At 36.7% G+C, this 72,089-nt stretch overlaps 1 protein-coding gene, 1 long non-coding RNA gene and 1 pseudogene across 2 annotated transcripts; all 3 read right to left on the reverse strand.

The window, feature by feature from the left end:
- Positions 1–5,083: 5,083 nt before the first annotated feature.
- On the reverse strand, positions 5,084–7,702 carry GCSAML (germinal center associated signaling and motility like). The gene is made up of 3 exons (XM_043573201.1): positions 7,699–7,702; positions 6,237–6,265; positions 5,084–5,361 (listed from the first exon to the last, which is right to left on the reverse strand). The coding sequence occupies exons 1-3, from the start codon at positions 7,700–7,702 to the stop codon at positions 5,119–5,121; spliced, it is 276 nt and encodes a 91-aa protein (XP_043429136.1). The 3' UTR covers positions 5,084–5,118.
- Positions 7,561–16,265, reverse strand: LOC122479148 (annotated as a pseudogene).
- Positions 16,266–43,605: 27,340 nt separating this feature from the next.
- Positions 43,606–57,513, reverse strand: LOC122470872. Its single transcript, XR_006294031.1, has 3 exons — positions 57,339–57,513; positions 49,615–49,674; positions 43,606–43,649 (listed from the first exon to the last, which is right to left on the reverse strand). It is a non-coding gene; the product is annotated as an uncharacterized LOC122470872 (long non-coding RNA).
- Between the last annotated feature and the right edge of the window lie 14,576 nt (positions 57,514–72,089).

A 72,089-nucleotide genomic window follows, 5' to 3' on the forward strand; every position in this document is an offset into this window, starting at 1 on the left:
GCAGGTATCTTTAGGTCTGAAGTGACTCCTCTTGTAGGCAGCATATAGATGAGTCTTGCTTTTTTATCCATTCAGCCTCTCTCTCTGCCATACAGTGTTATATTAGTTTCAGGTGTATAATATAGAGATTCAGTAATTCTATACATTACTCAGTGCTCATCATGATAAGTATACTCTTAATCCCCTTCACTTATTTCACCCATCCCCCACCCACTTCCCCTCTAGTAACCTGAGGGTTTTGTTCTCTCTACGTAGGAGACTGTTTTTTGTTTGTCTCTTTTTTCTTTGTTTATTTTGTTTCTTAAATTCCGCATATGAATGAAATCATATGGTATTTATCTTTCTCTGATTGACCTATTCACTAAGCATTACACTTTCTAGATCTATCAATGTTGTTGCAAATTGCAAGATTTCATTATTTTCTTGTATTAGTTATATATATATATATGTTATATATAACATATATATACATAATACACCATATATCTAGTATCACTATATATGTTACTATATATATAGTATTACCATATATATTATACATATATATAATACACTATATATATAGTATTTCTATATATATTACTATATCTATAGTATTACTATATCTATATATCTATATCTATATCTATATCTATATCTATATCTATTCAAATTAGAGTCTTTGTATTCTTTAAGTAAATATCCAGTAGTGGAGTTACTGGATTATATGGTATTTCTATTTTTAATTATCTGAAGAATGTCTATACTGTTTTTCAGTGGCTGCACCAATTTGCATTCCCACCAACAATGCACAAGAGTTCCTTTTTCTCCACATCCTTGCCAATATGTGTTTCTTGTGCATGTGTGTGTGGGTGTGTGTGTGTGTGTGTGTATGTTTCTTTTAGCCATTTCGACAGGTGTGAGGAAATATCTTATCATGGTTTTAATTTCAATTTCCCATAGATGAATGATGTTGAGCATCTTTTTATGTGTCTGTTGGAAATCTGGATGTCTTCTCTGGAGAAATGTTTGTGCATGTCTCTGCCAAACACCCTATGTCTTTTGATTGGAGCATTTAGTTTATTTAGATTTAAAGTAATTATTGATTGGTATGTACTTATTGTCATTTTATTTCTCACTTTGTGGTTGTTTTTGTAATTATTGTGTGTTCCTTTCATTTTGTCTTACTATTTTCACTATTTCTTTAGTGGAATGCTTTAAAATCCTTTAAAATTTTTGTTTATCTGTTATAGGTTTTTTAATTGTGTTTACCATTAGGTTCACATATAACATCTTATTAATATAGTAGTCTACATTATCACTAAAGTTTGAACCCATTTTAAAAGCACTAGATTTTTACTCCACTCTGCATATTTTATGTATATTATATCATAGTTTACATTCTTTATTTTGTGCATCCCTTGGCTGATTTATGAAATTATAATTTATTTTACTGCTTTTGTGTTTTAGGCACCATGCTGATTTTTTTTTTTTAAACATTTTTTTTTTCAACGTTTATTTATTTTTGGGACAGAGAGAGACAGAGCATGAATGGGGGAGGGGCAGAGAGAGAGGGAGACACAGAATCGGAAACAGGCTCCAGGCTGTGAGCCATCAGCCCAGAGCCGGACGCGGGGCTCGAACTCACGGACCACGAGATCGTGACCTGGCTGAAGTCGGATGCTTAACCGACTGCGCCACCCAGGCGCCCCACCATGCTGATTTTTATAATGATTAATCTACTACCTTTTTATATGTTTGCATTACCTTTTAAAGGTTTTCTTTTTATAATATTCTTTCTCCTGATTATGGTCTTTTCTTTCCACTCAAATAATTCCCTATCATATTTTTTGTAAGGCTGGTTAAATGATAATAAACTTCTTTAACTCTTGTTTATCTGGGAAATTTTATAACCCCTTCTATTCTGAATAGTAATTTTGCTGGATTTTCTTGGCTTCAGGATTTTTTTTAATCTTTTGAGGGCTTTGAATATATCATGCTTCCTTCTTTTGGCTTGTAAAGTTTTTGTTAAAAGGTCAGTTGATATAGGTCACCTGATGGCTGAGTCGGTTAACTGTCCAAGTCTTGGTTTTGACTCAGGTCATGATGTCATGATTTGTGAGGTCAAGCCCCTGCATTGGACTCTGTGCTGACAGTGTGGAGCCTGTTTCACATTCTCTCTCTCCTTCTCTCTCTGCCCCTCCCTTGCTTACTTTCTGTCTCTCTCTCTCTCTCTCTCAGAATAAATAAATTAATTAATTAATTAATTAATTAAACTAAAAGAAAATTTTTTTAAAGATCAGCTGATAGCTTTATGGGATTTCCCTTATATATAACTTTTCTCTTCTCTACTGCTTTTAAAGTTCTTTTATCGCTACTTTTTACCATTTTATTTGTTATGTGTCTTGGTGTACATATCCTGGGGTTGATTTTTCGGGGGTTCTCTGTGCCTCCTGGATGTGGCTATCTGTTTTCTTCCCCAGATTAGGGAAATTTTCAGCTATTATTTCTTTAAACAAATGTTTTGCCCCCATCTCTCTGTCTTCTCTTTCTGGTATCTTTATAATGCAAATGGTATTAGGTTTGATAATGTCACCTAATTCCCTTAACCTATTCTTATATTTTTTACAATTTTTTTCTCTTTGCTGTTTAGCTTCATTGCTTTCCATTACGCTGTCTTCCAGATCATTGATCGGCTCTTCTGCTCCCTCTAATATGCTATTGATTCCCTTTACTGTATGTTTTATTTCAGTTATTGAGATCTTCATCTCTGGTTCTTTTTTATATTTTCTCTCTCTTTGTTGAAGGTCTCACTGAGATTTTCTCCTCTTTCCTCAAGTCCAGTGAGTATCTTTATGACCATTACTTTGAATTTTCTAACAGGCATATTGCCTATTTGTTTCATTTTGCTCTTTTGCTGTGGCATTGTGCTATTCTTTTATTTGAGACATGTCCCTCTGTCTCCTCATTGTGTCTGACTGTCTGTATTTGTTTCTATGTATTAAGAAAGTCATCTATGTTCCTGATCTTGAAAGTAGTGCTTTATGAAGAAGAGTCCTATGGTGTCTTGTAGCACAATATCTCCTATTCACCAGAACCAGCACTTCAGGTGCATCTTCCATGTCAGTTGTATGTTCCCAACTCTTGCAGCTGAGCCATGTTTGTTTTCAGTCCAGTTGTCTGCAGTGACCCATTTTGCCTGTTATATGCACACTAAGCTGGGTTTTGTTCTAGTTCTGTTAATGGGCTTGTCTCCAGCTGCCATGGGCTTGTAGTTGGCAGTGTCAGTAGTCAGAGCTGATGCCTCCCTCAGCCTATTTGCTGGGACTGCTGTCACAGTGAATGCAGGGCACTTTCACTATGCTGCCTCCTGAGAAACTTTTGTTGTTGGGATGATCTGGCCATCAGACCAGATGACTACTCTAAATCCATCTATTGAGACTTCAGTCACACCAACTTGAAAGGTGCTCTCCCTGTATTGTCCCCTGAAAAGCTTTCATTGGTGGGCAAGATCAGTTAGACTAGATGCCTGCCCCCAGTTCATCCACTTGGGTTGAAATTGCACTGATCAGTCAAGCACTCTCTCTGTGCTGCCAGCTATAAGATTCAGTTGCTGGGACTGCTGGTACACTGGTCTGATTACCTTCTCTTCTCCCCAGGGCAGGAGTCACTTCCAAGTGGTACTAGTCCCTGTTGGGGTTGCTTCCAGGGTGTGTTGGGGCTTGAGGCACTTTGGAGGGAGGCCTACAGAGTGGGGTGGGTTAGAGGGTGTAGATCTGCAGGGAAATGTGTGGGTGAAGTGCATGGAATTAGCAATGTGGAAGACATTCCTGCAAATATTGTCTGGTTATTTAGAAAATGGTGACCACCAGTATTTTTATTCTTGGTGAAGCCTTTTAATGATACCTGCCCCTCCAATACATGTTCTGAGATTAGTAAATAAATCTCTTGTACACTCTAGGCACTTTTCAAACTGCTGCTTCTATGCTGCATCTCAGTAGGGTTCACTCTTATGTTGTCTCCTTAAGGGTGGGCACTCAAGTTTCCTATTGCCCTCCAGCTGTCCTAGAGATAAACCCACTGATTTTTAAAGTACCTGGAGTTAAGGCCCACTGACTATAGAAACCCACTTGTTTCCAAAGCCAAATGTTATGGGCACTTGTCTTAGTTCAGGTCCCCCATGCCTGGGGTATCTAGTGTAGACGTCTTATCTTCTTGTTTTACTATGCTTGTGGTGGCTTTCTCATTTGTGATTATTCTTGACAAGTATTTGTTTCCCAACTATGTATCTTCCTTTTCTACTTTTTTCAATATGGCCTCCTCTTTATGATTAACTATGGAAGATCTGTTCTCCCAGTCTTCAGGACCTTTTCAGAGTTGGTTGCATTGATGTGTCTGTTATGTCAATGTCTCTGTGGGGCGAAGTGATCTCAGGATCTTCCTATGCCTTCCATCTTCCCAGAAATCCAATATACTGAATTTTAAGACTCAAAACTATTCACCTTCCTTCAGCAGAAGTAGCTAGTCATAGATTAAATTAATTAGTATGTTGTGAGCAAAGCTATATGCACAAACCTTATATTTGTTTTTTACTAATCCTTGAATCTTGATTTACCATTGAAGGAAAATACAATAAGCAACTAAATTTGATACATTTATTCTTTTATAATGACTACCAGCTTCTCCTCTCAGAAAGGTCAATATCAAAACCTATGGATTTTTGAACTGTGACCTCAAGTTAACAAGCAGAATCTTCCAATATGTGAAAAAAGTCAAAATTTAAGTAAAAATCAGGTTAACAAATGGTCTGGTCATTGATCTTATATTTTAAAAGTTTATTGAGTAGATTATACCTCAAAAATGAAATAGATTATGAGTGGAAATTTTGTCATTTGAAATTTGTAGAGCAGTGTTGGAATTGGATGTTAGGTCATATATTGATGGATGTTCAATGCCCTAGGAAGATTCCACCATTTCCATGTCCTCAAACCTTACAAAGAAATGTAGAATACTCTATAACCTTATGTCAATTTATATGGCTTAACCCAAACCACAAAGATGTCATGTTTCAGAGATGCAGAAACACTCCTTTGGAGGCTACTAGTTTGTATCATCTTTTTTAGTGGAAGCATGAGATTTCTAGTGGGGAAGCACAAGTTCATAATCATGGTCAGCGGTACAGGAAGAAGGCCTAGTAGCACAAGTCATCCTGAGAAGGGCATATTCTGTTTCGGGCCCATTTCTAAATGGCTTCACTGTCTTTGTGGTGGAGTCGATATTCTCATAACCATCATCGTTGGAGCTCAGGGAGGGCCTCCGATAGGAATTGTGACTAATGACAGTGTAGCACACTTCCTCAGAACCACTGCCATTCTCATGTTCCTGCCAAGCACAGAAAAATAAAAATAATAATAAATAAAGGATCCAGGATCATCTATCAAATTTGAGCTCAACATCTGCCCTTTGTTTCTTCTTGTCTGATGGTGATCTTACATTAGGTATCCAAACTACTACTCATTATACTTTCATTTCACTTCAAATATTAAAAGGGAAAAGAAGGATACTATTATCCTTCTGAATATTTTTTTTAAAAAGTAATGATATACATTAAGTCACAGATATTCAGACATAATATATGCAATAATTATATGTCAATAAGTAGTCAAACTACATAAAAAATAAAGTGTCATAAGATAAAATATGATTAAAATTTTGACCTCAACAACATTTTTGTTGCATAGACCATGAAAAAGAAAATGGAAAACATTAAAATACTGCATTATAATTAAATCAATAAAATGCTTGTGATATAGTATTAAAAGGAATAAACATTCTTTATGTGTCTATTAACCACCATGTGGTCCACCATGTTTGTAAATATAAATGCTAATTCCTGGGTTGAAACATTAGAAGGCAATATGGAAAGCTGAAAAGAATTAATGTTTTTGGTGGTCAAATTATAAGTGTAAATTGACTTAATTTTATTTTTGTTACAGTAGTTTTGAAAATTAAAATGATAAGCTTCAGTAGAATTAGGACAACAACAAGGACAACAACAAACTTGCCAATCATTTAAATCAGTTAAAATATATATTTTTTTAATTTTACAATTTTTGAATTAAAAATATAAGGAAAATTATTTAAAACATAAAGTGCTTTACAAGTTCATTCAGAAATTATCAGAAGGACCTATAGCTACCCTTAAATAAAGTCATATGTATTTTGACATTTATCACACAAGTTAATATTTTTATTACCTGATTAGAGGCAGATAAAACTTCTTTGCCTAAAGGATAAAAACAAAAATTGACATTTTTGGACTATCACAAGTTAGGGGGAAAAGGTTTTCAATACAGTGATCTAACTGCAAAGAAGCCCATCATCTAAGCATGTGACACTATCTCATGTTGTTATGGAGGTTCTCAGACCTGAATGACAAGATCAAGAAAGAATATATGTTCAGGAAGCATTAATACTATGTTTCTGTGTAAGTGACATGCACCATATTTGCTGAATAAATGTGGATTTTGGAATTGGGTAATAAAATTTTCTCCACAAACATGCCATAAAAATAAAGTATGGAAAGTTCAAAGAAAAAAAATTATATATGAAATTTAGGATATAAATTTGATTAAAGTATCATAGGGAAATCATATGTATCTTTTTTAATTTTTTAAAGTTTACTAACTTTTGAGAAAGGGAGAGACAGAGTGCAAGCGGCGTAGGAGTAAAGAGAGAGCAGGAGACAAAGAATCTGAAGCAGACTCCAGGCTCTTGAGGTGTCAGCACAGGGTCTGATGTAGGGCTTGAACTTGCAAACTGTGAGATCATTACCTGAGCCAAAGTCGGATGCTTAACCGACTGAGCCACCCAGACACCACATATAATTTTTAAAGATAAGCAATCATAGAGATAGATACTCAAATAACAAGAATAACTATTTCAAATTAAATACAAATATATTCAGGCTAATTATATCTGTCAATGCTGAAGTAGTTTGTATTTTTGTTGTTAAGATTAGATTCACAAGTACCATTTTTTAGATACTTATATATTCACTTGTTCATGTCAATTTTTAAGAGTTTATTTTGGTTTTTCATTTCCTTGCCTCAGGAGACATATCTAGAAAGAACTTGCTACACACAATGCCAGAGAGGTTACAAAACTAAAAAGGTAACCTACAAAATGATAGAAGATATTTACAAATGACATATTTGATAAAGGTTTAGTATCTAAAACATATTAAGAACTTATAAAACTCAATACCCAAAAAACATAATCCAATTACAAAATGGGCAGAAGACTTAAATAGACATTTTTCCAAAGAAGACATCCAGATGACCAACAGACACATGAAAATATGCTTAACATCACTCATTATCAGGTTAATACAAATTAAAGCCATGTTGATACCACCTCACACCTGTCAGAATGGCTAAAATTAACAACACACAAAACAACAGGTGTTGGTGAGGATGTGGAAAAAGGGGAACCTTCTTGCACTGTTGGTGGGGATGCAAACTGGTGCAGCAACTGTAGAAAACAGTACGGAGGTTCTCTAAAAAGTTATAGTGTTTGTTTTAAATTACAAATTGTCCAATATAAGTATTGCTACTCTGGATTTCTTTTGACATATATTTGCATGATAAATGTTTCTCTAGCCCTTCACTTTCAGTCTTTTGGAAGAGCAATTTAAGATCACTCAATGGCTGTTCCTACCCATTCAGCAGCCTGAACAGTGGGAGCTGCAGACTAGTTTTCAGTGGCAAGCTGAGTACTCCAGTCTTCAGTAGGGAACTGCTGAATAGGTGCAGAGGGCACCTGCATGCCTTCAGGGCAGTCTGCGACTTCAGGATGAGTGAACTCAGGAGGTGAAAAAGTACATTCACCTGGAAATTGCTCCTTGATCACAGTCTTTTGAGCAGAGGTGTGCTCTTTCTTTTCAGGATCTCTGTAGAAGTAGAGATCAGGTATGATATCCTTAAGTGTTCACAGGCTATGATATCATTCATTCAAACAACTTCCTGGGCAAGCATCCACCAGATCAGACCCATTTAGTGAGCTCCCTATTGTTGCACAAGATGGCAATGTCCACATAGTGCAGAGGAGAGTCTGTGTTACACAAAGCGATGGTAGGCAGGTTAACATAAGATGCCTCTGTGAGAGCTGCTTGTCAGCCCTGGGATCAGTAGCCATCAGAGGTCTTGGTTCCCAGAAGACCTCCTGGATCTAGTTAGTGAAGTTTACAAAAATGAAATGGCCAACAATAAGTGTGGCTCCAGTAGCATCAACACACTGCAGCCCAGCTCGCTGGCCAGTATTCCTGGATGGGATAACACTGACATCAGCCAGGTTTTCAGTGGCAACACAGGCACAAGCTGCCAGCAGAAGCTTCTCTCAGGTTCTCTTCAGATCTATGACATAGATGCCATAATTTTTCTTTTGTAGATATACTGTTCCATTTGGAAGTCAAGGTTGGTGCCACCTATATGGGTTCCTGCCACAAGGAATTTGAGGACATCCTCCTCATTCATTTGCAGGACATCAAGTCTCTGGATTCTTCCCTTTCAGTTATGACTAGAATGCAATATCATATGAATCCCTCTCTGGGTAGCATGGAAAAGGATGGGTCTTTATTTTTTCAATCCATTCTGACACTTTATGTGTTTTGAATGAAGTATTTAATCCATTTACATTCAAAATAATTATTGATAGATATGTATTTATTGCAATTTTATTACTTATTTTGTGGTTGTTTCTGGAGATTTTCTCTGATCCTTGCTTGTCTTTCTATGCTTTCCTGATTTTCTTTAATGGTATATTTGAATTCTTTCTCTTTATTGTTTGCATGTTTACTACTGGTTCTTACTATATGGTTACTATTACATTTGTATACAAACTCTTATTCAAATTGAAATCTATATTAAGTTGATACTCATTCAAGTTTCAACCCATTTTTCCCCTTCCCTCCCCTGTTTTATGTTATCATATTTTATAACCTTTTTTTCTAGTGTGAGTTCCTTGACCAAATTTTATAGATATATTCATTTTTACTACTTTTCTGTTTCATGTGTTTACACTGTCACTTGAGATCTCTCCTTTGCACTTAAAGAGTCCTCTTTAGACTCAAGGGGACAAAATTTCAGAGGCAGCTGGGAAGATGGCGGCATAGGAGGGCGCTGGGCCCACTGCGTGTCCTGCTGATCACTTAGATTCCACTTACACCTGCCTAAATAACCCAGAAAACCAACAGAAGACTAGCAGAACAGAGTCCACAGAGCCAAGTGCAGACGAGAGGCCCAAAGAAGAGGGGCCCCTCCCAAAGCGGATCTCTGAAGGAAAAGCAAGCTGAGCCTTCCCCTCCCGCCTCTGTACACTTTGCCAATCCACCCCAGCTAATACGCCAGATCCCCAGCACCACAAGCCTGGCAGTGTGCAAGTAGCCCAGATGGGCCACACCACCCCACAGTGATCCCTCCCCTAGGAGAGAGGAAGAGAAGGCACACACCAGTCTGACTGTGGCCCCAGCGGTGGGCTGGGGGCAGACATCAACCTGACTGTGGCCCCATCCACCAACTCAAGTTATTCAAGACAGCACAGGGGAAGTGCCCTTCAGTTCCCCACCACACCAGGGACTATCCAAAATGACGAAATGGAAGAAGTCCCCTCAAAAAAACATCCAGGAAAAAACAACAGGTAACGAACTGATCAAAAACGATTTAAACAATATAACAGAAAGTGAATTTAGAATAATAGTCATAAAATTAATCACTGGGCTTGAAAACAGTATAAAGGACAGCAGAGAATCTATTGCTACAGAGATCCAGGGACTAAGGAACAGACAGGAGGAGCTAAAAAATGCTATCAATGAGCTGCAAAATGAAATGGAGACAACCAAGGCTTGGATTGAAGAGGTAGAGGAGAGAATAGGTGAACTAGAAGATAAAATTATGGAAAAAGAAGAAGCTGAGAAAAAGAGAGTTTAAAAAAATCCAGGAGTATGAGGGGAAAAGTAGAGAACTAAGTGATGCACTAAAGAGAAATAATCTACGCATAATTGGTATTCCAGAGGAGGAAGAGAGAGGGAAAGGTGCAGAAGGTGTACTTGAATAAATCATTGCTGAGAACTTCCCTGATCTGGGGAAGGAAAAAGACATTGAAATCCAAGAGGCACAGAGAACTCCCTTCAGACGTAACTTGAATCAATCTTCTGCACGACATATCATAGTGAAACTGGCAAAATACAAGGATAAAGAAAGAATTCTGAAAGTAGCTAGAGATGAACGTGCTGTAACATATAAAGGGAGACCTATAAGTCTCGTGACCCATCTCTCTACTGAAACTTGACAGGCCAGAAAGGAATGGCAGGAGATCTTCAATGTGATGAACAGAAAAAATATGCAGCCCAGAATCCTTTATCCAGCAAGTCTGTCATTTGGAATAGAAGGAGAGATAAAGGTCTTCCCACACAAACAAAAACTGAAGGAATTCATCACCACTAAACCAGCCCTACAAGAGATCCTAAGGGGGATCCTGTGAGACAAAGTACCAGAGACATGACTACAAGCATGAAACCTACGGACATGACAATAACTCTAAACCCATATCTTTCTATAATAACACTGAATGTAAATGGACTAAATGCGCCAACCAAAAGACATAGGGTATCAGAATGGATAAAAAAAGAAGACCTATCTATTTGCTGTCTACAAGAGACTCATTTTAGACCTGAGGACACCTTCAGATTGAGAGTGAGGGGAAGGAGAACTATTTGTCATGCTACTGGAAGTCAAAAGAAAGCTGGAGTAGCCATACTTATATCAGACAAACTAGACTTTAAATTAAAGGCTGTAACAAGAGATGAAGAAGGGCATTATACAATAATCACAGGGTCTGTCCATCAGGAAGAGCTAACAATTATAAATGTCTATGCACCGAAACAGGAGCCCCCAAATATATAAAGCATTACTCGCAAACATAACCAACCTTACTGATAAGAATGTGGTAATTGCAGGGGACTTGACACTCCACTTACAGAAATGAATAGATCATCTAGACACATGGTCAATAAAGAAACAAGGGCCCTGAATGATACATTGGATCAGATGGACTTGACAGATATATTTAGAAATCTGCACCCCAAAGCAACAGAATATACTTTCTTCTCGAGTGCACATGGAACATTCTCCAAGATAGATCATATACTGGGTCACAAAACAGCCCTTCATAAGTATACAAGAATTGAAATCATACCATGCATACTTTCAGACCACAATACTATGAAGCTTGAAATCAACCACAGAAAAAAGTCTGAAAAACCTCCAAAAGCATGGAGGTTAAAGAACACCCTACTAAAGAATGAGTGGGTCAACCGGGCAATTAGAGAAGAAATTAAAAAATATATGGAAACACACGAAAATGAAAATACAACAATCCAAACGCTTTGGGATGCAGCGAAGGCAGTCCTGAGAGGAAAATACATTGCAATCCAGGCCTATCTCAAGAAACAAGAAAATCCCAAATACAAAATCTAACAGCACACCTAAAGGAACTAGAAGCAGAACAGCAAAGACAGCCTAAGCCCAGCAGAAGAAGAGAAATAATAAAGATCAGAGCAGAAATAAACAATATAGAATCTAAATAAACTGTAGAGCAGATCAACAAAGCCAAGAGTTAGTTTTTTTTGAAAAAAATAAACAAAATTGATAAACATCTAGCCAGGCTTCTCAAAAAGAAAATGGAGATGACCCAAATAGATAAAATCATGAATGAAAATAGAATTATTACAAACAATCCCTCAGAGATACAAGCAATTATCAGGGAATACTATGAAAAGTTATATGGCAACAAACTGGACAACCTGGAAGAAATGGACAAATTCCTAAACACCCACACCCTTCTAAAACTCAATCAGGAGGAAATAGAAAGCTTGAACAGACCCATAACCAGCAAAGAAATTGAATCAGTCATCAAAAATCTCCCAACAAATAAGAGTCCACAGCCAGTTGGCTTCCCAGGGGAGTTCTACCAGACATTTAAAGCAGAGATAATACCTATCCTTCTCAAGATATTCCAAGAAATAGAAAGGGAAGGAAAACTTCCAGACTCATTCTATGAAGCCAGTATTACTTTGATTCCTAAACCAGACAGAGACCCAGTAAAAAAAGAGAACTACAGGCCAATATCCCTGATGAAGATGGATGCAAATAATCTCCATAAGATACTAGCAAATCGAATTCAACAGCATATACAAAGAATTATTCACCATGATCAAGTGGGATTCATTCCTGGGATGCAGGGCTGGTTCAACATTCACAAATCAATCAACGTGATACATCACATTAAGAAAAGATAAGAACCATATGATCCTGTCAATCAATGCAGAAAGGCCTTTGACAAAATTCAGCACGCTTTCTTAATAAAAACCCTCGAGAAAGTCGGGATAGAAGGAACATACTTAGAGATCATAAAAGCCATTTATGAAAAGCCCACAGCTAACATCATCCTCAACGGGGAAAAACTGAGAGCTTTTTCCCTGAGATCAGGAACACGACAGGGATGCCCACTTTCACCGCTGTTGTTTAACATAGTGTTGGAAGGTCTAGCATCAGCAATCAGACAACAAAAGGAAATCAAAGGCATCAAACTTGGCAAAGATGAAGTTAAGCTTTCACTTTTTGCAGATGACATGATATTATACATGGAAAACCTGATAGACTCCACCAAAAGTCTGCTAGAACTGATACATGAATTCAGCAAAGTTGCAAGATACAAAATCAATGTACAGAAATCAGTTACATTCTTATACACTAATAATGAAGCAACAGAAAGACAAATAAAGAAACTGATCCCATTCACAATTGCACCAAGAAGCATGAAATACCTAGGAATAAACCTAACCAAAGATGTAAAATATCTGTATGCTGAAAACAATAGAAAGCTTATGAAGGAAATTGAAGAAGATATAAAGAAATGGAAAAACATTCCATGCTCAGGGATTGGAAGAATAAATGTTGTCAAAATATCAATACTACCCAAAGCTATCTACACATTCAATGCAATCCCAATCAAAATTGCACCAGCATTCTTCTCGAAACTAGAACAAGCAATCCTAAAATTCATATGGAACCACAAAAGGCCCCGAATAGCCAAAGGAATTTTGAAGAAGAAGACCAAAGCAGGAGGCATCACAATCCCAGACTTTAGCCTCTACTACAAAGCTGTCATCATCAAGACAGCATGGTATTGGCACAAAAACAGACACATAGACCAATGGAATAGAATAGAAACCCCAGAACTAGACCCACAAACATATGGCCAACTCATCTTTGACAAAGCAGGAAAGAACATCCAATGAAAAAAAGACAGTCTCTTTAACAAATGATGCTGGGAGAACTGGACAGCAACGTGCAGAAGGTTGAAACTAGACCACTTTCTCACACCATTCACAAAAATAAACTCAAAATGGATGAAGGACTTGAATGTGACACAGGAAACCATCAAAACCCTAGAGGAGAAAGCAGGAAAAAACCTCTCTGACCTCAGCCATAGCAATTTCTTACTTGACACATCCCCAAAGGCAAGGGAATTAAAAGCAAAAATGAACTACTGGGACCTTATGAAGATAAAAACTTCTGCACAGCAAAGGAAACAACCAAGAAAACTAAAAGGCAACCAACGGAATGGGAAAAGATATTTGCAAATGACATATCAGACAAAGGGCTAGTATCCAAAATCTATAAAGAGTTCACCAAACTCCACACCCGAAAAACAAATAATCCAGTGAAGAAATGGGCAGAAAACATGAATAGACATTTCTCTAAAGAAGACATCCGGATGGCCAACAGGCACATGAAAAGATGCTCAACGTCACTCCTCATCAGGGAAATACAAATCAAAACCACACTCAGGTATCACCTCACGCCAGTCAGAGTGGCCAAAATGAACAAATCAGGAGACGATAGATGCTGGCGAGGATGTGGAGAAATGGGAACCCTCTTGCACTGTTGGTGGGATTGCAAATTGGTGCAGCCACTCTGGAAAACAGTGTGGAGGTTCCTCAGGAAATTAAAAGTAGACCTACCCTATGACCCAGCAGTAGCACTGCTAGGAATTTATCCAAGGGATACAGGAGTACTGATGCATAGGGGCACTTGTACCCCAATGTTTATAGCAGCACTCTCAACAATAGCCAAATTATGGAAAGAGCCTAAATGTCCATCAACTGATGAATGGATAAAGAAATTGTGGTTTATATACACAATGGAGTACTATGTGGCAATGAGAAAGAATGAAATATAGCCCTTTGTAGCAACGTGGATGGAACTGGAGAGTGTAATGCTAAGTGAAATAAGCCATACAGAGAAAGATCACTCTTATGTGGATTCTGAAAAACTTAACAGAAACCCATGGGGGAGGGAAAGGAAAAAAAAAAGGAGGTTAGATTGGGAGAGATTCAAAGCAGTAGAGACTCTTAAAAGCTGAGAACAAACTGAGGGTTGATAGGAGGTGGGAGGGAGGGGAGGGTGGGTGATGGGTATTGAGGAGGGCACCTTTTGGGATGAGCACTGGGTGTTGTATGGAAACCAATTTGACAATTCACTTCATATATTGAAAAAAACAAAATTTCAGTTTAAAAACAAAAAAAAAGAGTCCTTTTTAATATTTATTGCAAGGCTGGTTCAATGGTCACAAACTCCTCTCATGTTTTTGTGTCTGGGAAACTGATTATCTCTCCTTCTATTCTGAAAGACAGTCCTGGTGGACAAAGTATTCTTGGATGCAGATTTTTCCATTTAGCATGTTTTATATAGCATGCCACTCCCTCTGGCCTACAAAGTTTCTGTTAAGAAATCTCCATCTAGCATTATGGCCCTCCATGTAAGTTAATAACTTCTTTTGTCTTGCTGCTTTTATGATTTTCTCTTTATTGCTCTATTTTGCAAATGTATTTACAATGTCTTGGTGTTGGTTGGCATTTATTGATCTTGAAGGGAGTTCTCTGTGTCTCCTGGCTCTGGATGTCTGTTTCCTTCCCCAAATGAGGGAAGGTTTCAGCCATTATTTCTTCAAGTAAATTTTTATGCCCCTTTCTCTATTTTCTTCTTTTAGAACTACTATGATATGAATGTTATTATATTTGATGGAGTCACTGGGTTCCCTAAATCTATTCTCCTTTTCATAATTCTTCCTTCTGTCTTTGTTCAGCTTCATCGCATTTCATTACTTTGTCTCACAGACCATTAATTCATTCTTCCGACTCTTCTACCCTGCTGCTCCTGGCATCAAGTGCGTTTCTCATCTTGTTTATTTCATCCTTCATCTCTGATTGTTGTTTTTTGTTTTGTCCCTGTGGTAAGGGTCTCACTGTTGTCTTCTATTCTTTTCTCAAGCCCCGTGAGTATCTATATGATCATTGCCTTGAATTCTATATCAGGCATGTTACTTATATACGTTTCACTTAGATCTCTGCCCAAGGCCTTATGTTGTTCTTTCATTTGGGATAAATTCCTCTGTCTTCACATTTTGTCTAAGTCTCTGACTTCTTTTGTGTGTTAGAAAAGCCACTTATGTCTCCTATTCCTGAAAGTAATGGCCTTGTGAAAAAGAAGTTAGGTAGTGGCTAGCACCTCAGGGAGTGTGTTGTGTGTGCTGTGCGTGCTCTGCTCTTGTCTTCTGGCTGCTCCATCCTTCATGCCAGTAATCTGTAGAGGCTCTCCTTGCCTGCAATCGTCAGTATTTTGCCCCTAGTCAGAATGTCGTGAGTTTTAACTAGGTGTGCTTTGATCTGCTTGTGTAATGAAACTTGACACCAGTACCACTGGAAGTGAGGCCCTGCAGAACTCTCTTGTTTTCTTGGGAAACATAGTGTGGGGAGGGGTTTTAGCTGGTCTTCTGGGGAAGTCCCATGCTGGGAGTGAGGCAAATGTGACTGAAAAGAGCAGTTCACCAGATCGCAGTTCCGTTGGTCTTGGTGTAAGCAAATTATCCAGTGTCTGCACTATGCTGTTTTTTGCAGGTGATCTGTGCTTATGCTGAGGTGTGCAGGTGATGGAAATGGCACTGGCCAGATCCTTTGTTCCCAGAGAAGTGTCTCCATGAAAGCTACCTCTCAGGGATGCATTCTGAGAAGACCAAATAATCTCCCACCCGTGTGCCCCAACTCCTTCAGATCGTTGTTTCCAGGCTGTCTGCTCCCAGGTTGTCAGCCCAGCCTGCTGCCATTTAAAATTCCAACTTTTAGGCCCTACTGGTTGCAAGAACTCACAAAATTCAGGTGCTCTCATTTTCTAAACCAATGGTTTTGGGGAAATGTTCTCCTTGTTCATTCCTCTGTTTGCTAATCTCTCTCCCATCCTTCTCTGCAACCATGGCTACCTCCCTTCTACAGCACCCGTGATCTTTTTCTCCCCTAAACTACATTTCTGCACTTCCTCCCTTCTTAATTGTGGTTTCTTCTCTCCCTTTCATTGTTGAGTTTGTTCTGTTACTCTTGCCCTCCATTTGTGAGGTATTTAGGATAATTTGCTTATCTAGTCATGTTTTTGGAAAGAGGGAAGACTAGATTCCTCCTACTCCACTGCCATTTTCCTGCTCCCCACAACTAGTATTTTTTAAATTAGCAATATAGAATGAGGGAAGTCACAGAGTACTAAATATGGCAAAAATCCCAATTTATAAGAGGAATATTGAGTAATTCTTAAATTTACAACTTAATCGACTTGATGGTGACCCATAAAATCTTTGTATATATTAAATAAATTTAACAGTTTCTGCAAAACAACAATATGTTAATAATTTCTCATAGCTCACTATTTTTCATAAATAAAAAGTCATGTTCAATGCACTGATTTCATGTATAGAATAACATATATGTATGTATATATGTACATATACATATATATGTATATATATATAACTTTATAAATGTATTCATATACAATTATTTAATTAAACAAAATAACCTTAATACTGTTTTATTATCATGAACTGAGGGAATTACACGGCCTTAATACAATTCAATTATACCATTAACAAAAATTTGAAGAACAAACTATCCATATAAAGGGGATGAGAAAATCAGACTACTGGGTGAAGTAGTTGTCATTATTGGTGATGAAGATGTTAAAATTTTCAGGAACAAGCATATTTAATCTCAGGTTAAAAACATGGAACATGCCATGACTGCACTAAAGTCCAGTTGAATTAAGATTCAGAGTAGATTTCTTATGTAAAGTTAGGGTATTGATTAGAAAAGAATATGACTCTTAAAGTCAGAATGATAATATCTGGGAGAATTTCTGATGACTACAATTACCCTGAATCCCAACCTCCAAGGCTTTTGTCAGATGAGGCACTCCTTCTGTTACTGGATAATGAGGATCTTCATACTGAAAACCTTGAAGACATCATCTTGTAAGAAAAAGTCAAAGATTATGCCTTATCAAAAGCACTTCAATGTATTTATCCTCAAAATGAAAATCAGACCCAACATGTCTTTGAAATGGGGTAGATTGTAATAGCAAGGTATTATGCTAAGAAAACACCAAATCAAGAAAACAAAAGTGTTAATTCAGCATCATGGTTTTGTTATTGAATGAATTCCTAGATTTTGAGGAAAGCATACGTATTTTATATGACTGAATGTCTTCATATCAGTGCACTTACCAGAGGGTCTGGACTTAATACTGCAACTCAGAGATTTAAAAGCACTTCTAATCATTAATTAGAGTGGATGCCTAGAAATTGATCTCAGCAATGGCAAAATTAGCAAAATTAGCTCCAGTGTTTCATGTTGTATTAGTCTCCTTTTGCTGCTATAACCAATTACCACAAACCTGATGGTTAAAACAATACATGTTAATTATCTTAAATACTGGAGATCAGAATTACAAAATGAGTCTCACATCAAGGAATTGATATGGCTGAACTCATTTGTGCAGACCTTAGGGGAGTTATATTCTTTGTCTTTTCTAACTTCTAGAAGGTGGCCTCAGTCCTTGGATAATAAACCCCCTTTTTTCAATGCCTGTGATATAAAACCAGCACTGGCTGTTTGAATTTTACTCCTACTGCATTATTCTGACAGTTTCTGCTGTTCCTCTCTTAAACCATTTAAAGACCTTTGTGTTTACACTGGCCTCACCTGGATAAACCAGGATAGTCTCAGATGAAAATTTGACACCACATACCCAAAATGTGGAGAGGAGAGGAGTGAAGAATGGATCCAAAGTTAAATAACCATCAACTTAATAAGACTGCTACATGCAGAAGTTGTTATATACAAACCTAATGTTAACCACAAATCAAAAACTAGTAAAAAATACAAATAAGGAAAAAGAAATTTAAATGTAACACTAAAGAAAATCAGCAAACTATAGAAGAGAGAACAAGAATGTAACAAAGAAAATATTCAGAAACAACCACAAAACAAGTAATAAAATGGCAATAAATATATATCTACCAATAACCACATTGAATGTAAATGAACTAAATGGTCCAATCAAAAGACCAAAAGGATTTTAAAAAAAGACAATACTCATCTATATACTGCCTACAAGAGACTCATTTGAGAACTAAAGATATTCGGGGCACCTGGGTGGCTCAGTCAGTTAAGCAGCTGATTTTAGCTCAGGTCATGATCTCACAGTTCATGGGTGTGAGCCCCACATAGGGCTCTGTGCTGACAGCTCAGAGCCTGGAGCCTGCTTCAGATTCTGTGTCTCCTTCTCTTTCTACCCTCCCCTACTGGTGCTCTGTCTCTCTTTGTCTCTCAAAAATAAATAAAACTCTTTAAAAATTAATAAAAAAGAAATAAAGATACTTGCTAATTGAAAGGGAGTGGGAGAAACATCTATTATGCAAATGGATGTCAAACGAAAGTTAGAGTACAATACTTATATTGTACAAAATAAGCTTTAAAATAAGTAATAAGAGAAAAAAAGGACACTATATAATAATAACAGGGACAATCTAGCATGAAGAACTAACAATTGTAAATATTTATGCACATAGCATAGGTGCTCCCAAATCCATAAAACAGTTAATAAGAAACATAAAACAATAAATTGATAATAATACAATAGCAACAGGGGACTTTCATACCCCACTGCATCAATGAACATGTCGTCTAATGAAAATCAACAAAGAAACAATGGTTTTGAACAGCACGCTGGACAGATGGACTTGACAGTTATATTCAGAACATTCCATCCTAAAACAACAGAATACACATTTTTTTCAAGTGCAGATGACATTCTCCAGAATATATCACATATTAGGCCAAAAAACAAACCTCAACAAATTGAAAAAGATTGAAATCATACAATGCAACTTTTCTGACCACAACACTATGAAACTAGAAGTCAACCAAAAGAAAAAATCTGGACAGAACACATATATATGGAGGTTAAATGATATGCTACTAAATAATGAATGGATTAACCAAGAAATCAAAGAATAAATTTTAAAAAAGTACATGGAAAAGGGTGAAAATGAAAGCACAACTGTCAAAAACCTTTCGGATACAGCAAAAGTGGTCATAAGAGAGAATTATATAGCAATGCAGATCTACCTCAAGAAGCGAGAAAATTTTCAAATCAACAGCCTAATCTTACACCCAAAGGAGCTAGAAAAAGAACAAGTGAAACCTAAAGCCAGAAGAAGAGGAAATAATAAAGATTAGAGCAGAAATAAATGATATAGAAACAATGAAAAAAACAGAAAAGATCGATGAAAATAGAAGCTGTTCTTAGAAAAAAATAGTAAAATTGATAAGCCTGTGGTCAGACTACTCAGAAGAAAAGATAAAGGACTCAAATAAATAAAATCACAAATGAGAGAGCAAAAATAAGGAAAATCACAGAATAACAATTATAAGAGAATATTATAAAAAACTATCGGCCAGCAAATTGGACAACCTAGTAGAAATGGAAAAATTCCTAGAAGCATATAAATTACCAAAATTGAAACAGAAAGAAAGAGTAAACCTGAAAAGATGAATTACCAGCAAAGTAATTCAAACAGTAATCAAAAACCTCCCAACAAACAAAAGTCCAGGGCCAGATAATTTCATAGGCAATTTCTACCAAACATTTAAAGAGAGTTAGTATCTATTCTTCTCAAACTAAAATAGAAAAGGAATGAAAACTTCTAAATTTCTATGAACCTAGAATTACACTACTTGCAAAACCAGATAGACTCCACTAAAAAAAGAAAACTACAGGCCAATATCTCTGATGAACACAGATGCAAAAATCCTTGACAACATAGTATCAAACAATTTCAACAAAACATGAAAAAGGTAAGAGAAAGGATAACAGCCATATGATAATTTCAATACATCCAGATAAAGCATTTGACAAACTACAACATCAATTCATGAAAAAAAAAATTAACAAAGTAGCTTTAGAAAGAACACACCTCAACACCATAAAGGCCTTATATAAAAAACCAACAGCTATCATCATTTGTAATGAATGAAAACCGAGAGCTTTTCCCTTAAGGTCAAGAATAAGAAAAGGATATCCACTCTCACCTCTTTTACTCAATATAGTAATGGAGGCCCTAGCCACCACAATCAGACATACATACATACATACATACATACATGGCATGTGATCAGTAAGGAAGAAGTAAAAACTTTCACTATCTTCAGATGACATGATACCCTATATAGAAAACTTGAAAGGCTCATCCAAAAAACTGCTAAGACTGATGAATAAATTCAGTAACGTCACAGGATGCAAAACCCCTGTACAGAAATCTGTTGCATTTCTATAATTAATAATGAAGCTGCAGAAAAAGAAATCAAGGAATCAATCCCATTTAGAATTGCACTGAAAATAATAAGATGCTTAGGAATAGACCTAACCAAAGAGGTAAAAGACCTGTACTCTTAAACTATAAAACACTAGTGAAAGAAATTGAAAAGAACACAAAGAAATGAAAAGACATTCTATGCTAGTGGATTGGAAGAACAAATATTGTTCAAATGTCTATACTACCCAAAGCAATCTATCAAGGTAATACTTATCAAAATACTAACATTTTTCACAGAACTGTAATGAACAATTTTAAAATTTGTATGAAGCCATAAAAGAACCTGAATATCCACAGCAATTTTGAAAAAGAAAAGCAAAGCTGGAGGCAACACAATCTGGACTTCAAGTTATATCACAGAGCTATAGTAATCCAAACAATATGATACTGGCACAAAAATAGACACATAGATCAATGGAACAAAATTGAAAACCCAGAAATAAGTCCACAATTATGTGGTCAAATATTTTCACAAATTCAGGAAATAATATCCAATGAGAAAAAGACAGTATCTTCAACAAATGGTGTTGGGAAACTGGACACTAACATAAAAAAAAAAAGAAAAGAAATTGGACTGCTTTCTTATACCGTACACAAAAATAAATTCAAAATGGGATTAAAGACCTAAATGTGAGACCCAAAGCCATAAAAATCCTAGAGAATAGGAGAAAATATTTGCAAATGAATTAACCAATAAAAGATTAGTATCCAAAATATATAATGAACTTATAAAATTCAGCACCCAAAAACCAAATAATCCAATTAAAAATGAGCAGAAGGCATGAACAGACATTTCTCCAAAGAAGACATCCAGATGGCCAAAAGACACATGAAAAAATGCTCATCATGACTTATCATTAGGGAAATGCAAATCAAAACTCCAATTAGATATCACCTTGCCATTGTCAGAATAGCTAAAATTAACAACACAAGAAACAACAGGCATTGGGGAGGTTGTGGAGAAAGGGGAACCCTCTTACAGTGTTGGCGGGAATGCAAACTGGCACAGCCACTCTGGAAAACTGTATGGTGGTTTCTGAAAAAGTTAAAAGTAGAACTACCCTATGATCCAGCAATCCCACTACTGGGTATTTACCCAAAGATTGCAAAAACACCAGTTCAAATGAATACATGCATCCCAATGTTGATAGCAATATTACCTACAATAGCCAAAACATGGAAGCAGTCAAGTGTCCATCAACTGATGAATGGATAAAAAACATGTGGTATATACATGATTTCACTCATACGTGGAATTTAAAAAAAATGATGAATGTAGGGGTTTTGGAAAAAAGATTCAAACCAGCAAACAGACTCTTAACTATAGAGAACAAATTGAGAGTTGCTGGAGGGGAAGTGGGTAGCAGGATGGGTTCTATGGGTGATGGGTATTAAGGAGGGCACTTGTAATGAGAACTGGGTGTTATACGTAAGTGATGAATCACTAAATTTTACACCTGAAACTAATATTACATTGTATGTTAACTAACTGGAATTAAAATAAAAAACTAAAAAGAAAAAAATCCAGGATACTCTCCCCATTTTAAGATTCTTAATTATATCCTCAAAAATCCCTTTTTTCATATTAAAGAAAAAATAATTCAGATTTAAATTGGATATCTTTGGGGCCTTAATTCTGCCTACCACACATGTATTCATTAGTATTGAAAAAAACAAAAATATCTCAAGATTTGGGACTATATGAACATTAAAATAAATATATACATATATATTTAATGTTTATTTATTTTTTAGAGAGAGAGACAGACAGACAGAATACGAGCAGGGGAGGGGCAGAGAGAGGGGGAGACACAGACTCCAAAGCAGGCTCCAGGTTCTGAGCTGTCAACACAGAGCCCGACATGGGGCTCCAACTCACAAGCTGTGAGATCATGACCTGTGCTGAAGTCGGATGCTTAACTGACTGAGCCACCCGGGAGCCCCTTAAAGAAAATATATTAATGTAACCTGCTCATCCATCCCCCACATTTCATAAAATAGCACACAAAAAAATATTTTTCCCAAGTCCCTTATACCATGAGCATTATATTGCTTTCTGAAACACAAAATTAACTCACTGTTTCCTTTTTAGGAAGTCTGGTAGTCCTATTATTTGTGAGATGTTAGTGAACTGCAATGTCTTTTCTGCAATTCAACCCAATATTTATGACCGAACTGCAACAGTTGGTTCCATGAATGATTGAAGGTAACAAACTCTCCAAAATATGAAAACCTGGTTTTAGTTTTATCACCTGGTTTTGTTTGGAAGTAGAGAGGATCACAATGGTATTGAAATATGAGACACAAGTGGTCCACAGCACACACAGCAAAGAGTTTGTTAAAGTTAACTTGTAGTTCCCCAAGTGGAAAAGGCCAGCATAAACACTTCAACAGGCCATTATGGAAAGAATGAGGAGTATAAAGATTGGAGCTATAAACTTATTGCTTCTGAAGCACATAAACAGAGATCATGAGACAATCATTTGTAATTCAAGACCAAATAAATTTGGTCAAAAGGCCGAATGAAATTGCTTTGAAAGGATCTCCTTCGTACCTTAGCCCACTAGTCAGAGTAAAGGAGAAAATATTTTCTTCCCTGTACTTGTTTCAGAATGAGTGGAAAGGATTCATAAACACATCCTGTGAATTTCACCACACCATGAAAACATGGGTAAAATAGTTATGTTAACAATGGGCAGCAGCATCACATTGTTTCTCCTGTTCTCTGGTGACCTGGTCCAAATGGAATGTAAACAAACTAATCAACAGCAGTGTATCTTCCCCTAAGGAAATCAGGAAAAGATATAAAGGTGGTGATTTTTTTTAAGTTTTTATTTAATTTCCAGGTAGTTAACATACGGTGTAATATTAGTTGCAGGTGTACAATACAGTGAATCAACAATTCCATACAAGATGTGCTCATCAAAAGTACACTCATAAATCCCCAACTTCCCCATTTAATTTCCCTTTTTTGGACATTTTCACAAATTCAATTAAATGGCAAGTTCAATTGCATTTACTACTTCAATTGAGGTCTGTTTACTTGAGTAAAGTATACAATGACAGACATCTAACATGCATTTTATTTTACGTGGAGGGACATCAGCACAGCTACATTAGTGTACTTCCGGGCTCTATCAATTTCTGTCTTTTGGTGAAAATATGCTTTGCAGAAATATTGATCATTTCATATATCCATGGTCTACTACATGGAGAACATAAAGCTAAGTGTAGGTGAACAGGAAGGGTCAGGTACCCTAGGTTACTTTAAATGCATGTCTAAGGAAAATGAAAGAGCCAGCATCTCAGTGAATTTTCTGAATTATTTCAGGGTAAACCCATCCAAATCATTTCGCATCTCTGCTGTCAAAACAGCACAGTATTTTGTGAGTCTCTTTGATTTTGAGTAAACCATATACCACTTTAAATTGGACCCAGAAAGAGATTCTCCTGTGGTAGAGGACTAATACAAAATTTGATTTCATAAAACTATTAATGAAATGAATGAACACTAGCAAAACTGATTAATTAAAAAACAGATGGAAAGCACACACACATGCATCCACACACAGAAACATTAGAAATGAGCAAGAAGCACCACTATAGATCCTGTAAACATTAAATACATACAGAGATATAATAACAATTGTAAGATTTAAGACTTTAAAATTTTAATTGAAAAAGACCAATTTAATGAGAAATGGAACTTGTAAGGCTGACAAGATGAAACAGAAAATAAGAATAGTCTGTAATCACAGAAGCATTTTTATCTGTACGCAAAGAAGTTTTTAAATAAATGTCATCGCCCTAGATAGCTTCACCAGAAAATTCTACCAAAGACTACAAGAAGAAAGATTAATCAGACACAAATCTTCATGAAAGTAGAAAAAAATCCAAGGCTGGATTACTGAAGGACACCAGAATTTTAGGTGTCCCCAAGAAAGGGCAGTGTCAGGTAGCATAAAGGTTACTGTGACCTAAGAGAGTGTAGAGGTCAGAGAAATGGAGGAAGGAACGATGTTAAGAGGGAGATGTTGAGCAATGTTTGTAAGTGCTAGAGATAAGATCATTGAAACTAACATTGACAATTGTTCTTTAGACTCTGTAGTTACATTTTGGCAGAGGCATTCATATTTTTTTAAACAAAACACACAGTTAGACATGTATTTTATACCATACTTTAGTACAATCATTTACATAGACATACAATCAATATAATTGTCTTATATGACAATTTTATGTGTAATGCACTATGATGCTTTTCAAAATATGTTATTCTATTTATGGCTGTGATGAGGTTTAATGAAATACATTTATTTCATAGCCCATGAAATGTGCTCAATGAAACAGTAGTACCACAAGCATGTCACCATGAGCTGAGAGGTGATTAAGAAATGCAAAGTTTCAAATGATGAGGCTACACAATTTTTTTTAACACACTTGGTTGTAAAGTGAGAAGACAGTTGAAGAATACCTATAAGAAGTGAGTTTGTTTCAGATATGTCTGTCCCACAAACATATTGTTGTTCATAACTGTGTATTCTGAGAAGTTAACATGATTACTGCACCTGGATACTATGTAAAAAAAGTGAAGACTAGCCCAAAACAAAAAAGAAAAGGAAAAGAAAAAAGAAACACATAACACAAGCTCATATTCAAAATGGTCCTATTTAAAACATCTATACATAAATTAAAATCAGCAGGATTTAGGTTAATTACTTCCCATAGAAGTTTATAAATATATTTATAAATATATATATATTTATAAAGTATAAATAAATCATATAAAATAGTTTAATTTTGCTTTTGTTTCCCTTGTCAGATAAAACATATCTTTTAAAAAAAATGTGTATATGACCAATGTCAAAGGAGTGACTGCCTGTGTTTTCTTGTTTCTGTGTTTTATGGTTTCAGGTCTCACATTTCGGTCTTTCTTTCATTTGAGCTGTGTGTGTGTGTGTGTGTGTGTGTGTATGGTGTAAAGAAGTGGCCCAATTTCATTCTCTCACATGTTGCTGTCCAGTTTTCCCAACGTCATTTGTTGAAAAGACTTTTTCCAATTACATATTCTTGCTGCTTTATCATAGATTAATTGACTGTGTAAGTGTGGATTTATTACTGGGGTCTTTATTCTGTTCCATTGATCTATGTGTCTATTTTTATGCCAGTACTATACTGTTTTGATTACTACAGCTTTGTAGTATAACTTAGAATCTGACATTGTAATATTTCTGGTTTTGTTCTTTTTCAAAATTGCTTTGGCTATTCAGGGTCTTTCCTGGTTCCATACAAATTTTGTTATTTGTTCTAGTTTTGTGAAAACTTTGGCATTTTGATGAGGATTTCCTTAAATCTGTAGATTGTTTTGGGTAATGTGTACCTTTTAACAATACTGGTTCTTGCAATCCATAAACATGGAATATCCTCTCCATTTATTTGTGTTATCTTCAATTTATTCCCTCAATGTTTTATGGTTTTCAGAGTCCAGGTTTTTAACCTCCTTGGTTCAGTTTATTCTAAGATATATTATTCTCTTTAGTGCAAATGTAAATGGTATTGTTCTTTTCCTTTAATTTCTCTTTTTCTACTTCATTATTAGTGCATAGAAATGCAGCAGATTTCTGTATACTAATTTTGAATTTTGCAAATTTACTAAATTCATTTATCAGTTCTACTAGTTTTTGATGGAGTCTTCAGGGTTTTCTATATATAGTGTCACATTATCTGCAAATGAAAGTTTTACGTATTCCTCGTCAATTTGGATGTCTTTTATTTCTTTCGCTTGTTTGATTATCGTGGCTAGTACTTCCAGTACTATGTTGAATCAAAGAGTTAGGAGTAATTACACCAAAACTTTTTGCAAAAAAACCAAAAGTTTTTGCAAAGGTGGCCATCAGCAAAACAAAAAGGAAACCAATTCAATAGGACAAGACATTTGCAAATGATGTATCTTATATATAAAGATTTAATATCCAAAATGTGTAAATAACTTACACAAATCAACACCAAAAACAATCAATTACAAAAATGGACAGGGGAACTGAATAGATATTTTTGCAGAAAGCACATACAGATACCCAATAGACACATGAGAAGATGCTCAACATCACTTATCATAGGAGAATACAAACCAAAACTAAATGAGGTATCACTTCACACCAGTCAGAATGGTTAAAATTAACAGCACGGGAAACAACAGGTGTTGATGACAATGTGGGGAAAAAGGGACACTTTTACACTATTGGTAGGAATGCAAACTGGCACAGTGACTCTGGAAAATAGTATGGATGTTCCTCAAAAAGTTAAAAATAGCACTACCTTATAACCCAGTAATCACACTACTGGTCATTTACCCAAAAATACAAAAACAATTTCAAAGGGATACACGTATTCCTATGTTTATAGCAGCATTATTTACTATAGCTAAGTTATGGAAGCAACCCAAGCAACATATATACATATAATATGTATATATGTGCAATAGAATATTATTCTATTCTATTTTATTCTATAGAATATTATTCATATGTATGTATATGTATGCAGTAGAATATTATTCAGTAGTAAAACAAGAATGAAATTTTGTCATTTGCAATGACATGAATGAAACTAGAGACTATTATGCTAAGAAAATAAGTCAGTCAGAGAAAGGCAAATATCATATGACTTCACTCATACATGGAATTTAACAAAACTAGTGAACTAAGGAACAAAAAAGGAGAGAGAGGAGAGAGAGAGTCAAACCAAGAAACATTGTTAATTATAAAGAAGAAACTAATGGTTACCAGTGGGGTGGTGGATGAAAGGATGAGTGAAGTAGGTGATGGTTACTAAGAAATATACTTGTGAGGGGATATGCTTGCCCCAAATGGCAGAGAGACAGGGGGATCCATCTGTCCCGTGTCCCTCAAACAAAGAAGTGTAGAAGCCAAAGGACTTTGAACACCAGAGCCTGGGAGGAAAAGAGACTGAATCTACTAGGAAGAAAATGGGAAAACTAGAGAAAAGATAGGTGGGTGATTGTGAACTGGAGGAGATAAAAAAGGCTGCATGGGCATAGAGGGGAGGGACCCCTTTCTGCAGAGAAACAAAGGGAAGAGAAAGAGCAGATAGGGAATTGTCGAACCATATCTAGACAGGAGAAAGACCTTGGACTGAGACTGAGAGGGATCTGATCTCTAACTGTGGGGATTTTCTTCAGACTGGGGCCAGCTCCGTGTTTACGCACCTGGGGAAGTGGGGAGCCAGGCCTGGGTGAGGTTGTAGGTCAGAAACTCAGTCCACAGCTGGAGAAAGTGGTTCACTCCCTGAGGGCTGCATGATAGCACAGAACCTGCCTGCATCTTCCACCCCTGGGTGCCGTGGTTGGGCAGAGGGCTCAGTCTGCAGGAGGATAAGGCCGCCATTTCTCTGCAGTGTTGTGGGAAAAGACAAAGCCTACCTGTGTCTGCCACCCTGGGGGCTGTTGATGGTGAAGGCTGTGGCTCAGTCCACAGGGAGGCAGTCCTCCCTGACATGCAGCTGCACAAAGCCAGCTGGGACCACATATCGCCACACAGAGAGGCACTTCCCCAGCGCCAGAGCACAGAGTGGGATGTTGAATCCTACCCAAGCACAGGGTCAGGGGAGTTGGTGGAGTGAGAAGACCGCCCCCATCTGCACCCACTGGCATAGTGAGAATGATTCAGTGTCCACTGGGTCTGGTTCCATGGAAAAGAGACTGGGAAATCACCATTCCCCCCCCACCACCACCACCACCATCAAGGCAGGGCCTCAGGGGTCACTCCCTGGGCCCATAGTCGAGGTGGGTCCAGAAAACATCAAACCATGCCCCCTTGTACTGAGTAACTGCATATCCACCAGAGTAGCACAGACCCTAGAGACAGTAACTACCTACAAGTGATGCAGCATTACCTGGATTAACACTAGGGCTATTCCAAGGAACAAATCAAAGCACACCTGGGGGGAAGGTACAAAATATTACTACGAATAGGGTAATAAAATAACCAAAGTCACAACAACAGAGAGCAAGTAACAATCCCCGAAAAACACCTCTTGAAAGGCCATGGGCAGTCTATGGCCATCTATTAATATGAAAGTGCTTGCAGGTATAGAGGACACAAACCTTTAAAATGGTAAGGGAAAGAAAAATAGCCAAAATGATGAAATGGAAAATCCTCCTCAAAAGAAACTGCAGGAAGTAGCGACAGCTAATGAATACATAAAAAAACGATTTAAGCAATATAATGGAATAAGAATTTGGGAAAATAGTCATAAAATTAATCGCTGGGCTTGAAAAAATCATAGAGGACAGCAGAGAATCTATTGCTACAGAGATCAAGGACTAAAAAATAGTCATGATGAATTAAAAAATGCTATAAATTAGGTGCAAAATAAAATGGAGGCAGCCACAGTGGGGATGGAAGATGCAGAGGACAGTATAGGTGAATTAGAAGATAAAACTATGGATAAAGAAGAAGCTGAGAAAAAGAGATTTAAAAATCCAGGAGTATGAGGGGAGCATTAGAGAACTAAATGATGCAATAAAAGGGAACAATATTCATATCATAGGAATTCCAGGAGAAGAAGAGAGAGACAAAGGGGCTGAAGGCATATTTAAAAAAAATCATAGCTGTGAACTTCCCTGATCTGGGGAAGTAAAAAGGCAGTGAAATCCAAGAAGAACAGAGAACTCCCTTCACACTTGATCTTCTGCATGACATATCATAGTGAAACTGGCAAAATACAAGGATAAAGAGAGAATTCTGAAAGCAGCTAGGGATAAACAGGCTCTAACTTATAAAGGGAGACCCATAAGAGTAGTGGCAGACCTATCTAATGAAACTTGGCAGGCCAGAAAGGAATGGCAGGAAATCTTCAATGTGATGAACAGAAAAAATATGCAGCCAAGAATCCTTTATCCAGCAACTCTGTCATTCAGAATAGAAGGACAGATAAAGGTCTTCCCAAACAAACAATAACTGAATGAATTCATCACCACTAAACCAGCCCTACAAGAGATCCTAAGGGGGATTCTGTGAGTGAAATGTTGCAAGGACCACAAAGTACCAGAGACATCACTACAAGCATGAAACCTACAGACATCACAATGACTCTACCTATATCTTTCAATAATAACACCAACTGTAAATGCACTAAATGCTCCAACCAAAAGACATAGGGTATCAGAATGGATAAAAAAAAAACAGGACCCATTTAATTACTGTCTACAAGAGACTCATTTTAGACCTGAGGACACCTTCAGATTGTAAGTGAGGGGATGGAGAACTATCTACCATTGCCACTGGAAGTCCAAAGAAAGCTGGAGTAGCCATACTTATATCAGACGAACTAGACTTCAAATTAAAGGCTGTAGGAGTTGCGGCAAGATGGCGGCTTAGGAGGACGCTGGGCTCACCGCACGTCCTGCTGATCACTTAGATTCCATCTACACCTGCCTAAATAACCCAGAAAACCGCCAGAGGATTAGCAGAACAGAGTCGCCGGAGCCAAACGCACACGAGAGGCCCACGGAAGAGGGTAGGAAGGGCGGCGAGGCTGTGCGCGCTCCACGGACTGGCGGGAGGGAGCCGGGGCGGAGGGGCGGCTCGCCGGCCAAGCAGAGCCCCCGAGTCAGGCTTGCAAAAGCGGAGGGGCCGGGCGGACTGTGTTCCGACAGCAAGCGCGACTTAGCGTCTGGGAGGTCAGAAATTAACAGCTCTGCTCGGAAAGCGGGAAGGCTGGAGGACAAAGGGAGGGAGAGCTGCTGAGCCCCCTGACAACAGAGCTCAGTTTGGTGGGGAACAAAGGCGCTCGCCAGCGCCATTTCCCCCGCCCATCCCCCAGCCGAAATCCCAAAGGGAAACGGTTCCTGCCAGGGAACTTGCTCGCTCAGCGCAAACACCCAACTCTGCGCTTCTGCGGAGCCAAACCTCCGGCAGCGGATCTGACTCCCTCCCGCTGCCACAGGGCCCCTCCTGAAGTGGATCACCTAAGGAGAAGCGATCTAAGCCTGCCCCTCCTGCCCCCGAGCACCTTGCCTACCCACCCCAGCTAATACGCCAGATCCCCAGCATCACAAGCCTGGCAGGGTGCAAGTAGCCCAGACGAGCCACACCACCCCACAGTGAATCCCGCCCCTAGGAGAGGGGAAGAGAAGGCACACACCAGTCTGACTGTGGCCCCAGCGGTGGGCTGGGGGCAGACATCAGGTCTGACTGCGGCCCCGCCCACCAACTCCAGGTATACACCACAGCACAGGGGAAGTGCCCTGCAGGTCCTCACCACGCCAGGGACTATCCAAAATGACCAAGCGGAAGAATTCCCCTCAGAAGAATCTCCAGGAAATAACAACAGCTAATGAGCTGATCAAAAAGGACTTAAATAACATAACAGAAAGTGAATTTAGAATAATAGTCATAAAATTAATCGCTGGGCTTGAAAACAGTATACAGGACAGCAGAGAATCTCTTGCTACAGAGATCAAGGGACTAAGGAACAGTCACGAGGAGCTGAAAAACGCTTTAAACGAAATGCATAACAAAATGGAAACCACCACAGCTCGGCTTGAAGAGGCAGAGGAGAGAATAGGTGAACTAGAAGATAAAGTTATGGAAAAAGAGGAAGCTGAGAAAAAGAGAGATAAAAAAATCCAGGAGTATGAGGGGAAAATTAGAGAATTAAGTGATACACTAAAAAGAAATAATATACGCATAATTGGTATCCCAGAGGAGGAAGAGAGAGGGAAAGGTGCTGAAGGGGTACTTGAAGAAATCATAGCTGAGAACTTCCCTGAACTGGGGAAGGAAAAAGGCATTGAAATCCAAGAGGCACAGAGAACTCCCTTCAGACGTAACTTGAATCGATCTTCTGCACGACATATCATAGTGAAACTGGCAAAATACAAGGATAAAGAGAAAATTCTGAAAGCAGCAAGGGGTAAACGTGCCCTCACATATAAAGGGAGACCTATAAGACTCGTGACTGATCTCTCTTTTGAAACTTGGCAGGCCAGAAAGAATTGGCAAGAGATTTTCAGGGTGCTAGACAGAAAAAATATGCAGCCGAGAATCCTTTATCCAGCAAGTCTGTCATTTAGAATAGAAGGAGAGATAAAGGTCTTCCCAAACAAACAAAAACTGAAGGAATTTGTCACCACTAAACCAGCCCTACAAGAGATCCTAAGGGGGACCCTGTGAGACAAAGTCCCAGAGACATCACTACAAGCATAAAACATACAGACATCACAATGACTCTAAACCCGTATCTTTCTATAATAACACTGAATGTAAATGGATTAAATGCGCCAACCAAAAGACATAGGGTATCAGAATGGATAAAAAAACAAGACCCATCTATTTGCTGTCTACAAGAGACTCATTTTAGACCTGAGGACACCTTTAGATTGAGAGTGAGGGGATGGAGAACTATTTATCATGCGACTGGAAGCCAAAAGAAAGCTGGAGTAGCCATACTTATATCAGACAAACTAGACTTTAAATTAAAGGCTGTAACAAGAGATGAAGAAGGACATTATATAATAGTTACAGGGTCTATCCATCAGGAAGAGCTAACAATTATAAATGTCTATGCACCGAATACCGGAGCCCCCAAATATATAAAACAATTACTCATAAACATAAGCAACCTTATTGATAAGAATGTGGTAATTGCAGGGGACTTTAATACACCACTTACAGAAATGGATAGATCATCTAGACACACGGTCAATAAAGAAACAAGGGCCCTGAATGAGACATTGGATCAGATGGACTTGACAGATATATTTAGAACTCTGCATCCCAAAGCAACAGAATATACTTTCTTCTCGAGTGCACATGGAACATTCTCCAAGATAGATCATATACTGGGTCACAAAACAGCCCTTCATAAGTTTACAAGAATTGAAATTATACCATGCTTACTTTCAGACCACAATGCCATGAAGCTTGAAATCAACCACAGGAAAAAGTCTGGAAAACCTCCAAAAGCATGGAGGTTAAAGAACACCCTACTAACGAATGAGTGGGTCAACCAGGCAATTAGAGAAGAAATTAAAAAATATATGGAAACAAACGAAAATGAAAATACAACAATCCAAACGCTTTGGGACGCAGCAAAGGCAGTCCTGAGAGGAAAATACATTGCAATCCAGGCCTATCTCAAGAAACAAGAAAAATCCCAAATACAAAATCTAACAGCACACCTAAAGGAACTAGAAGCAGAACAGCAAAGGCAGCCTAAGCCCAGCAGAAGAAGAGAAATAATAAAGATCAGAGCAGAAATAAACAATATAGAAACTAAAAAAACTGTAGAGCAGATCAACGAAACCAAGAGTTGGTTTTTTGAAAAAATAAACAAAATTGACAAACCTCTAGCCAGGCTTCTCAAAAAGAAAAGGGAGATGACCCAAATAGATAAAATCATGAATGAAAATGGAATGATTACAACCAATCCCTCAGAGATACAAACAATTATCAGGGAATACTATGAAAACTTATATGCCAACAAATTGGACAACCTGGAAGAAATGGACGAATTCCTGAACACCCACACGCTTCCAAAACTCAATCAGGAGGAAATAGAAAGCTTGAACAGACCCATAACCAGCGAAGAAATTGAATCGGTTATCAAAAATCTCCCAACAAATAAGAGTCCAGGACCAGATGGCTTCCCAGGGGAGTTCTACCAGACGTTTAAAGCAGAGATAATACCTATCCTTCTCAAGCTATTCCAAGAAATAGAAAGGGAAGGAAAACTTCCAGACTCATTCTATGAAGCCAGTATTACTTTGATTCCTAAACCAGACAGAGACCCAGTAAAAAAAGAGAACTACAGGCCAATATCCCTGATGAATATGGATGCAAAAATTCTCAATAAGATACTAGCAAATCGAATTCAACGGCATATAAAAAGAATTATTCACCATGATCAAGTGGGATTCATTCCTGGGATGCAGGGCTGGTTCAACATTCGCAAATCAATCAACGTGATACATCACATTAACAAAAAAAGAGAGAAGAACCATATGATCCTGTCAATCGATGCAGAAAAGGCCTTCGACAAAATCCAGCACCCTTTCTTAATAAAAACCCTTGAGAAAGTCGGGATAGAAGGAACATACTTAAAGATCATAAAAGCCATTTATGAAAAGCCCACAGCTAACATCATCCTCAACGGGGAAAAACTGAAAGCTTTTTCCCTGAGATCAGGAACACGACAAGGATGCCCACTCTCACCGCTGCTGTTTAACATAGTGCTGGAAGTTCTAGCATCAGCAATCAGACAACAAAAGGAAATCAAAGGCATCAAAATTGGCAAAGATGAAGTCAAGCTTTCGCTTTTTGCAGATGACATGATATTATACATGGAAAATCCGATAGACTCCACCAAAAGTCTGCTAGAACTGATACAGGAATTCAGCAAAGTTGCAGGATACAAAATCAATGTACAGAAATCAGTTGCATTCTTATACACTAACAATGAAGCAACAGAAAGACAAATAAAGAAACTGATCCCATTCACAATTGCACCAAGAAGCATAAAATACCTAGGAATAAATCTAACCAAAGATGTAAAGGATCTGTATGCTGAAAACTATAGAAAGCTTCTGAAGGAAATTGAAGAAGATTTAAAGAAATGGAAAGACATTCCCTGCTCATGGATTGGAAAAATAAATATTGTCAAAATGTCAATACTACCCAAAGCTATCTACACATTCAATGCAATCCCAATCAAAATTGCACCAGCATTCTTCTCGAAACTAGAACAAGCAATCCTAAAATTCATATGGAACCACAAAAGGCCCCGAATAGCCAAAGGAATTTTGAAGAAGAAGACCAAAGCAGGAGGCATCACAATCCCAGACTTTAGCCTCTACTACAAAGCTGTCATCATCAAGACAGCATGGTATTGGCACCAAAACAGACACATAGACCAATGGAATAGAATAGAAACCCCAGAACTAGACCCACAAACGTATGGCCAACTCATCTTTGACAAAGCAGGAAAGAACATCCAATGGAAAAAAGACAGCCTCTTTAACAAATGGTGCTGGGAGAACTGGACAGCAACATGCAGAAGGTTGAAACTAGACCACTTTCTCACACCATTCACAAAAATAAACTCAAAATGGATAAAGGACCTGAATGTGAGACAGGAAACCATCAAAACCTTAGAGGAGAAAGCAGGAAAAGACCTCTCTGACCTCAGCCGTAGCAATCTCTTACTCGACACATCCCCAAAGGCAAGGGAATTAAAAGCAAAAGTGAATTACTGGGACCTTATGAAGATAAAAAGCTTCTGCACAGCAAAGGAAACAACCAACAAAACTAAAAGGCAACCAACGGAATGGGAAAAGATATTCGCAAATGACATATCGGACAAAGGGCTAGTATCCAAAATCTATAAAGAGCTCACCAAACTCCACACCCGAAAAACAAATAACCCAGTGAAGAAATGGGCAGAAAACATGAATAGACACTTCTCTAAAGAAGACATCCGGATGGCCAACAGGCACATGAAAAGATGTTCAGCGTCGCTCCTTATCAGGGAAATACAAATCAAAACCACACTCAGGTATCACCTCACGCCAGTCAGAGTGGCCAAAATGAACAAATCAGGAGACTATAGATGCTGGAGAGGATGTGGAGAAACGGGAACCCTCTTGCACTGTTGGTGGGAATGCAAATTGGTGCAGCCGCTCTGGAAAGCAGTGTGGAGGTTCCTCAGAAAATTAAAAATAGACCTACCCTATGACCCAGCAATAGCACTGCTAGGAATTTATCCAAGGGATACAGGAGCACTGATGCATAGGGCCACTTGTACCCCAATGTTCATAGCAGCACTCTCAACAATAGCCAAATTATGGAAAGAGCCTAAATGTCCATCAACTGATGAATGGATAAAGAAATTGTGGTTTATATACACAATGGAATATTACATGGCAATGAGAAAAAATGAAATATGGCCTTTTGTAGCAACGTGGATGGAACTGGAGAGTGTGATGCTAAGTGAAATAAGCCATACAGAGAAAGACAGATACCATATGGTCTCACTCTTATGTGGATCCTGAGAAACTTAACAGGAACCCATGGGGGAGGGGAAGGAAAAAAAAAAAAAAAAAAAGAGGTTAGAATGGGAGAGAGCCAAAGCATAAGAGACTGTTAAAAACTGAGAACAAACTGAGGGTTGGTGGGGGGTGGGAGGGAGGAGAGGGTGGGTGATGGGTATTGAGGAGGGCACCTTTTGGGATGAGCACTGGGTGTTGTATGGAAACCAATTTGTCAATAAATTTCAGGAAAAAAAAAAAAAATAAAAATAAACGTTAAAAAATTAAAAAAAAAAAAAAAAAGTAAATAAAACGTTAAAAAAAAAAAAAAAAAAAAAAAAAAAAACAAATTAAAGGCTGTAACAAGAGATGAAGAATGGCATTATGTAATAATTACAGGGTCTATCCATCAGGAAGAGCTAACATTATAAATGTCTATGCGCTGAATACGGGAGCCTGCAAATACATAAAACAATTAATCACAAACAAACCAACCTTATTGATAAGAATGTGGCAATTGCAAGGGACTTTAATACTCCACTTACAGTAATGAATACATCATCTTGACACAGGATCAATAAAGAAACGAGGCCCATGACAGATATATGTAGAACTCTGCACCCCAAAGCAACAGAATGCACTTTCTTCTCCAGGGAACATGAAACATTCTGCAAGATATATTACATACTGGGTCACAAAACAGCCCTTCATAAGTATACAAGAATTGAGATCATACCATGCACACTTTCAGACAACAATGCTATGAAACTTGAAATCAACCACAGGAAAAAGTCTGGAAAACCTCCAAAAGCATGGAGGTTAAAGAACACCCTACTAAAGAATAAATGGGTCAAACAGGCAATAAGAGAAGAAATTAAACAACATATGGAAACAAATGAAAATCAAAATATAACAATTTAAATGCTTTGGGATGCAGCGAAGGCAGTCCTGAGAGGAGAATACATTGCAATCCAGGCCTATCTCCAGAAACAAGAAAAATCCCAAATATAAAATCTAACATCACACCTAAAGGAAATACGAGCAGAACAGCAAAGATATCCCAAACCCAGCAGAAGAAGAGAAATAATGAAGATCAGAGCAGAAGTAAACAATATAGAATCTAAAAAAAACCTGTAGAGCAGATCAATGAAACCAAAAGTTGGTTTTTTGAAAAAAAAAAAAAAAAAGATAAACCTCTAGCCAGGTTTCTCAAAAAGAAAAGGGAGATGACACAAATAGATAAAATCATCAATGAAATGGAATTATTACAACCAATACCTCAGAAATAAAAGCAATTATCAGGGAAAACTATGAAAAATTATATGGCAACAAACTGGACAACCTGGAAGAAATTAACAAATTCTTAAGCACCCACAAACTTCCAAAACTCAAACAGGAAGAAATAAAAAACTTGACTAGAGCCATAACCAGCAAACAAATTGGATCAGTTACAAAAATCTCCCAATAAGACTCCAGGACCTGACGGCTTCCCTGGGGAATTGTACCAGACATTTAAAGTAGATATATTTCCTATCTTTCTCAAGCTGTTCCAAAACATAGAAAGGGAAGAAAACCTTCCAGAATTGTTCTATGAAGCTAGCATTACTTTGATTCCCAAACTAGAGACCCAGCCAAAAAGGGAACTACAGGCCAATATCCCTGATGAATATGGATACAAAAATTCTCAATAAGATACTAGCAAATCGAATTCAACAGCATATAGAAAGAATTATTCACCATGATCAAGTGGGATTCATTCCTGGGATGCAGGGCTGGTTCAACATTCACAAATCAATCAATGTGATACATCACATTAATAAAAGAAAAGATAAGAACCATATGATCCTGTCAATCGATGCAGAAAAGGCCTTTGACAAAATTCAGCACGCTTTCTTAATAAAAACCCTTGAGAAAGTCGGGATAGAAGGAACATACTTAAAGATCATAAAAGCCATTTATGAAAAGCCCACAGCTAATATCATCCTCAATGGGGAGAAACTGAGAGCTTTTTCCCTGAGATCAGGAACACGACAGGGATGCGCACTCTCACCGCAGTTGTTTAACATAGTGTTGGAAGTTCTAGCATCAGCAATCAGACAACAAAAGGAAATCAAAGGCATCAAAATTGGCAAAGATGAAGTCAAGCTTTCGCTTTTTGCAGATGACATGATACTATACATGGAAAATCCGATTGACTCCGCCAAATGTCTGCTAGAACTGATACATGAATTCAGCAAAGTTGCAGGATACAAATCAATGTACACAAATCAGTTGCATTCTTATACACTAACAATGAAGCAACAAAAGACAAATAAAGAAACTTATCCCATTCACAATTGCACTAAGAAGCATGAAATACCTAGGAATAAATCTAACCAAAGATGTAAAAGATCTGTATGCTGAAAACTACAGAAAGTTTATGAAGGAAATTGAAGAAGATATATAGAAATGGAAAAACATTCCCTGCTCATGGATTGGAAGAATAAATATTGTCAAAATGTCAATACTACCCAAAGCTATCTACACATTCAATGCAATCCCAATCAAAATTGCACCAGCATTCTTCTCGAAACTAGAACAAGCAATCCTAAAATTCATATGGAACCACAAAAGGCCCCGAATAGCCAAAGGAATTTTGAAGAAGAAGACCAAAGCAGGAGGCATCACAATCCCAGACTTTAGCCTCTACTACAAAGCTGTCATCATCAAGACAGCATGGTATTGGCACCAAAACAGACACATAGACCAATGGAATAGAATAGAAACCCCAGAACTAGACCCACAAACGTATGGCCAACTCATCTTTGACAAAGCAGGAAAGAACATCCAATGGAAAAAAGACAGCCTCTTTAACAAATGGTGCTGGGAGAACTGGACAGCAACATGCAGAAGGTTGAAACTAGACCACTTTCTCACACCATTCACAAAAATAAACTCAAAATGGATGAAGGACCTGAATGTGACACAGGAAACCATCAAAACCCTAGAGGAGAAAGCAGGAAAAGACCTCTCTGACCTCAGCTGTAGCAATCTCTTACTCGACACATCCCCAAAGGCAAGGGAATTAAAAGCAAAAATGAACTACTGGGACCTTATGAAGATAAAAAGCTTCTGCACAGCAAAGGAAACAACCAACAAAACTAAAAGGCAGCCAACGGAATGGGAAAAGATATTTGCCAATGATATATCAGACAAAGGGCTAGTATCCAAAATCTATAAAGAGTTCACCAAACTCCACACCTGAAAAACAAATAATCCAGTGAAGAAATGGGCAGAAGACATGAATAGACACTTCTCTAAAGAAGACATCCAGATGGCCAACAGGCACATGAAAAGATGCTCAACGTCACTCCTTATCAGGGAAATACAAATCCAAACCACACTCAGATATCACCTCACGCCAGTCAGAGTGGCCAAAATGAACAAATCAGGAGACGATAGATGCTGGAGAGGATGTGGAGAAACGGGAACCCTCTTGCACTGTTGGTGGGAATGCAAATTGGTGCAGCCACTCTGGAAAACAGTGTGGAGGTTCCTCAGGAAATTAAAAGTAGACCTACCCTATGATCCAGCAGTAGCACTCCTAAGAATTTACCCAAGGGATACAGGAGTACTGATGCATAGGGGCACTTGTACCCCAATGTTTATAGCAGCACTCTCAACAATAGCCAAATTATGGAAAGAGCCTAAATGTCCATCAACTGATGAATGGATAAAGAAATTGTGGTTTATATAACAATGGAGTTCTATGTGGCAATGAGAAAGAATGAAATATGGCCCTTTGTAGCAATGTGGATGGAACTGGAAAGTGTAATGCTAAGTGAAATAAGCCATACAGAGAAAGACAGATACCATATGTTTTCACTCTTATGTGGATCCTGAGAAACTTAACAGAAACCCATGGGGGAGGGGAAGGAAAAAAAAAGAGGTTAGAGTGGGAGAAAGCCAAAGCATAAGTGACTCTTAAAAAGTGAGAAGAAACTGAGGGTTGATGGGGGGTGGGAGGGTGGGGAGGGTGGGTGATGGGTATTGAGGAGGGCACCTTTTGGGATGAGCACTGGGTGTTGTATGGAATCCAATTTGGCAACAAATTCCATACATTGGAAAAAAAAATAAAGTAGATATATTGCCTACCTTTCTCAAGCTGTTCCAAAACATAGAACGGGAAGGAAAACTTCCAGACTTATTCTATGAAGCTAGCATTACTTTGATTCCCAAACCAGAGACCCAGCCAATAAAGGGAACTACAGGCCAATATCCCTGATGAATATGGATACAAAAATTCTCAATAAGATACTAGCAAATCGAATTCAACAGCATATAGAAAGAATTATTCACCATGATCAAGTGGGATTCATTCCTGGGATGCAGGGCTGGTTCAACATTCACAAATTAACCAATGTGATACATCATATTAATAAAAGAAAAGAAAATAACCATATGATCCATTCAATCAATGCAGAAAAATCATTTGACAAAATTCAGCATCCTTTCTTAATAAAACTCCTCAAAAATGTCGGGATAGAGGGAACATACTTAAACATCATAAAAGCCATTTATGAAAACCCCACAGCTAATATCCTCAATTAGGAAAAACTGACAGCTTTCCCCCTGAGATCAGGAACACGACAAGGGGGTCCACTCTCACCACTGTTGTTTAACATAGTTTTGGAAGTTCTAGCATCAGCAATCAAACAACAAAAGGAAATCAAAGGCATCAAAATTGGCAAAGATGAAGTCAAGCTTTCACTTTTTGCAGATGACATGAGACTATACGTGGAAAAACTGAGAGAGTGCACCAAAACTCTTCTAGAACTGGTACATGAATTCAGCAAAGTCTCAGGATATAAAATTAATGTACAGAAATCAGTTGCATTCTTATACACTAAAATGAAGCAAAAAAAATAAAGAAACTGATCCCATTCACAATTGCACAAGAATCATAAAATACCTAGGAATAAACCTAACCAAAGATGTAAAAGATCTGTATGCTGAGAATTGTAGAAAGCTTATGAAATTGAGGAAATTCAAAGAAATGGAAAAACTTTCCGTGCTCATGAATTGGAAGAATAAGTACTGTTAAATGTCAATACTACCCAAATAAATCTACACATTAAATACAATCCCAATCAAAATTGCACCAGCATTCTTCTCGAAACTAGAACAAGCAATCCTAAAATGTGTATGGAACCACAAAAGATCACGAATAGCCAAAGTAACTTTGAAGAAGACCATAACGGGAGGCATCACAATCCCAGAGTATAGCATCTCCTACCAAGCTGTAATCATCAAGACAGCATGGTATTGGCACAAAAACAGACACATAGGCCAATGGAGTAGAATAGAAGCCCCAGAATTAGACCCACAAAAGGATGGCCAACTAATCTTGGACAAAGCAGGAAAGAATATCCAATGGAAAAAAGTCTCTTTAACAAATGGTGCTGGGAGAACTGGACAGCAACATGCAGAAGAATGAAACTAGACCACTTTCTTACACCATTCACAAAAGTAAACTCAAAATGGATGAAGGTCCTGAATGTGAGACAGGAAACCATCAAAACCCTAGAGGAGAAAGCAGGAAAAAAAACTTCTCTGACCTCAGCTGCAGCAGTTCTTACTTGACACATCTCCAAAGATAAGGGAATTAAAAGCAAAAATGAACAATTGGGACCTCTTGCAGATAACAAGCTTCTGCATTGCAAAGGAAACAATCAACAAAACTCAAAGGCAACGAACGGAATGGCAAAAGATATTTGCAAATGACATATCAGACAAAGGGCTAGTATCCAAAATCTATAAAGAACTCACCAAAGTCCACACCCAAAAAACAATAATCCAGTGAAGAAATGGGCAGAAAACATAAATTGACTCTTCCCTAAAGAAGACATCCAGTGGTGCCTGGGTTGCTCAGTTGGTTGGGCGTCCAACTTCGGCTCAGGTCATGATCTCGTGGTTTGTGAGTTTGAGCCCTCGCGTCAGGTCTGTGCTGACAGCTCAGAACCAGGAGCCTGCTTTGGATTCGGTGTCTCCCTCTCTCTTTTCCCCTCCCCCACTCATATTCTGTCTCTCTCTCTCCTTCAAAAATAAACATTAAAAAATTTTTAAAAAGACATCCAATGGCCAACAGGCACATGAAAAGATGTTCAACGTCACTCCTCATCAGGGAAATAAAAATCAGAACCACACTGAGATATCACCTCATGCCAGTCAGAGTGGCTAAAATGAACAAATCAGGAGACTATAGATGCTGGAGAGGATGTGGAGAAATGGGAATCCTCTTGCACTGTTGGTGGGAATGCAAACTTGTTCAGCCACTCTGGAAAACAGTGTGGAGGTTCCACAAAAAATAAAAAATAGATGTACCCTATGACCCAGCAATAGCACTGCTAGGAATTTACCCAAGGGATACAGAAGTGCTGATGCAGAGGGGCTCTTGTACCCCAATGTTTATAGCAGCTCTTTCAACAGTAGCCAAATTATGGAAAGAGCCTAAATGTCCATCAACTGATGAATGGATAAAGAAATTGTGGTTTATATACGCAATGGAATATTACGTGGCAATGAGAATGAAAGATATATGGCCTTTTGTAGCAACATGGATGGAACTGGAGAGTGTTATGCTAAGTGAAATAAGTCATACAGAGAAAGACAGATACCATATGTTTTCACTCTTATGTGGATCCTGAGAAACTTAACAGAAGACCATTGGGGAAGGGTAGTGGAAAAAAAAAATTTACAGACAGGGAAGGAGGCAAACAATAAGAGACTCTTAAAAACTGAGAATAAACTGAAGGTTGGTGGGGAGCGGTGGGAGGTAGGGGTAAGTGGGTGATGGACATTGAAGAGGGCACCTGTTGGGATGAGCACTGGGTTTTGTATGGAAGCCAATTTGGCAATAAGTTTCATTTTTTTTTATTTTTATTTATTTTTTTTTTAATTTTTTTTTTCAACGTTTATTTATTTTTGGGACAGAGAGAGACAGAGCATGAACGGGAGAGGGGCAGAGAGAGAGGGAGACACAGAATCGGAAACAGGCTCCAGGCTCTGAGCCATCAGCCCAGAGCCTGACACGGGGCTCGAACTCACGGACCGCGAGATCGTGACCTGGTTGAAGTCGGACGCTTAACCGACTGCGCCACCCAGGCGCCCCTCATTTTTTTTTAAAGTATACTTGTCATGATGAGCACTGGGTAATGTATAGAATTGTTGAATCACTATATTGTACACCTGAAACTAATATACCACTGTATGTTAAATATACTAGAATTTTCAAAAAACCTAATAAATAAAAATGTGCAATTCACAAAAAAAAAAAGAAAAGAAATTCAGGCTACCCAAGAAAAACTTAAATATTTCTAATATAGCATATAGCTAAGAATCTGGTTTTTTTTCCTGTATGTTACATGTCATTTGGTCAACAGTCTTTGGATTATTAGATTTTTAACAAGGTAAATAAATTATATCTCTAATAAAAAATGACTACAAAAGTGTAAAAAAAAAGTAAAAATCTAAGGAAAACAATATAAATAAAACAAAATAAATCATAAATAAATCATTACTGTCATACAAAAAGTAATAAGATCAGTTTTGTTAGACAAAATAATAATAATAATAATAATAATAATAATAATGATAATAGTGACACCAAACAGTGCTTCCTTCAATCCTGTCTAACATAGTATCAGAACCACTTTAGGTGTTTAAACTTACAACTTCCCTTGTATGAAAAATATCATGAAGCAATGACTTACTTTTCTTATCTTGAACTGGATTTTCTCTCTCAAATGTAGCCATTTCCTGCCTACAAAGGAAAGAGATAATAACATGATACACTCCAGTTATCTGAAGCTGAAAACACACTTGAAGGAAATGTTTCACTGCTCTTAACGTAAAGTCATTGGTAGATTTAGAATTCAAGTGTTAATTGAAATTAAATCCTGCTTACTTTGTTTCGGAAAAACCATGAAATAGAGCTGATAACACTGTGAGAGTTGATGGTTATGTTAATTAAGTTGATGAGGGGGATTCTTTTCACAAAGTATACATAAATCACATTTGCTTTAAGTATTTTAAAATTTTGTCAATTATAACCCAATGAAGCAGGAAAGAAAAACCCAAAGTCTAGCAAAAGAATAAGAAGCAGAGAATAAAACTCCATATTTTATGAAACTTAAAGAATTACTAGACTATCATACTAGGTATAATATCATATGTATGTGGAACATATGTGCAATATAGTGAAATTTGGAACAACTTGAGGGAGAATATTGAAAGCCAATTTATTTCTCTGTTGTTCTTGATGAGGGAGGTAAATAAGGTAAAAAAAAAAAAAAAAGGAAGAAAACAAAGGAAGGTAAATAAGAAGGTCCAAAAATTTCAGAACACAAATTTACAATGACCTAAATTAATAAGTGCAGACTGGTGATGAGAGAAATAGAGATTATCTCTACAGTGACACAATTCCACACCAGAACAGGGAGTGAGTGGCTAAAAGGAGATTGAGTACCAACACATGGTCTACTATTTCTCTGTCTCCCAGTCTCATAAACTTGAGAGAAAATGTAGACAAAGAATTTTGTAATGACCTGCCCACCTCAAAGAGGGCAATATACACAGAAAAGAGATGTGCCCACTGCAGAGGAAGAATTTTTGGTGAGGAGGCAGTCCGAGACAACATACCAAAAGCAAAGCTTGAATCTTAGCTTATTTCTCCTTTGTATCTTCCCTAAAGAAATACACAAAGGTAAACACACACCATGTTATCTCACCTACTTCCATTCAAAACACTAAGCACAAAGTTGCAAATATGAATTAGATAAAATAATAATAATAATAATAATAAAAAGAAAGCAGAAAATATATTAAAGGCAGATAGATGTAATATGTTAATTATTATTAAAAATAATAAATGGATAAAGTAAGTGGCTAGCATAAAGCATGAAAACAATTGAAAGAAACGATAAAATATTTAGAGAGATTAAAACAGCACTAAAAGCATCAATATGTAAAATCAATTATTTCTAAAACAAGCCAGCAGCATATGCTTAAAATAAACATTAACTTGTAGAAAATGAGAATGTAGTATGGTTAGAGAAAGGAAAATAAAACATAAAGAGATGATGTCATACATACAGAATAGTTAATCTTGGAGATGAGAACCACAAAAATGAAACAAAACCATTCAAAGATACAATAAGATACCTGAAATAAAGACTTCAGCCTGAAAATTGATTTTATGGAGAACTAACACAAATCACATGGAACATTGAGATATGCAATAGATTCTGCACTTCAAGAATAATGATAAATTCTAAAACATCCATGAGGAAAACATTGTGAAACTACTTCATCAGTGAGGTGCGTTTAAGGTAGCCCAAACTTCCATCTGAAGGCAAGCCCACAAAATGGTGAGGAAAATAGGATTACAAGAATCCTATGACTCTCCAATAAATGAAAATGGGTATTGTCAAATATATTAGTATTGAGGGGATATAAAACCTATGAATTCTTTAGGAAAAAAGAACAAATCAGAAGATGACTGTAAAACCACATTTCAATTTTGTAAAATGCAAAGTCATGTTATAAAGAAGTTGTTGAATGATGAATCTAACCTGTGCAGCCAGCTCTGTGGTTGAAGGTCTGGCCATAATTCATAATTTGAGTTTTGTCCTTATAAGAAGAGGCAATTTAGACACAGATAGTCATAGAGCAAAGATGATATGAAGACACAGGGAAAAGATAGGGATATAAGCCAAAGTGAGAGGCCTGAGAAGAGACTCACTCCCTAGCACTTTGACCTTGGATTTGAGGCATCAAGAATTGTGACAAAATATATTTCTGTTGAATTTCCCAGTTTATGGAACTTCATCATGGTAGCCCAAGCAAAACGAATGCAGCCTAATATGTAGAAATTAGTTCAGACAATATTAAGTGTTAATACATACTCACTCTTATCCTCTTTGTTTCCTGCAGGGGAGTTGCCTGCTATTCCCCAACCTACCTTGACCCTTCCACCACATCGGTCTACACACATATTACAAGATAAAGACAATAAACTGCTCTCATTTCAGAACAAAGATGGACAGGATATGACATAGATAAAGACAAAACCACAAATACCTACAATTGTGATGAACTATTACTTACCAACATAGAATCAATATGAAGGAAAGAAAAAAAAATGAACATGAATGGAAACAAAGTAGTAGTAGATTAATTTCTCTCAGACAGCAAGAAAAAATCAAGAAAAATAAGAACAGAGAATATCTGAAATACATAATTAATCAAGTTTCCTGGGGCACCTGGGTGGCTCAGTTGGTTAAGCACTACCTTCAGCTTAGGTCAAGATCTCGTAGTCTGTGAGTTCAAGCCCCGCACCAGGTTCTGTGCTGACAGCTCAGAGCCTGGAGCCTTCTTCAGGTTCTGTGTCCCTTTCTCTCTCTGCCCCTCTCCTGCTCTCTCTCTCTCTCTCTCTCTCTCAAATGAATAAACATTTAAAAAAATTTAAACATCAAGTTTTCCTAATAAATTTCAAAAAGTATGACCCTTAAAAAAACCCGTCATTATAATTTTCAAAGTCTATGCGGCATAATAAACAAAATGCTAACTAATACTTATCAAATGCTGGTTCCACTCAGGCATTGTACTAACGTATGAATGTTAATTTTTAAAATGTTACCTTTACAATCTAAAGTTACAGTATTTTTAATTTTAAAATTATTTTCCATATGAAGAAACCACAATTTAAAGAATATAAGTAACTTGTTTCAATGTTGAGGCACAATAGATGGTAAAGAATTTTGATAAAATCCACAAGCAGAAATAACATTATAATGCAATAAAATCAGAACTTATTATCAAAAATAGAAAACAAATTTGGAATTAAAACAACTCATATTCAAGAAAACATAAAAAGCAAAGTAACAAAATGTTGGAAAATAATATTTCCTTTAGCAACACATGGGATACATACAGATGAAATATTATTTAGAGAAAAATTTATATTCCTGCATGTCCAATTTTTAAATTAGAAAAAAAATAGAAAACACAAAATTTAAGTTTTGAATTCTAGGCAATTAGAAGAGCAACAGTGAAAAAATAAGGAAAGCAAAAATAAAAACCTCATAATGACAAAAGCAATGATACTGTGACATCTTGAGAAAAAAAGCAAAACAGAAATCAGATCAGTGGTTGCCAGGGGTTGCTGGTGAGGGGAAAAGTGATAAAAATATTCCATATCTTAACTGAGATGACATGAATATATGTTTTCCTAAACTTATCACACGATTTACCTAACAGTGTGAACTTTATGGTACTATAGCTCTATAAAACTATATTTTAAAAAATTAAGTGACTTGAAAGAGCTCATACTATCCTTAAACATATGTTTAAAATAATGAATTAAATGAGAATATTCTAGTGAAAATAAGATAACCAAAACTGACTCAGGAAGATGCACAGAACATAACATCATTCAAAGAACATCATCCTATCAAACTAGCCAAAAATGAAACTGAATTTAATTCTAGCCCACTTAAGTCTTATATTATATATATGATTACAATTGACTTGGGTAGTCAAAACAATTGAAATCTTCCTCACCAAGCTGACTGGTTAAAATTCTGAATCCTATTCATAAAATTTGCAGTCACTCTGGAAAATGGTTTGGAGGTTCCTCTAAAAGTTCAAAATAGAACTACACTGATGATCCAGCAATCACACTACTAGGTATTTACCCAAAGGATACAAAAACACAAATTCAAATGGATGTATGCACCCCGATGTTTATAGCAGCATTATCTACAATAGCCAAGATATGGAAGCCCAAATATCCATGGAATATTACTCAGGCATAAAAAAAGAATGAGATCTTTTCATCTGCAATGACATGGATGGAGCTAGAGAGTATTATGCTAAGTGAAATAAGTTGATCAGACAAATGCCACATGATCTCACTCATATGTGGAATTTAAGAAACAAAATAGATGAGTAAAGGGTAAAGAAAGAGAGAAAGAAAGGCAAACCAAGAAGCAGACTATTAACTATAGACAGCAAACTGATGGCTACCAGAGGGGAGGTGGGTGGGGGGATGAATGAAATAGATGAAGGTGATTAAGTCCTCCCTTAGCATGATAAGCACTGAGTAATCTATGGAATATTGAATCAATATATTGTATGCCTGAAACTAATATAACACTCTATGTTAACTAACTGGAATTAAAATAAAACTTTAAAAAAATCGTTTGGATGGGAACACCATAGACCATTTCATTTTTCTTCATTTAGTTATTGTCTGTTTATAATAAAAACTTGCATGTATTTGAAAATGTCAACACTTCAATTCCTTTAAAAGGGAAAATTAGAAAAGAACAGTAGCATAGATCTCATTTCAGAGATGATAAAGCAAAAGCCAAGTTTAAATGACTTTGCGTTGTACAGAATGTATTTGTGGCAGCCTGAGAAAAGGATCTTGGTTCAATAACATCATCTCTTCAGCCACACACTATAAAGGGGGGTTCATTACAATGGCGGCATAGCCACCCTACTGTCTCTACCTTTTCCTCTGTGAAAAGAAAGCATAAATTAAATACTTAGGGAATGGCTAATTACTCCAAACATCATTTCATATCACCAACAAATATGGGCCTTCCCATCAATCCCTCATTGTTTCACACTTAGAGAAAAAGAAACCATCTCATAGATAAAAACCCAGATGGTGAGATACAATGATTAGGAAAGAGGTTGAATACAAAGATATGAAAATCCCATGGTCAGCAAAGAAGGGAGGGTGTTTCTTTCTATATAAGCTGGGGCAAGTTATCAGTGTGAGAAAGCTGTTGTTTTTCCACTCTTTTTTTTTTTTTTTTTTTTTTTTTTTTTTTTTTTTTTTTTTTTTTTACTTTGAGTATCTTGTAAAGGTTGGGCAACAGAGAGACAATGGCAAGTCAAGCAGTGGTCAGAGATCCAAAGAGCACATGGACTATAAAAAGCTAAACTAACAAATATAAGATTACCAGTTGATAGAAAGGTTTAATGCAGTACAGGAAATCCATGGGGTGTGGATGCAATGTTCTCACATCATGTACTTAAGGACATTTTTGGGAGAACAGTGTGAGAGTCAAAATTTCCAGGAAGAGATCCTTTCAGGCATAAGGACAAAATAAAAACCATGAGTGCTAAAAGAGCAGTACTAGTGCACAGTAGGGCATTGACTTCAGGCTGAGCTTGGTGGCTTAAAGAACATTAAATGACAGCAGAATTCCTGGAAGATAATGGATGAGGATGGGGAGTGGGGAATGAGAGTAGAGAGGCATTCAGGGGTCAATCCTTATAGGATTGTAGTCCCTGGTGAAGAGTTTGTATTTTATTCTGAATACAGTGGAGAACAATTGAAGGGTCTCGAGGAAAAAGCATGATGAGACTTATATTTCCCAAAAATTATTCTAAGTGTGAAGAATAAGTTGGAAGTGTGTCCATTGTAAATAGCCAACCTGAAATAACCATCCTTTATTTCAGTTCTGTTTGTACATGTACTTTGTATAACCATGAAGAAATGAAACATATGTGCACCAATAGCCCATTATTTTTAGGGTCTCCAAATAAACTTCTGCCAAGTCTTAGAGGCAAAGACCAAAGAATTCTATCATTCTGTCCAGCTCTAAGAGGTTTCAAATAAGATGTTAACTTTTGTGACACAGAGATTCTCAGTCTCTTGTGAGACAGAGATAAATCTCAGAGAAAAATACTCTGATATGCTGTGTTCTTACCATTTTCTTTCCACATGTTGATTTACTTTCTTGTGCTTCTTTTGATTGTTTCTCAGGCAACTAGATGGAAACACATAGAAAAGAAGAGATTCTTATCTCCCTTCAAATGTCTTCACCCCCTTTTCTTGCTTTCCTTACTGTTAAAACAAAGTCTGCCTTTTCTTTTTGACAAACTTCTTTGTCCTTTAGAAAGGGCAGTCACAGATATAGAATGCAGTTCAGAAATTAACCACAAGAGGCCAAGCCTACAATAGGATGAAATGGCTACAGTCTGATCTGTCAGAAGGTGGTGGGAGGGGCCAAGAATAGAGAAAGATCCTAACCACAGAAAGGCTTGACTTCTCTAGGATGACCAGAGGAGACCAGCATCTCAGGTGCATCCATCCCTGTGGAATACTAGCACTATCAACCTTGGTCATGTGATCCAAAGCAAGATTCTTCAAGCCTTGCTGTTTGGCCATACATATACATACAGAACATTATGATCCTCACCCACCTTCAGAGAGTTGGTTGTGCATATTACTCTTGATGTTTTCCCACCAACTATCATCATCCTTATAAGAATCAAGCAAGCACTCAGTGATGGAATTGAGTTGAGAGAAATCAGTGGCTTTCTTGCTTATACAATAGTGAGATACAGACCCAAGCTTGTGATTCAGTGAATCAAATTTTCTCCTACACCAGTTGTCCAAATCGTATTTCTTTGAATGTTTTCTTTTCCTATATTATCACATCCCAAACATGTGTCTGTTCTCCTGCTTCTATATAGAAGATTGTATGCAAAATATCCCAGACTATGATAGCAAGATCCCCACTCTTGCTTGCCATCAATATTTACAGAAGATATTTCCTCAGTGTTCATGTTTAAAAGCTCAATATCATCATCATATATGGGCATATTTGACCAGTAAGCAAAGAATAGAATACATATGTATTTGTTAAATACAAAGTAAATCAGATTTTTGGAAGAAGAGTCCTTTGTGGAGATAAGTTCTGACATACAGATTTCTGGATAATATTCACTAACGGTTAAATTTGGATGTAATGATTACCAAATAGCATAGACTGCAAATCAGACAACATTTAATTTTAGTGTCCTATGTGCTCTCTTCTTTTTCCCTAGAGCCTGGTTTTCTCATAATTCCACTTTTCTAAACTGGCCAATGAAGAATCTTATAAAACAATTCTCCTTGAGATTATTAATAGTTCACTGACATTCTTCTAAGACATGTTTGCATTTTAAAGTTAAAAAAAAAACCATAAAATCCTTAACATTAGCAGGAACCTAATTGAAATTCCATGTCATTATTACTGAACAGAAATGAACACTAAATTCTGCTGTACACTATTTCTTTAATCAAGCAAAATTTAGATAATGTCAGGCCATAAACATTTGTTGACTGAATTAAGGAATCATTAAAACTAATAATTAAAACAATAGACATTAAATTAACCTTAAAATGTATCTTGGTCAAAGTGTTGAGATCAAACGTAATTTTTCCATACTTTCTGTGTTTTTTGACAATTATTTTTTTTTACTTCCCAAATATTTGGCATAAGTTTCAGACATTATAACTTCATAAAGGAAATCTAAATACCAAAAAATCAACAATTTTCACTTGATTTCTTTTTTTTTAATTTTTTTAACGTTTATTTATTTTTGAGACAGAGAGAGACAGAGCATGAACAGGGGAGGGACAGAGAGAGAGGGAGACACAGAATCCGAAGCAAGATCCAGGCTCTGAGCCATCAGCCCAGACCCCGACGCAGGGCTTGAACTCACAGACTGCGAGATCGTGACCTAAGTGAAGTCGGACGCTTAACCAACTGAGCCACCCAGGTGCCCTTTCACCTGATTTCTTTATGAAGTCAATCGAAAATCAAGAATTAAATATCTAAAAATGTACATATGTCAGGCACTGTAATGTAATAATTAATCCTTATTTTAAAGAAGGAAACAATAAAGAAAATTTCCTGAAATACTCTTAAAATGATATGAAAGCCATAGAAGACAATTTTCAAGATATAAATAAAAGGAAATGTGAAGAAAATGAGCTGTTAAAATACATTCATAAGAAGAAACAAATGATTGAAAATGACAACATAAGCAGATATCTCAAGAAGTTGGAAAAAAGAAAGAAGAAAGAAGGAAAGTTATGGAAAGAAATGTGGTAGAAAACTAAATATTAGAAAAGGATAAAATTGGCAGGATGAGCAAAAATCTGGCAAAATCGATTAAGTAAAAAGAAAAGGGGAATTAAACAAACATGAAAACACATTTCAGAGAGTTGCCTGAGTGGCTCAGTCAGTTAAGTATCCGACTCGCTTTCAGTTCAGGTCATGATCACAGGGTCGTGAGATTGGGCCCCACATTCTGTGCTGACAACATGGAACCTGCTTGGGATTCTCTCTCTTCCCCTCTCTCTCTGCCCCTCCTCTGCTTGCTCTCTCACACTTTAAATAAATAAATAAATAAATAAATAAGTAAATCAGAATAAGTGCTACAGAGATAAAAACAAATAGTATGAACTATTACATAATAAACATGATGACTTAAAATAGATATCTCAGAAAAACAAAGTGCAAGGGACACCTGGGTGGCTCAGTTGGTTGAGCGTCCAACTCTTGATTTTGGTTCAGGTCATGATCTCAGAACTTGTGAGTTCAAGCCCTGAGTCAGGCTCTGCTCTGACAGCACAGAGCCTGCTTGGGATGCTCTGTCTCCCTCTCTGTCTGCCCCTCCCTGGTTCATCATCTCTCTCTCTCTCTCTCTCTCTCTCTCTCTCTCTTTCTCAAAAATAAACATTTTTTTAAAGTCTTTAAGAATTTCACAAGATTATCTCATTATTTTCTATAATTACTGTATGATGTGGTTGTTATTATTACCCTCATATACTATGATCATGAAATAAATAAACAGGCAAATAAATGTGGGCTGCACGGTTGGACATGTTGATTAATTGGTAATGGGAGATATTTTATTCCAGTAAGTAAAATAAGCTAATTTCTGTCTAGAGCACCCCTTTCACTGGTGAATTTTTTTATTTATCCAGAATATTTTTTTTTACATTACAAAACAATTTTGTCAATTATATCTTAGTAAAGTTAGGGAAAAAATATGTACCTCCTAAGGAAAGTCTACAAACTGCCTATGGAGTATCCCTCTCCGCCAACTTCAAACTTGGATTTGATCAAGAAGCTAGATATAAACATCAGTTTATAATTACAACTTATAAGAGACATATTTGAAACAACAGCATACAAATGTAACCAATAAAATCCAGATCATTTCTTCAACAGATAAATTCCAAGAGGGAAAAACAAGAGTGGAAAAAAACGCTAACAGTTCAAAGGAACTTTAGACAGCTATTACTTAATTGGAATATATGGGTAGTATTTGGATTTTTTTAAGTTTTTATTTTAATTTCAGTTACCTAATATACAGTATTATATTAATTTCAAATTTTCAATATACTAATTCAATGCTTCCATATATTACCTGGTGCTCATCAAAACAAGTGTACTCCTTAATCCCCAACAATGATGTAATCCATCCCCACACCCGCCTCCCCTCTGGTAGCCATTAGTTTTTCTCTCTATAATTAAGAGGTCATTTCTTGATTTGTCTCTCTCTTATTTTTTTCCATTGGCTCATTTGTTTTGTTTCTTAAATTCCATATATGAGTGAAATCATATAGTATTTGTCTTTCTCTGACTTATTTTGCTTAACATAATACTCTCTAGCTCCATCCATGTCATTGTAAATGGCAAGATTTCAGTCTCTTTTGTGGCTAAATAATATTCCATTGTATATACATACCACATCTTTATCCATTCATCAATCCATGGATACTGGGGTTGCCTCTATATCTTGGCTATTGTAAACAATGCTGCTATAAACAAAGGGGTGTATGTATCCCTTTGAATTAGTGTTCCTGTATTATTTGAGTAAATTATTGGTGAACTTTGGAAAGCACATTAGCATCATTGCTTGGAGGTCATACAATTAGATAAAAAGGGAATAGATAGTTCCCAATAAATTTCACCTTGGAAATCCCTTCTTGCTTTTCCTATAGTACTGGATACATTCCTTGGTTTCTTTGATTCCATATCCCCATATTCAAAGTAGGGGTATGAATATTGCCAGATCCTAGATTTAGTAGTGAAGATAAAATGAAACAATTCATATAAGCTAGAAAGAACATGGTAGGTGATTAATCAGTGATAGCTGTTTTTTAACTACTTGTTTTCAGGTTCTTGTGCTATATAGTGTATATTTTGTCTCAGTGAATCACTCACAGGAATTATGTAGTTCACAAGGAACATCATTCAATGAATATTCATCCTCTGACTCCTGGAAGTAATCACTGACTGCAGATTATTTTATCTATGCAGTCACAAACTCTCTAAGAGCCAAATATCTGCATGCGTGTTTTCTTCCCCAAGTTTAGAACTTCTTTAGAATTATTTTCCCTTTAGTTTCAAATTTAGTTGCATTATGACCAGACAACTGGTGTGGAGTTAAGTGCCCATGTTTCAAACGGTGTTATTATCAGAGTGCCTGCATGGCTCAGTCAATTAAGTGTCCAACTCTTGATTTTGGTTCAGGTCATGATCTCATGTTTTGTGACACTGAGCCCCACACTGGGCTCTGTTCTGACAGCATGGAGCCTGCTTGGAATACTCTCTCCCTTTTTCTCTGCTCCCCACTGCTCTTTATCTCCCTCCCCCACTCTTTCTCTCAAAATAAACATTAAAAAATAAAATTTAAAAATCAATGCAAAAAGGGACAAGACTAAAAATGGAAAACTCCTTTTAATCTCAGTATTCTGAAGCAGATCATCGTTCTGGAATGAGAATTATACATGCTTCTTCATAACAGCCAAAAGAAAAAAATATATATAGAAAGCCTACTTTCCATAGAATATAAGCACAAGTTTCAGGGATTTTTCAGGTTTTAAAGGCACTGTCATTGTAATCAGAGGATCCATAATCTAAAAGACTTGTGTATGTATAATCATGACACTAGGTAGAATGTGGTTAGCGTCATAAATGCACATAAACCATTTACAAGTCACAAAAAAGTGAAAGGATAATTTCTGGCAGAGATAATAAAGATGTAGCATTTGGCCAGGGCATTGCAGAATGAATATTTTGATAAGGAAAGATGGTTGAAAATGTACTTTTGACTAAGAGTTCTGATAGCCAGTGCACACAAGCTTAAAATTAAAAGAGAAACCAGTGGTCAGATTGATAAGGATATAAGGTCCATAAAACATATTTATGGTAGAAAGGGCAGAAAAGTATATTTAACAAAATTAATTATACTTTCTTTAAATCCTTGCTTTGTGCTAAGTTCTAGAGAGACACAGAGACAAGGCAACAATTACCCTTGAGAGATTCCCTAGTAAATAGAAAAAAGTTGATTAGAGTTTGGTTGCTAAGTCAAGTGATGGAGGCAATGCCCAAAGTGATAAGAGAACAATAAGGAGGGACTTAGTAAAACAGAATATATAAGACCTCAAATTGCAAAACAAGTGGTATATAATTTACATGTTAGGTAGTGGGAAATGGATGTGCCCGCTGAAACACAGGAGTAAGGTGATTAGAGTTTTGCCATGGGCAGATTAACGCAGTTGTGTCAAAGAACACAACCAAGTGGCCAAAAGTTACATTAAATAGTGCTCAACATTACTAATCACTAGGGAAACACATATCAAAACCACTTTCTCAAAACCAATATTTCTCCCTCAAAATAAATAAACTTAAAAAAAAGTGGGCAGAGTATCTAAATAGACATTGTTCCAAATAAGACATACAGATGGCCAATAGGTCCATGAAAATATGTTCCATGTCACTAATTAGTGGGGGAATGCAAATCAAAACCACAATGAGATATCACCTCACACCTGTTAGAATAGCTACCATCAAGAAGAAGAAATCAAGTGTTGGCAAGGATGTAGAGAAAATGGAACCCTTTTACACTGCTGGTAGAAATGTAAGTTGACCTAGCCACTATGGAAAGCAATTTTTGAATTAAAAATTGAACTACCATATAATTCAACAATCCCACTTCTGTATATACAGCCAAAGGAAATGAAAACAGGGTATCAAAGAGATATCTGCACTGCAATGTTTATTGCAAAATGACTTACACTACTCAGGATGTGGAAACAACCTAAGTGACTATCAATAGACAAGTATATAGAGAAGATGTGACAGATGATGGATGGATGGATAGATAGATAGATAGATAGATAGATAATATATGTTATGTATTATATAATATAAGGCATGACCTTGAGGGCATTATGCTAAGTGAAATAAGCCAGACAGAGAAAGACAAATATCCCGTATCTGTGCAATTTTAAAAAGCTAAATTAGTACAAACCAAGAGTAGAATGGTGGTTACCAGGGCCGGGGGTGGGGAATTAGGGAGATATTATTTAAGGGCCCAAACTTGCAATGAATACATAAATATGTCCTGGAGATGTAACTCACAGTATAGTGATTATAATCAATAAGATTATATTATAAATTTCAAACTTGCTAAGGGACTAGATATTAATTGTTCCAATCACAAAAAAAAGAAATGATAATTTATATGTTGTGATAGAGGTGTTTGTTAACATTATGGCAGTAACACAGTACAACATATATATGTATCAAAGTAGCAAGTGGTGCACTTTAAATGTGTACAATGTTACATGTAAATTATATCTTAATTTTATTTTTACTTTTTAAAATTTTTTTAATGTTTCTTTATTTCTGAGACAGAGAGAGACAGAGCATGAGTGGAGGAGGGGCAGAGAGAGAGAGGGAGACACAGAATCGGAAGCAGGCTCCAGGCTCTGAGCTGTCAGCACAGAGCCCGACGCGGGGCTTGAACTCACAAACCGTGAGATCATGACCTGAGCCGAAGTTGGTTGCTCAACCGACTGAGCCACCCAGGCGTCCCTATATCTTAATTTTAAAGATCTACTCGTGCTATATAACACAAGATAATAAGATTGTGTGGAAGGAGTTAGGGTAAGTGGATGGGAGAGTGAGGTGCTGAAAAACAATCCTCTAAGATTAAGCAGAGTGATGCCTATTATCCATATGTATTCTACAACTTCAAAAGCACTCAAAGAAGATAAGGAAGGATAAAGTCACCACAAAAAGGCACTACTTAGATCAAAAGGATTGGTGTACATTATTTTGTATCCATGACTTTCAAGAACCTGACTGTTTATTCTCATACAGAGAGACCCCATGAAGTTGAAGAGTGGGAAGATAAATCCCATACCCAGATGAGAATAGAAAGGTGCAGAAAGATTCAAGTGACTACAGACCAAGGTTCCTGAATAAAATGCAAAATGCACAGTTAAATTTGAATTTCAGATAAAGAACAAATAATTTTGTTAGTATAAGTATGACCAAGCAATAATGCTCCAAATATTACATAAGGCATATATACACTAAAAAAAATTGTTTATCTGAATTCAAACTTGAATTGGCATCCTGTGTTTTTATTTTCTAAATATGGTAACCTTATGACCTTTCCAAAGTAAGGCAAAAGAAGGAGTAAATTGAGGCAGCGAGAGGTCACTGTGAGTTCTTAAAGAATGCTGTCTTCAGGCACACACCTCTTAAAGCAAACTGTCTCATCATTCAAAATGTATACACCCAGTCTCCTTTTCCCTCTTCTTCCAAGAAACAGCCTTGCCCAGAGCCAGACTTACTTGAGTTCTCTCAGTAGAGAATTCCCCATTTTCTCACTGTGACCCTGTTTTTCAGCTCCTGAGTTTCACTCCACTTTCGGCAAAAATGGGCACAGTTATGAGCAGGACGTTGCATCTGACCACTGGCTTGTGTGGTCACAACCATGAGCTGCTAAGGGCTGGGCATGGTAGAGAAGGCAGGAACTGCTCTGAAGGGGAGGGGGAAAGGAAGACATGCATGTGTGCTTGTGTATAAAGAAAAATCAAGCTGAAACATCAGAGATTAAACCTAACATTCTGTGTTCACTTTGCTTCCAAGGAAATTCCAGATTGGAGAGTCAGAAGGGGTAGGAGCTTTCTTATTCTTCAGAAATCTGAGATCTCCAAAATACCAATATTTTGTCCTCTTCCAAACACACAAAAAGAAAGCTTCTTGTAGGGAATGTGTAAAAAAAAGTGAAATTTTCTTGTTCCTGGGGTTGTAAAAGTTAAATCAAACATAAATGTTTTTCCTAAGAGGTCTAATACTTCAAAAAAATAAGATGGAAAAAAGAGAGAAAAAGTATGAAAATAGAAGAGTACTGATGTTATTCAAGCTAGGTAAAGAAGCAAATGTGCTTCTTCCTGTTGTTCCAAGGCTAGTGTTGCAATGGGGAAAGAGAAGAGCCTGACAGACCCATCTCTACCATCTGGTCTCCCACTTCCTCCCCTACACCACCCAGCAGAGCCACAGAGTACAAGCTGGCCTCAGTGATAATTTCCAGACAGGCGATTAGCTGACTGCTGACCCTGAGTTGTTGCTGTTGGGGGAATGAAGTAGCTTATTCACAATGTCTCTCACCCAACAGAGTGTAGAACAGATAAAAACTTCAGTTTTTATCCAACAAGGAATTGATTTGCTAACTTCAGAATTATATGCTCATCTATCCCAAAGTGTTTTTTTAAACTGTATGATGACACCAAGACTGAGGAAGTTTGTTACTGCTCCCCATCAGCAGAGCTCAAGGGTTTCAAATGCTTTGCAATCATTTCTAAATATTGTATTACTCTTTTTTTGTTTCAATCAGAGCATGGGAAAACTGTATTTGAAGCAGGACTGTCACACACCGCATGCTGGGGTTATGCTTTACCAAATTCATATTTGAGAACTTATGCACCAAACCCTGTTTCCCAGACTTTCACATCTTACCAATCATCAGAGGACTCTGTTAAATGCAAATTCTGATTCTGTCAAACTCAGCTCAACATTCTGCCATTCTAACAAGCTGCTGGTCATGCCACTCCAGCAGTTCCTTTGAGTAGCTAGACACTAGGCCACCAATCCTCCGAGTGTTGTTATTGAATATAGTTACACTCTGGTGAATTTGGCTGTATATACAACACAGTCATGATAATACCATCATCACGATCAAAGTTATAAGGGTATATATCACCTCCAAAAGTAGTTTCCTTATGTCCTTTTGGGCTGTGTGTGTGTGTTAAAAATACTTAACATGAGTTATATTCTTCTAACAAATTTTTAAGTTTTTAAGTGTGCTTTTGTCCCTTTACTTTACCTTGATAAGGTGGTATATAAGCTCTCATATTTTATTGGTCCATTAGAAATTCACTTCCTTGCTGTGAAACTCCATGAATGTAAAACTAAAAATTAATAAATTTGTAAGCTTTGTCTCGGTTAATCTTTCTGTTGTTAGTTTAATTCACAAGACCCCAGGAACCATGTTTTTACTGAAGCTTTTACTAAGTTTTATCTAAAGTTTTCTTCCCTTATAATTTCTTGGCTGATGATCTCTATCATGATCATGATTGCTTTGTGCTTAAGAATTATATAATTGGCCTAATTAGTCCTCATCAGGAATTTGTTGGGAATGTACCTACCTTGGTGGTCACAAAATATTTGCAAATGTAGAAGAAAAATTTCCTATTATGATGCCACTTGCCTGAATATGTCACAATGAAGTGTTGTGTTTCCTCCAGTGCTGTTGCTCAAAAATGACCAGAAATTTGAAGGCTACAGAAGTCAAAGTGTTGGAGGATTTGAGGAGGTCCTATCCACCATCCTTTTTAGGATCAGAACCTAGTTGAAAACATTTGCCTGAACGATGAATGTTGCAGTTTGGTTTGACAAACTGCACAGATTTGTGGCCTTACTGCATGTGTCTGGAATGCAAGTATTTAACCTTTCATTAGCACACCTGTTATGAACATTCTTCCTGTAACTTCCTGGGAACTTTCCTCTCAGCAGATTTCATGGTGCACTTTTCCCCAGGCATATTGTCTCTTGTCTGGACTACCTCAGCTGCCTTTAGTGCTCTGGTACTCTGTTGTTTTCTTTGACACTAGGAATTAGCAAATTTTAAGGTTTCTAGTGCTTATGTTCTAACAATATTAGAGGTAAAGCTGTAGAAATTGATGTTATTATGCACTTATCACTGATAGAAAAGCAGGTGGTTTTAGATTTGTTGTAAGTATAACGTTAAAATTATATATAATTTAGTAATCTTAATTTTGTCACTGTAGAATAACAAAAATCTCTATTATTCAAAATGTTATTAGAACAAGCTCTTTTGTCATTCTGCTATGTCCTCAATAATTAATAGAAGAAGAAGAACAAGAAGAAGAGGAGGAGGAGGAGGAAGGAGGAAGTCAATAAAAATATTTTCACATATTCCTCAAAATAAAATTTGAACATTCTGCTTTCTTTTCCAGTAGAAAGACACATCATACTGAGGACAATTAATCAGGTTTTATGGTTAAATTACATATGCATGGGCATTTCCTTCTCCTATTTTCTTTCTTTTTTAAATTATGTCCATTTATTTCTTTTTTTAAAGTATGAGCCTGGGTGGCTCAGTTGGTGAAGCGTTCGACTTCGGCTCAGGTCATGATCTCGTGGTTTGTGAGTTCCAGCCCACGTAGGGCTCTGTGATGACAGCTCAGAGCTTGGAGCCTCCTTTGGATTCTGTGTTATTCCTCTCTCTTCCCCTCCCATGCTTATGCTGTGTCTCTCTCTGTCTTTCAATATTAAATATACGTTTAAAAAAATTTAAGTATGCCAACACCTTTAATTTTTTACTAAGATATACTTAACATATAATATTGTAGAAGTATAAGAAGTATAAGATAATGTGTTGATTTGATACATTCATACAGCACAAAATGATTACCACCTGCATTGTCAATTAGCTACCAGCTCTATCCTATCACTATGATTTTTTTCACTTCAAAACCATTTTTAATTGATATAGTTGACATGAAAAGTTAACTTACATTCAGGTGTACAACATAGTGATTCAACAATTTTGTACATTACACTATACTCATCACAACTGTAGCTACCATCTGCCCCATTACAAACTATTATAGTATAATTTACTACATTCCTTATGCTGTCCCTTTTATACCCATGACTTCTTCATTCCATAACTGGAAGCCTGTACCTTCCACTCCCCTTAGCCCATTTTACCCAACACCCCCCACTCTATTCCCCCTGGGAACAATCAGTTTTTTCTTTGTACTTGTAGGTCTGATTCTAATTTTATATTTTGTTCATTGGGTTTTTTTTAAGATGCCACATATGAGTGAAATCATATGGTATTTGTTTTTATCAGTTTGATTTTTTTCACTTAGCAGAATACCCACTAGGTCTATCCATGTTGTCTTAAATGGCACAATCTCTTCCTCTGTATGACTAATATTCCACTTAAACTAGACACAAAAATCAATGTGAAAGAATAGAGGGCCCAGAAATAAACCTACAATTATATGGTCAATTAGTTTATGACAAAGGAGGAAAGAATATACGATGAATAAAAGACAGTCTTTTCAACAAATGGTGGTAGGAAAACAACAGCTACAAGCAAAAAGAATACAACTGGATCACTTTTTGACAGCATACACAAAAACAAACTTAGAATGGATTGAAGATCTAAATGTGATACCTGAAACTATAAAAATCCTAGGAGAAGGCACAGGCAGTAATTTCTTTGAAATAGGCGAATGCAACATTTTTCTAGATATGTCTCCTGAGGCAAGGGAAACAAAAGCAAAATTAAACCATTGGGACTACATTAAAATAAAAAGCTTTTGCACAGTGAAGAAAATCATTAAATAAAATGAAAAGGCAACCTATTGGATGGGAGAAGCTATTTGCAAATCATACACTTGATAAGGGGCTAAATCCAAAACATATAAAGATCTTACATAATTTAGTGTCAAAAAACAAAAAACCCAACTTTTAAAAATGAGCAGACTTGAATAGACATTCTTCTAAGCAGATATACCAATGGTCAACAGGCTCATGAGACTATACTCAACATCACTAGTATCAGGAAAACCAAATCAAAACCACAATGAGATATCACCTCACATCTGTCAGTTTGACTATTATTATAAGACAAAAATAAAAAGAATTGGTGAAGATGTGGAGAAAAGGGAACATTCATACACTGTTGGTAAAAATATAAATTGGTGTAGTATAGAGGTTTCTCAAAAAATTAAAAACAGAACTACCATATGATCCAACAATTCCAGTTCTAGGTTTTCACCCAAAGAAAGTGAAAACACCTATTTGAACTCATATGTTCATTGCATTATTATTTATAATATCCAATATGTGGAAGCAACTAAGTGCCCATTGACAGATGAATGGGTAAAGATGTGATACACACACACACACACACACACACATATATATATATATATATATATATATATATATATAACTTGGATGGACCTTGAGGGTATTATGCTAAATGGAATAAGTCAGAAAAAGACAAATATGATTTAAGTTATATGTGTAATCTGAAAAAGAAATAAGCAAACAAAACAGAAACAGACTCCTAGAAACAGGGAAAAATATCTGTTGGTTATCAGAGATGGGAGGTGTTGGGAATGGGTAAAATGGGTGAAGGGGCTAAGAAGTATAAATTTTCAGCTATAAAACTAATAAATCTTAAGGATGTAAAGTACATCATAGGGAATAAAGTCAATAATAATTTAATAACTTTGTATGGTGACAGATGGTACCTGGACTCGTGGGGATTGTTTCATAACATAAAAAGATCTAATAACTATGATGTATAGCTAAAATTGATTGGATATTGTATGTCAATTATACTTCAATTAAAAAAAGAAAAAGAAAAGAAACAATATGAAAATACCTAATTGAATAGATTATTATCAAAATTGCCCTCTCTATGGGTCCCTAGATACATTATAATAAGCCACAGAAAATGGAGCTCATCCAGATGGGGAGCTGAGCTCTGCCTTATCCTGGAAATGAAACAAGCCCATAGAGAGTTATTAAAGCTACTGATTCAAACTTTTACTCTGGATAGTGGATCCAGAATCCCTGACAGTAAAAGGTCTGCATTCTTGAAGCATATCATGTCTGTGGTGCTCATGGTGCACAGCTCATGGGATGTGCTTTGTTAGAATATATGTTGGTGAAAAGGTTCTCAGTAAGAATGACACAGAGCTGGCTTTAGGATGTGGAGTACCCCATACCCCATCTTCCTGGACCAGAGATCAGCATTCTTACTTTCTAAAAAAATTTAGTTAGTTAGTTAGTTAGAATTGCTTTTTAAAAAAAAACTGTATTTATTTAAAGTATACAACATGATGGGGGAGATCTCAGGAAGATGGCAGAGTAGGAGGACCCTGACCTCAGAATATCCTATATTTTCAACTAGATATCATCCACATTCAAGTTAATAAACCAGAGAGGGATCCCAAGACTGACAGAACAAACTCCACAACTAAATACAGAGACATTGAATCTGAAAGATTAAGAAAGGGTAGCTCCTGGGTGAGTTAGTTGGTTAGTATTCAACTCAGTTTAGGCTCAGGTCCTGATCTCATGGTCCCTGAGATCAAGTCCCATGTAGGGCTCTGCATAGTGCAGAGCCTGCTTGGGAATCTCTTTTCTTCTCTCTCTCTCTGCCCTTCCCACCTTGTGCTCTCTCTCTACCTCAAAATAAATAAACTTTAAAAAATAAAATCTTAAAAAAATAATTCTTGAAAGGTTAGGAAAGTCAGATAGCCAAAGGGAGGTTGCTTGTAGGAGAGAGCAGGAGCTCTGCATTCAGAGAGGGCACAGAAATAGGCCTTCACCAGGGAGCCCAATCAGGAAGACTAATCTTCACATGGAGCCTGGAACATTAAAAGTCAACTGACTCAGCACTGGACAAGTCAGGAAAGCAAGTGATACCTGAGTCACAAATCTAAGATACAGCAACCTGTGCAGAGAGGCAGTATAAAAACTGGCAGGTTACTCAATGCTGGGCACTAATGAGAGACAGATCTGTTCATACTGTTTCCAGAGCATGTTGGGGGACTTCTTTAAAAAGTAGGGAGATGGCAGATGCCATTTTCCTCCCCTGCCCATCAGCATAAACACAGAGCCACCTGCGGGAAGTCAGGTTGCACAGATATTTGTAGCCTAAATCCAGGTCTCATGTCACATTTTGTTAAATCTCCGAATGGGCCTACCCACCATCACAAACCAGGCCCAGCCATGCCCAGCCATGCCATGGCGCTCTGTGCTCAGCCTCACACACACCCACTGCCCCCCGTGAAATCCCCCAGCTGCTACAGTGCTTCAGGGGATCCAGCATAAGACTAGTGGCTAAACACAAATTCTGCTAATACCACATGCTACTCCCAAGTTCCCTGGCAGACATGGTTCCTTAGAGCTCATCTGGCAGGGTTTTATATAGCAACAAAGAGCTAGCAAGACCCATAACAGGCAGAGAGTCAGTGCAGAAAACCACACTCAAAAGAAAGGTGACTCAGACACAACAGCAGAATGTAAGCAACACAGATAGGACACTCTCCTGAAGAGCCAGGTTCTGGTGAATAGGTGATAATGCACTGCAGGGCATGACAGGACCTCTCTTCATAAAGTCACTACTGTCAAGAGCACAAGACACAGTTGAATTTCTCAACACAAAGAAACACACACACAACCAAAAACTGTAAGATACCTAGGAATAAACCTTAACCAGAGAAGTAAAAGATCTGTATTCTAAAATCTATAAAACACTTATAAAATAAATTTGAGTTAAAAGGAATAAAGAAATGGAAAACATTTCATGCTCATGGACTGGAAGTACAAACATTTTTTATATACTTTTATTTTTTTAATTACAGGTAATTACATTATGATTTACATATTCATAGTAAATAAGGGTGTTTTTTTTTGTAATTTACATACAAGTTCATTAGCATATAGTGCAACAATGATTTCAGTAGATTCCTTAATGCCCCTTACCCATTTAGACCATCCCCCCTCCCACAATCCTTCCATCAATCCTCTGTTCTCCATATTTAAATATTTTATATTTTTCCCCCTCCCGGTTTTTAAATTATTTTTGCTTCCCTTCCTTTATGTTCATCTGTTTTGTATCTTAAAGTCCTCATATGAGTGAAGTCATATGATATTTGTCTTTCTCTGACTAATTTTGCTTAACATATGCCCTCTAGTTCCATCCACGTAGTTGCAAATGGCATGATTTCATTCTTTTTTATTGCTAAGTAATACTTCATTGTATATATACACCACATCTTCTTTATCCATTCATCCATCAGTGGACATTTGGGCTCTTTCCATACTTTGGCTATTGATGATAGTGCTGCTATAAACATTGGGGTACATGTGCCCCTTCAAAACAGCACACCTGTATCCCTTGGATAAATACCTAGTAGTGCAATTGCTGGGTCATAGGGTAGTTTTGTATTGTTGTTGTTGTTGTTGTTGTTTTGTTTTGTTTTTGTTTTTTGTTTTTTTTAGGAAACTCCATACTGTTTTTCCAGAGTGGCTGCCCCCAGTTTGCATTCCCACCAGCAGTGCAAAGGAAATCCTCTTTCTCCACATCCTTGCCAACATCTGTCATTGCCTGAGTTGTTAACTTTAGCCATTCTGACTGGAGTGTTATCTCATTGTGGTTTTAATTTGTATTTCCCTGATGATGAGTGATGTTGAGCATTTTTTCATGTTGGCCATCTGGATATCTTCTTTGGAAGTGCCCATTCATGTCTTTTGCCCATGTCTTCACTGGATTATTTGTTTCTTGGGTGTTGAGTTTGATAAGTTCTTTATAGATTTTGGATACTAACAATTTATCTGCATTGTCGTTTGCAAATATCTTCTCCCATTCCATAGGTTGCCTTTTTGTTTTGTTGATTGTTTCCTTCACTGTGCAGAATTTTTTTTTATGAGGTCCCAATAGCTCAGTTTTGCTTTTGTTTTCCTTGCCTCCAGAGATGTGTTGAGTAAGAATGCTGGGCCGAGGTCAAAGAGGTTTTTGCCTGCTTTCTCTTCTAGGATTTTGATGGCTTCCTGTCTTACATTTAGGTCTTTCATCCATTTTTGAGTTTATTTTTGTTTATTGTATAAGAAAATGGTCTAGGTTCATTTTTCTGCATGTTGCTGTTCAGTTCTCCCAGCACCATTTGCTGAAGAGACTGTCTTTATTAAATTAGATATTCTTTCCTGATTTGTCAAAGATTAGTTGGCCATACATTTGTGGGTACATTTCTGTGCTCTCTATTCTGTTCCACGGATCTGAGTGTCTGTTTTTGTGCCTCTACCATATTTTTTTCATGATTACAGCTTTGTAATATATCTTGAATGGATGTACAAATATATTTTTTTAAGTTCATACTACCCAAAGCAATCTACACATTTAATGCAATCCCTACAAAATACCAATAGCATTTTTCACAGAGCTAGGACAGACCTATGGTACCACAAAAGACCCTGAATAGTCAAAACAAACTTGAAAAAGAAAAGCAAAGATGGAGGCATCAAGATTCTGGACTTCAGGCTGTATATACACACAGATATATAATATATATACATACACGTACAAATAGGAATATTACTCAGCCATTAGGAAGAATGAAACCTTGCCATTTGCAACGAATGACTTGTATGGTGCTAAACTTATTATGCTAAGAAAAATAAGTCAGTCAGAGAAAGACAAATACTATATGATTTCAATTATATGTGGAATTTAAGAAACAAAACAGATGAATATGGCAGAAAGAAGAAAAAGGAGAGAGCAAGATAAATCATAAAAAAGACTTTTAACTATAAAGAACAAACCGAGGGTTGCTGGAGGACAAGCAGATGGGAGATGAGCTAAATGTGTGATGGTCACTAAAGAGGGCACTTGTTGTGATGACCACTGGGTGTTATATGTAAATGATGAATCACTTAATTCTACTCCTGAAACCAAAAACAACAACAGCAACAACAAAAACAATAAAACAATATTCACCACGCTGTTCATTAGATCCTCAGAACTTAATTATCTAATAACTAAAAGTTTGTACCCTTTGAGTAGTATCTCCCCATTTTTCCCACTCCCTAGCCCTTAACAACCTTCATTTTATTATCTGCTTCTATGAGTTTGAATTCCTTCCTTCCTTCTTTTACCTCTCATTTTCTTTCTTTCTTTCTTTCTTTCTTTCTTTCTTTCTTTCTTTCCTCTTCCCTTTTTCATTTCCACATGTAGATGACATTATACAGTATTTTTTCTCTCTGTATGACTTATTTCACTTAGCATAACACCCTCCGGTTTCACCAATGTTGTTTCAAATGGCAGGATTTCACTTTTATGGCTGAATAATATTCCATTATATATTTGTATATCCATATATTCTTTATCTATTCACCCTCCAATAGACACAGGTTATTTCCATATTTTGGCTACTGTGAATAAGGTTACAATGAACATGGAAAACCAGGTACATAAAACATGACATAAAAAACATAAAACATAAAAAATGACACCACTCGTCATTAGGAATTGCAAATAAAAACCATAATAAGATAGCACTTCACACCTGCTGGAATCTTTATTTTCAAAAAGATAAGAGATAACAAAAATAAGTGAGAATGTGGAAAAAAGGAACTTGTGTGCATTGTTAATAGGACTCTAAATTGATACAGATACTGTGGAAAACAGTATGGATGTTCCTCAGCATCCACAGTTTAAATCCCAATTAATTCCATAGATCATGATCAGTTAAGCAAAGAAACAGTAAAAAATAATAATAATAACCAAGTCAAATAGCATCCTGCTTTTGTTTTTCCAAAACCAGCAAGCTGCTCTAATGTATCTGTGGTATTAGAAAAATTTCTTTTCTATTTCTGTAAGTAGACTGAATGATACTCAGATGCTAACCTGTGTTTCAGCAAAGATGGTGGACAATAATAGGATGTGTATTTGTGGGTGTATGTGTATGTGAATGTGTGCAGCCATGCACACAGGTATCATGAGTCTTTGCCTAAGTAAAATTTGTCTTCTCAAATTGTCTGGAAGGGATGTAAGAACTCACATGCTAGCCTGAGAGGTGTCCTTTGTGACATTGTTTCTGTATTGCTTGCTTAAATGAGAGTTTTAGAATTTGTCAGAGCTAACTAACATGAGGGTATAAGCTTTCAGCTATAGGATTCATAAGTTCTGGTGGTGTAATATACAACACAGTGATTGTAGCTAAAAATCCTGTTATATACTTGAAATGTGCTAAAATGGGCACCTGGGTAGCTCAGTAAGTTGAGCATCTGACTCTTGATTTCAGCTCAGGTCATGATCTCATAGTTATGAGAACAAGCCCCATGTTGGGCACTGTCCTGAGTGTGGAACCTGCTTAATATTCTCTCTCTCTTCCTCTGTTCCTCTCTCCCACTCCCACTCTCACTCTCTCTTTCTTTCTGGAAAAGAAAAAAAAAGGAATGTGCTAAAAGAATAAGTCTATGTTCTCACCACACACAGGGGCCAAAAAGGCAAAAATGTGTGGTGATGTATAGGTTAATTATCTTAATTAAGGGGATCATTTTGCAATGCATACATATGTAAAAATATTGCTATGCACACCTTAAATATATATATTTGTCAATCATGTCTCAATAAAACATAAAAAAAATTGAACTTTTTCCTCTTAAGGCATTGACCATTGTTCTGAACTTTTAGAATTGAAAAACCACAGTGCTACGGACTGAATTATGTCCTCCCTCCCCATTCATATTTTGAAGGCTTGATTCCAGTACCTTAGAATGCATATTTGAATATAGAATCCTTAAAGCAGTAATTAACTTGAAATAAGGCCAATAGGGTGGGTAGTAATCCAAAATGACTGGTGTTATAAAAAGAGATTTGGACACCCAGACACCAGAAATGCACACATAGAGGGGGAAAAAAAGCATGTCAAGACACAAAAAGGTGTTACCATCTACAAGCCAAGGCGAGATGTCTCAGGAGAAACCAACCCTGATGGAACCTTGATCTTTATAGAACCGTATCCTCCAGAACAGTGAGAAATAAATTCCTGTTGCTTTAGATACTCATTTTTTTCATATTTTGTTCTATCAACATTAGCAAACTAATGCATATGTTCCCATCACAGTTTGCCACACACATATTAACTCACTAACACAAACACAAGGAAAGAAATATTAAAAGTGCATTTCTTTCACTGTAGATGGGAGTTACACTGGAGATTGGGGGCGGGGGGACACAATTCAGTCCATAACACCACCCAAACAAAGATTCAGTAAAGGCAGTTAGCTACATAAATCTGAAGTTTGGCGTAGAGGTGCTGGTCACAGATATAATTTGGAAAGTCTTCAGGATTTAGTATTTGAAGGGATTACACTAGGTCACTAAGGAAGTGCATGAAATATAAAAGAAACATCACTTAGAAGTGCAAGCTTATGTGCAGTCCTTGCTCTACCCTTTAATAGCCATTTGACCTTTAGCAAGCCCATTCAAAGCCCCAGGGGCCCCATTTCTAAGGTGGCATTCATAATAGCCCTTTACAGAGTTAAATTAGGAATAATCTGGATAATTCAGGGATAATTCAAAAATCAGATAAAATTATTTTGGATGTAAAATGACTCATATTGGAGTAAATCATGTCAATTGCATATTCCAATGACTATATTCCTGTGTTATATCAAAAGCATTATACACTCCTAAACAGAATAGACCCAGAATCATTCATTCATTGATTAATAATAATAATAATAATGTATATGTATTGGATGCTGTCATATCAAGGCATATATTAGGATAAGGCACAATGTAATAGTAACTAGGGTAAATATAGCCCTTATCTTCACAGAATTTAAAAATTTAGAATTATATTCTGCAAATATTTTAATATACATATCAAAAAATGGAAGGCAAGTAATTTAAGAGGCTAGACTAATAGCCAGAACTAGTTAGTTGAAGTGCAATGTGCAAATCCAGTCTTGACAAATTTCAAAAGCCAAATTCTTAGTAATTATGCTTACCCAAATGTTTACACAAACTGAAGAGTAAATTAATCATGGTTCAGTTGGGGACCAGTGCTAGAGAAATAAGAAATACTATCCAGTGAAATTATTCCATAATATATGTAAAAGTGTATTGCTGTCAGATAAAGACATTGAAGACAGGAGAATTGCAGAACAATGTACTTTATGAATATAGATACAAAAATCTTCAAAGAAAATAGCAAATTAAATCTTTCAGAGCATACTGAAAACATTATATGCCAAGTCAGATTTATTACAGGAATGCAAAGATGATTCAACATACAAAAATCAATTCATGTAATTTAAGAAGGAAACTGCTTCAACATAATAACGTAATATGTTTTTAAAAACTCACAGCTATGGGACCCCTGGGTGGCTTAGTTGGTTGAGCATAGAACATCAGCTCAGGTCATGATCTCACAGTTCATGAGTTCAAGCCCCACATCAGGCTTGCTACTGTCAGCACAGGGCCTGCTTCAGATCCTCTGTCCCCCCATCTGCCCCTCTCCTGCTCACCCTCTCTCTCTCTCAAAAATAAATAAATATTTAAATAAAGTAAAGTAAAGTAAAGTAAAAATAAAAACCCACAGCTAACATCATACTCAATTGTGAAAACCCAAGATTACTCCTAAATTCAGGAACAAGTCAATGGTGTCCACTTTATCATCTCTATTCAACATTGTGTTGAAGTTCTAGCCTCAGTATTTAGGCAAACAAGAGAGATAAAAGACTTCCAAAATGAAAATTGAGCAGTAAAATGATCTCTACTCACAAATGGCATGATTTTCAATGTGTACAATGCTGAAGAATCCACAAAATTATTAAAGTTAATAAAGGAATTCATTAAAGTTGCAAGATATTTGATCAAACACAAAATGCAGTTGTATTTTTGTACACTATCAATAAACAATTCCAAAAGGAAGTTAACAGAATAATTCTATCACAACATCATAGGAGAAAAAAGATACTTAGGAATAAATTTAAGGATATTTAAGACTGAAAACAACAAACTATTAATGAAAAGAATTGAAGACCTAAACAAATAGAAAGGCATCCATGTCTATGAATGGAAAGACCTAATATCACTAAGATGGCAATATCCCCCAAAGTGATCTATGGGTTTAATGCAATGCCTATCAAAATACCAATGTTTTCTCTTGTCATTGCTGCAAAAATACAAAAGCCAATTATCATATTCATATTGAATTACAAAGGACCCAGAATAGCCAAAACAACATTGGAAAAAAAATAACAAATTTGGAGACCTCACATTTTCCAATTTCAAAACTCACTACAGAGCTATAGTAATCAAAAGTGTGGTATTTACATAACTATGTACATGTAGGCCAGTGGTACAGAAATAAACTCATAGATCTATGGCAACTGATTTTAGATAAGGGTGCCAAGACCACTCAATGGGAAAAGAACGGTTCCTTCAACAAATAGTTCTGGAACAACTGGATAAATATCTGTTTAAATAATGAAGTTGAATCCCTATCTTATGCCATATTTAAACATGAATAATAAATAAGTAAGTAAGTAAATAAGGATAAATGACCTAATTATAAGAGCTAAAATTATAAAACTCTTGGAAGAAAATACAGAAGAACCACTTCATGACTTGATTTGGCAATGGTTTCCTAAATATGACACCCTAAACATAAGAAGCAAAAGAAAAAATAGACAATTGGACTTCATAAGGAAAAAAGATTATCAAAACACACTACAAAAAAGAGTGGGGAAAAAAAGCGGCAACACAGAAGAAAATATTTGCATATGATGTATCTGATATAAGCAGAATATATAAATAACTCTTAACAACAAAAAGACACAAGTAATGCAGTTAAAAGTGGACAAAGGATCTGAATAAAACTGTTCTAAAAAAGATAAATTCACCAAAAGTACATAAATAGATGCACAATATCATCAGTCTTTAGGGTATGGAAATAAAAAACACAATGGAATCTGATTTCACACCCACAGGATTATTACAAAAAAAAAATGTTTAAGTGGCAAATAAAAAGTATTTGCAAAAATGTGGAGAAATTGGAACATACAGTGCAGTACTTGTAGGAATGTAAATGGTGCAGTCACTGTAAAAAGTTTGGCAGTTCTCCAATAAAACACAGAATTATCATATGACCCAGGGGTTCCACTCCTAGCTGCACACCTGAAATAACTGAAAAAAGACATTCAAACAAAACTTGTAGAGAAATGTTCACAGAAGCTCTATTCACAATAGCCAAAAGTAGAAACAGCCAAAATATCCATCAACAAATATATCCAATGTTCATCAGCAGATGAATAGGTAAATATAATATGGTGAAGTCACACAATGGAATATTCATTCAGCTATCAGAACAAATGAAATACTGATATATGCTACAATGTGGATAAACCTTGAAAACTTATGCTAAGTGAAAGAATCCAAACACAAAAAGCCATAAAATATCTGATTTCATTTA

Source organism: Prionailurus bengalensis, chromosome A1 (genome assembly GCF_016509475.1).
Source record: "Prionailurus bengalensis isolate Pbe53 chromosome A1, Fcat_Pben_1.1_paternal_pri, whole genome shotgun sequence".
In the NCBI taxonomy this organism is placed as follows: Eukaryota; Metazoa; Chordata; class Mammalia; order Carnivora; family Felidae; genus Prionailurus; species Prionailurus bengalensis.

Bases quoted from the DNA above. Each gene is read 5' to 3' on its own strand.
- GCSAML (XM_043573201.1), bottom strand. The intron at 5,362-6,236 runs GTAATAAAAATA...TGTGCTTGGCAG, and splicing joins TTTTATCTGCCTCTAATCAG to GAACATGAGAATGGCAGTGG.